The 72,089-nt window shown below is 36.0% G+C and overlaps 1 protein-coding gene, 1 long non-coding RNA gene and 1 pseudogene across 4 annotated transcripts; all 3 read right to left on the bottom strand.

Moving 5' to 3' along the window:
• Nucleotides 1-13,680: 13,680 nt before the first annotated feature.
• Nucleotides 13,681-13,799, bottom strand: LOC129875306 (5S ribosomal RNA; annotated as a pseudogene).
• Nucleotides 13,800-23,690: 9,891 nt separating this feature from the next.
• LOC129873312 (high mobility group B protein 14) lies at nucleotides 23,691-41,467 on the bottom strand. Of its 3 annotated transcripts, XM_055948383.1 has the most exons (6): nucleotides 41,295-41,465; nucleotides 41,024-41,188; nucleotides 32,530-32,587; nucleotides 32,326-32,370; nucleotides 27,383-27,463; nucleotides 26,974-27,287 (listed from the first exon to the last, which is right to left on the bottom strand). In XM_055948383.1, the coding sequence occupies exons 1-6, from the start codon at nucleotides 41,387-41,389 to the stop codon at nucleotides 27,237-27,239; spliced, it is 495 nt and encodes a 164-aa protein (XP_055804358.1). In that variant the 5' UTR covers nucleotides 41,390-41,465; the 3' UTR covers nucleotides 26,974-27,236. The 3 variants fall into 3 exon arrangements, with proteins under 3 accessions (XP_055804359.1, XP_055804358.1, XP_055804360.1); XM_055948384.1 differs by lacking the exons at nucleotides 26,974-27,287; nucleotides 27,383-27,463 and adding an exon at nucleotides 23,691-23,978 and having other exon boundaries at nucleotides 41,295-41,467; XM_055948385.1 differs by lacking the exons at nucleotides 26,974-27,287; nucleotides 27,383-27,463 and adding an exon at nucleotides 27,471-27,886 and having other exon boundaries at nucleotides 41,295-41,466.
• Nucleotides 30,570-32,322, bottom strand: LOC129873313 (uncharacterized). The gene is made up of 2 exons (XR_008762705.1): nucleotides 32,247-32,322; nucleotides 30,570-32,124 (listed from the first exon to the last, which is right to left on the bottom strand). It is a non-coding gene; the product is annotated as an uncharacterized LOC129873313 (long non-coding RNA).
• Nucleotides 41,468-72,089: the final 30,622 nt, after the last annotated feature.

Below are 72,089 nucleotides of genomic sequence, written 5' to 3'. Positions count from 1 at the left end.
TTCTCAAGAAAATTATTCAAGGTATGTGGGTGTTCATCCATGGGAACCTTTCACCCATAGAGTTCAAAGAATTCCTCAAATCTTTAATGAATTTGAAATAAATATTTTGTGGGTTTTCTCAATTTCTAATTAATTGCATGAACTAAGATTTATTTTGTGATTTCAAATTTATTTTTAACATAAATTGATAATGATTGGATGGAATTGATAGATTTTCATATGAAATTTCTATATTGCTATTTAGGGAATATGATTTTCATTATGGATTGATGAATACTCTTGGAAACTATTGAAAATCTAGAAAATTCGTTGGGGAAATGCTAGGGCGGCGTGCCACCATCACGCCAAGACAAAATCCCCAGTAGTTTTGGGTCTGACGCGGTGCGCCAGCAGCACGCCATAGCCGATGTTCTTCCCTTCAGTATTCCTTCTGCGTATTTGATCTATGCCTCTCTCCAACTACTCTTTCAAGTGCATGAATTGTGTTTTATTTATGATTTTTTCTCTCAACTAACCATGAGTTACTACTTAATGGCATGATTTTAACTTGATTTACAAAGACTCTTGCATGATGTTACTTTCAAGTACGATTATTCAATTATGATTTCAAGTATGTTTCAACACATGATTTACATGAAATTTTATGATAAAAGGTGACTTAGGATCCTTAAATGGTGACCTAGGAACCTAATGCTATTTCTCATGAAAGTACGATGGTGATGGTAGAAGTCTTATACCCACATTACAAGTATGTTATGAATTGAGCTATTCTATGAACTATGAACTATATGAACAAGATTACGATTATATGTTATATGTTAAGTATGATTTATGATATGTATTTCATGGGATTTGACTGAGCATCGAGTAGACTTTTAGGTAGGGTTCGGTCTGGTGGCCAAAAGTTGTTACCCAAGGGAATCCTGGTAGCCCAATATAGTCCCTAACTATGTTGCCCGTGTAGGTTTATGATATCGATATGGCCTAGCTAGTGGATCCACATATAGGTTATGATGCTATGATGTTCTCACGGAGTCTACCTCGGCAAGTAGCCTCTCTCTTCTAGATGTGGGATTTACATCGAATTCCATGTTATAGCTCATATGGTCTTATTGTCGGTTATGATTCTATCCCATATATGTATACTCTTTTTATGTACTCTTTATGATCTCACTTATGTCTTTCAAATGCTTTCATCAATTATGGTTTTCTCATGACTTTCCTTATTATTTTATAGTATGTAAATTAATATATCATTGCATCTCATGTTTTATATTGCGTACCATTCCCGCATATTTAGTACATTCAAACATATTAACGCATACCTTTTCCTACATTGTATCAAAATGTAGGGTTGGAAAACCATTCCACTTCTCATCTTCGTGGCTAGAGTTGATCCTATTCCTAGTTATTGGTGATTCCTCATTTGTCGAGGGCAAGACTCTATGACTTTATTCCCCTTTGAGTTTTTTTCTTTCCATTGAAGGTGACCTAGGTACATGTCTTAACCCCCGCTCATATTGAGGACATGTCTTAAACCCTGCCCATATTGACTATGTAAAGGCTTGTTGGACGTCTTGTATATTGGCTTATGTTGTCATATTGAATTGACTATTGTACTTCCGCATTTTTCTAGTCTATTTGATATGATGCTTATTATTCCTTGTATGTGTTCATGTATGATACGTAAGATGGATTTATTGGAGTCCTTCGAGTTTCCAATCGCCGTGTCACACCTAGGGCCTAGCTTGGTCGTGACATGGATGGACAACCACTAACTTAGGTGATAGCTCTAAGTAATAAGATACATTACCAATCCTTTTTAAAATCTAGTAGGGACTACTATAACAAGGGTTGAGCTTCCCTTTCTTCGTAAATCTCATGACATCCTTCATGGGTGAAACCTTCAAGTAAACTCAATTATTTACTTCAAACTCAAAATCTCTCCGCCTAACATCAATGTAGGACTTTCGACAACTCTTCATGATTTCATACTCTCTTGGATAAGTTTAACCTTCTCCATAGCCTGGTAAACCATGTCTGTCCTTATCAACTCTTCTTCACCAATTTCAAACCAACCAATCGGAGATCTACACTTTCTCCTAGCCTTATGAGGGGCCATTAATTTCAATCCAATTTTCTAGGGTTTTGATGATCTTGCATTGGGTTCAATTGATTATTCTCTCACTCAATCTCAATGATCTTATTATCCATAAATTGACTGTAATTATATGTTTTTGATGAATTTCACATGAACTCATGCACTATGCCTATTTTATGATTATGATCCATGTTTTGAAGTCATTCATGCACTATCATTTTTATGAACTATGATCTAAAGATGCCTCTCGATAAAGTATCGATATGAATTTTATGAAAAAGCGTATCATGATTATGATGCTTTAGATAAGTATATTCTATGAATATATTATGAGATTATGATATATTAAAAGATCTATTCTTATGAATAAAGTATGTAATGATTAATTTGGTATTACTAGATTCTTATCATTTTCTAAGACAAAGATATGTTCATGTTTATTTATGATATTTAGTTGAGATAATCACCTAGCAACGAGTGGATTTTGGGATGGAGGCTCTCTAGTTATTACAGGATGGGTCTGTAGAAGCAATCCCCTAGTACCACTATGTGCCACTATAGGAGAAAAGGATCACCCGTTAGTTGAGTCTTGATTCCTTAAGTAGCTTAGTGGATCCACTTACACAATGTTCATGGTCCTTACCTTGGCAAGTAGGACAACTTATTTTCAGTGTAGGGAAGACACTTAACTCCATATTATAGTCTCATGGTTTATGTCGGTTAATGGTATCTCTCCCTATGACTTATGACTATCACTATGTTATGTTCTCATTATGACTCTCTTATGATTTTCATATGAATATTGTATTAACCATGTTTTAGGCTCCTAATGATGATTTTAAAAGAATTTCATTATGTTTCAGCTTAGTCGTTGTATTATCACATTTTATGTCATGCATTGCACATTCTACATTCTCAGTACATTCTATAGTACTAACGTATAATATTTTTTCTATATTGTTTCATAATATATGTCACGACCCAACCCCATAGGCCGTGAATGGGTCCGACCTGAACCCCGTATACATACCTAAGAACCCTCAATGGGTCATGACATTTCTATATACATATAACCCCTTCTTTTTCTCTTTTTATCTCCGGAGGAGTTACCACTAATCGTATCATGAAAGGGAACGCAAGCCGACAAGGTTGCCATTTCATATTAAGATGCATCATATATCGCATAGACGCCATTGAAAAAAACATACAAACAACCCACACACATATGTCTACAGACCTCTAAGAGTATTAACTATATTAAAAGGCGGGATAGTTCCCCCGCCGTTTCCCTGAATAAACAGTTATATACATTTGAAGACAAGTACCAAAAGCCAAGCTCTGACACAATGGAGCTCTTCCCAAAATTGCTGACTGGAAATCCTAAGTTGACGAATCCCCAAAATGCGTACTTGTACCTCTTATGGGTTACTCGTAACCATATTTGCGTCGTCGTCCTCTCAAATTTGCCAAAACTCAACTTTGGAAGCTCATTAACATGCTAAAAATTAGTGGGCCATTTGTTGCGCTATCCTTGCCTAGGCCAAATCCGTAGCTTCCTTTCTTTACTCTCTTACATTTTCTCTCAATTTTCCAAGTGAAAGATGGCTGAATTATGATGAATTAGTCATCACTTTATATATACCCTTTTTGGAGAGTAACATGTGTCAGCCCCTATGGGTGACACATGTCAAGCCCTTAGGTAGCCACATCATCTCATACAATCAATCCAAAGCTGTCACATGGTAGTGTGGGGTCCACCCCAAGTAGGTGTGTCACCTACTTGGAAACAAGTAGGTGCATCACCTACTTGGTACAAGTAGGTGCATCACCTACTTGGTACAAGTAGGTGCATCACCTACTTGTTTCCAAGTAGGTGCCTTACCTACTTGTTTCCAAGTAGGTGCTACACCTCCGCCTACCTCTTTCATGAGTTTGTAATCTCATCTTACTTTAATAACCTATGTACTCTTTGCTACATGAGTTCGACATGCACTCCAGTAGCTTAAGTTTGTAAGACACCCAAATTGGTAGCTTAAGCAAGTAAGTCGAGTTCCACGACTTGTTACTTGGCCTCCAACTCCTTTCAAATCCTTATAACTTTATTTTCAACCTTCACTATTATGGGGCATCACATCCTCTCTTCCTTAGAGTTATTTGATAATGTTGTAGATAATATGGATCGCATGGTAGCTCTAGAAAAGCTAGATAGATGCTCCCATGTACCAAAAATGAGGGGCATAACATCATTCCCCCCTTTAGAACATTTGTCCTCGAATGTTAACTAAGCTCATAAGGTCTTGCGAGGGTTTCAGGAATTCTCTATAACAATTTTCATAAATAGTTCTCGTAGTAACCCATACCACCAATTTAGGAGTTTTGATTGCCTGTGGGCATAGGGAATAAGCATAGTCATTCATTTTTTATCTCTTCTTCTCCTTCCCAGGTCATCCCTTTTCTATTCTTATTTCACCATAATACTTCCACAGAAGCCACGTCCTTAGTTCACAACCTTCTAATCTGTCGATCCATGATGGTGATAGGTTGCTTCTCGTAGGATAACTCCTTGTTACATGGATCTCATCCACAGAAAATATTCTGGAAGGGTCACTTATACCCTTGCAAAACCTTGACACATAAGGGACTGGGTGTATCGCTCCCAAATCCGATGGTAGGTCCAACTAATAGGAAACCTTGCTTATTCCACAAATGATCTGATAAGGGCCAACATATCTCGGGCCAAGGTTCACTTTCTTATCAAGTTTTATTACTCTCTTTCTTGGGTGACGCTTTCAAAAACACCCAATCCTCCACCTCAAACTTTATGTGTCGACATCAGTTATCTATGTATGACTTCTGTCAACTCCAAAGTCTACTGAGGCGTGTCTGGACCTGTCAATCGTATTTCACTAAGAAATTCGCTAGGTGGCAAATAGTCATCCCAGCTACCCTTATAGTCAGTAATGCAGGCCCGCAATATACCTTCTAGCATCGGGATAGTACGTTTAGCCTATCTATTAGTCTAGGGGTGAAATGATGTACCAAGATTCACCTATGTTCCCAATCCCATCTAGAATGATCTCCAGAAGTTAACTGTAATTTGAACTTCCCTGTCCTAGATAATAAATGTGGGGACTTCGTGAAATCCTACTACTTCTCTGATATACAGTCTCGTATAGTCCCCAGTTGAATATATAGTCTTAACTGGAAGGAAATGGGTTGATTTCTTTCAGCCTATCCACCATAACCCCTATAACTCATACTTCCGTAGAATGCGAGGTAAGCTTGTACTATAATCCACATTAATTGTTTTCCATATACAAGTCGGGATTTTCATCTCTTGTAATAGGCTATCAGGCTTCTGATGCTTAATTTTGTTGAAGCTATCATACAATTTCTCTCACCCCAACTTGTAATACTCTAGGCATATTCTACTGTGCCTTTACTCAAATTTTCTTTCTAATTCTCTTACCCCACATCATATTGCAATTACTGACTTTTAATTATTTTATCAAGTAGTCACTTTATCTCATCCTTAGCATACTAATATTCGTAGATTGCATAACTTTTCTTGTACACTTTTGTACAAAGTGCATTTAATTCTATTCATAGCCTTTTCTTCTCTTGACTTATTCCGCTCCACATATTTCATTGTACTGACACACAATTTCAGTCCATTTTGTCATATTTGTTTCACTTCCTTTACTTACTCTTAAGTTCTTTTATATTTTATCTTAGGAGAGACTTTTTATCCTTCCTCTTGTGCTACTTGTATGTCGCAATATCAGAAGCCAATAACTCTGTTTCCAACATTTTGACCTTTAGTCAGGTATAGCCTTGCTATCCCTTAAAATACCCTTAAGTTAATTAGTGTTATTCTCTTGTCGTATTCATCTCTTTTGTATGCACCCATTCTATGATGTCATACCATTTGAGGTATTTACCAATAATTTTGCAGCACGGTCTCAGATATCATCTTGGCTTCTATTCGTTTATTGGTGGCTTTTATATCTCATTAGCTCGTGCCAGTATGGGGTCTCACTTAAAGTTTAAGTATTCACATTAACATGTTGTAATGTCAGTTGATTTTATCTCACGCTTGTATTTCTCATATCCACTTCCCCCCTTTAGGATGTATCCATGACATTGTCTATTTATTTTCAACTTTTCAGATGCATATGAGTCTTTTCCCACATATTTGGTATACTACACCATATTCATATCTTTCTCTATACCACCTATACTTTAGGTTACCCATGTACGAAACCTTAACACAATTGGGAGGTACTTAAAAATTCTCAATATGCAGTACCGAATCTAGTCTAAACACTGTTACTTGAGTAGTATCCTTAAGGTAGCAATGCATTCAAGCCACATTCCATTTATCCCAATCAGTAATTAGCTAGTGTTTATAATCGTCTCAAATTCTCCATTTAGGAAAATTTACACTCTGATGACCCGTGCTTCGAGCTTCATCATAACACTAGCCTTATCTCATCGGTATCAACTTCCAAAGCATACTATCAACTTATAGCTCATTCTCTCTTCTCTTTTTTTCTATTTCTGGGAAAATTTGAGTAGAGTTTCCTCTACATTTCTTACTATCTCAATACATGCACGCAAAAAATACCAACAGTGCCTCACAGGGCCAATATATATATTCAGGTCATATCACATCGTAGCCATGCAGGGCGTCCAATATCAATAACAGTATAAAATGATGGACTTACCTCGTATGTCCTCCACTGAACTGCACCTGTTACACTGCCCTGTCTACTTTTCCTTTCCATTTTTAACTTTACATGTCAATCGTACTTCAATACCTCACCTGACATATATCTTTTATTCCTTTGCTTACTTGCGTGCTTTGTAACTTCCAATATCGTCAGTCACCTTCTTCTATCGATGTTGTCCTGCTGCTAAAATCATAGGTTAGTATGAGGAATTTCATTCCTTATGACTCATCTCTATCTCATGATCTTAGATATGAAAGAAAAGTAACATCCTACATGCCCTGTAGCCTTCTATTTATAGATGTGGTGCACAATACACCGATAAACAAGACTCTACTAGACACGGTCTATAGACACTCCAAGGACGAACTGCTCTGATACCACTTCTATAAAGACCCAACCCCGTAGGCCATGACTGGGGTCCAACCTGGACCCCGTATATATACCTAAGAACCCCTAATGGGTCATGACGTTTCTTTATACATATAGCACCTTCTTTTTTTTTATCTTCGGAGGAGTTACCACTAATCATATCATGAAAGGACACATAAGCCGACAAGGTTTCCATTATATATTAAGATGCATCATACATCGCATAGATGCCATTGAACAAAACATATACACAACCCACATACATATGTCTACAGACCTCTAAGAGTATTAACTATATCATATGGTGGGATAGGTCCCCCGCCGTACCCCTGAATAAATAGTTATATACATTTGAAGACAAGTACCAAAAGCCAGGCTCCGACATAATGGAGCTCTTCCCAAAATTGCTGACTGGAAATCCTTAACTGATGGATCCCCAAAATGCGTACCGGTACCTCTTATGGGTTACTCGTAACCACATTCGCGTCGTCGTCCTTTGAACCTTGCCGAAACTCAACTTTGGAAGCTACTTAACATGCTGAAAATTAGCGGGCTGTTTGTTGCGCTATCCTTTCCTAGGCCAAACTCGTAGCTTCCTTTCTTTACTCTCTCATGTTTTCTCTCAATTTTCCAAGTGAAAGATGGCTGAATTATGATGAATTAGTCATCACTTTATATATACCTTTTTAGAGAGTGACACGTGTCAGCCCCTAAGGGTGACGTATGTCAAGCCCTTAGGTATCCACTCCATCTCATACAACCAATCCAAAGATACCACATGGTAGCGTGGGGTCCACCCTAAGTAGGTGCATCACCTACTTGGTCCAAGTAGGTGCTACGCCTCCGTCTGCCTCTTTTGTGGGTTTGTAATCTCATCTTACTTTAAGAACCTATGTAATTCTTACTACGTGACTCGACATGCACTCCAATAGCTTAAGTATGTAAGACACCTAAATTGGTAGCTTACGCAAGTAAGTCGTGTTCCACGACTTGTTACTTGGCCTCCAACTCCTTTCAAATTCTTATAACTCTATTTCCAACCTTCTCTATTATGGGGCATCACATCCTCTCTTCCTTAGAGTTATTTGATAACATTGTAGATAATATGGATTGCACGGTAGCTCTAGAGAATCTAGATAGATCTTCCCATATACCAAAAATAAGGGGCATAACAATATGGGTAACAGTGCTCCCACCCATCCCCATGGCTAGTACAAGTTTCTAGTGGCTTTCCTTGATTGGTGAATCCTTATGATTCGAGGGCGCAACCATTATGAGTTCTTTATGTTTTTTAGTTTAGACTTATTTCTATTTTGGTCTATTTTGGTGAGCTAGGGATTGTCCTATGCCCTATCTATGATAGTATAGGCTACATCAGACTTAGCTTGTCTTTCCTCTATTTACAGATGTTATGCTTAGATTCTTGTTTTAATGAGATTTCTATTTTAAGACTTATCTTCTATATTTATCTTATGTTGAATTTATATTATCACAAGTCATGCTATGTTATTCCAAGAGCTTGTTTATGGTCTCTCGGTATCCTATTCACTGTGTCACACCTTGGGTCTAGCGTGGGTCGTCACACTCGTGGACACTAGCTTGAGCTAGTGGAATCACTGGAATTTTAAGGGTTTGGTTCATGGGACCTCCTACAGTTTGTAGATCCTTCTACGGGGTTGTAGGCTTTGGTTATAGGAAGGGGGTCTGAGCTGTACGGAACCTTCTACGAATTGTAGAAGCCCTTCGCCCTGCACATTTGAAGATTTTAAGTATCCGAACTTCTCCTACAGTCACAACCTATGGTCCATAGGAACTCCTACAGACCTTAGAAACAATTCATAGGAAGTTGAAGAATGACTTAAATTATTCTAAGTCTGGGAGTGAACTACGTGCCCCTACCTATGATCCGTAGGTACTGCACCTGGTTCACGCATTTGAGGGACTTTTCTCACATTCCCTAGGACTCTTTTAAAGCTATTCTATATGGAGGAATAGAAATTGGTTGAGTATCGAGAAGAACATCTATTCTGTATATCTCTCTATCAAGAGGGACTCTAGGTAAATCCTCAGAAAAGACTTCTAGAAACTTAATCACAATTGGAACTGACTGAAGGGATGGTGTCTCCACACTTTATCTCTAACTCGAACAATGTGGTAGATACACCCCTTAGAGAGTAACTATCTGAACTTAAGGTAGTAAATGAATCAACTTTTGGGCAAAGTTGGACTACCCTTCAACTCAATAACCAGCTCATTAGGAAACTGAAACTTAATGACTCGAGTCTTATAATCAACTGAAGAATAACAATAATAAAGCCCATGCATGCCAAGAATGACATCAAAGTCATCCATGTCTTACTCAACTAAGTCTGAAGAAGTATATTTATGATAGATAGAGACAATACAATCTTGATAGACTCTTATAGCTAGAATGGACTCACCAACCGGAGTAGAAACACTTAATAGTTCTAAGAGTCATTCGGCGAGGATCCCAAACTTAACAGCTATGTAAGGAATCATAGAAGACAAGGTATCACCTGGATCAAGTACTACATAAACATCAATAGAAAATGGAAAAAAAGTGAACAAAAATTATATCACCAAAGAATTCATGGGCTAACACACAGGAAAAATTGAGACTATCAATTAAATCCTATTGAAGGGACCTTAAAGCTAAATAGATGGCATGGATCATGCTGAGCCTATATGTACTATTCCCTAGGGTCATTACAAAGGGTCCTTCAATATTATTGGAAAAGAAAATTAGCAAAAATCATATCACCAAAAAATTCATGGGCTTACACTCGAAGCATACTAAGGACTACATCTGGTGAGTTCTCTTTGTCATGGTGTAGCCATATCATACAAATGGTTTGGACCTCTACCTGGTCCTGAATTAGAAACTCTCTGATTACCTCTATTTAGCGGTGTTGTAGAAGAAGATTGGGCTCTATTTCCCCCATTACCCTATCTATCTGACAGGCAGTCTCTTGTTTCTCATAAAGTGATCCATCTGGCCATACTTGTAACAACCATTAATGTCATCTCAACACTATCCCAAATGTAGTCTACCAAACTTACCATAAGGCAGCCTACGTAATGAACTCTAGACCATACTACCTTGAGACTGTGATCCTTGAGCTCTGATATACTAGTTGCCTAGAGAACTCTGGTTATTCCTTTTATTAGGTGTAGGTGCACTCGCAAAAGATGGTTCATAACTACAAGACCTCTTCTCAAAAAAAAAATGGTTTCCATTACCACATTTATGATGGTTGCACTCATTGCATGTGGATTTGGCCTTCTTGTGTTCCTCTCTATCCCTCTTCTTATTCTCCTAAACATTTTGAGCCTATACCATGAGTCTGGAGGTGCCCATATCTGAAATTAGCAAGGTTTCCTAACACTCTTTCACATGTTTGCTCATACCAGACGCAAACTTCCTCATCTTTGCCCTCATATCTGGAACCATTTCAGGAGCATACCTGGATAGTTAGATAAATTTGAGGTTGTACTCCTTCACGCTCATCCCCTCATGCTTCAAATTAACAAACTCTTCAACTTTTTCTCCTCTCATCTCTCACGAAAATAAATGGTCTAGGAAAATATTTTCAAACTCATCCCAAACTGTAGGCTCAGTATTCTCACCTCAACATTCCTCCCATTAGTGTTACCAGACATTAGAAACACCCTTCAGTTGATAGGAGACAAGTTCACCTCCCTCTATTTCAGTAACATGCATTGCCTTCAAGATATTTCATATATCATATATAAAGCTCTAAGGATCCTCCTCAACTCTGGATCAAGTGAAGATTGGTGGGTTCATCCTCATAAAGTCTCAAATTCTATTAGCAGCAGATGGCTCTTGAGAACTGAATCTCGGGGCTGGGGTACTCTAACGACCAGACTATGCAGCCATCAATTGGGTGAGCATAGAGAAAGCTCCCCTAAATTCTACCTTTGAAGTCATAGCAGGATGGGCAGTCTGTGCAACTTCTTGAGTCCTATTCTTATTCTTATTCTCATATGCTCAGTCTCAGTTCCAAGTTTGCATTTTGGACTGTGGTGGAATCATGATCTAAAATCGTGAAACACACGAATTAGAAGGGGATTTCATAGAGTTAAACTCTATAGCCTCCCTATTATATATGTGGTGCCTCACACCTAGAAAAAGAACTCTACTAGACTCGACTTCATAGATATCTAGGACTCTTGAACTTTGTGCTCTAATACCAAGTTTGTCTTGCGCTGAGTCTATACCCTAGGAGTGGCCAGCACTCAAAAACCATTATTGGTTCCCAGGCAAAACCCTTGGCCTGTCTAACTCACTAAGTGGAAGACTTAACTCATAAAATAGAACTCATAATGGGCATGCAAATTTTAAAATGCACTTTTCATAGTAAAGTCTCAATATACTCTAATTATAATAAATGTAAATGTTTTCAAAACATGAACTCAGAAGAATAAACTGAATAAACTCAAACACTGTCTGACTAGTCTATGAAACATCTAAATACTGACTCAGAATGGGTACTGGGACAAGCCCACGGAAACCTCAAGATACTAATAATAAATGACTGAAAAGTAAAGACTCAAGAGTTCCTTTGAATGCAAAGAGGTCTCAGCAAAAGCTGGATGAAAATCTGATCTTAAAAATACGCATATTGAGGATCTCTATCACCTGTGTCTGCATCATAAAATGATGCAGCACCAAATGGTGTCAGTACATGGAATGTACGGTATGTAAAATAGCTTAAAAGAAACTTACTCAAAGATACTCAAATCAACTCAATAACTCAACTCTAAAAATAGCTCAACTCATTAAAACATGCAATATATGTAAAACAATGCTTTTAAAGATATGAATAAGTAGATGCAACTCATTATATAAAAATATAATATTTTACTCTTGGGGAGTTTATCTAACCAACAACCATCACTTATGAGCTATGTGATGATACAATGAACTGCCATCATTACCACAACCTTCCAATACCTTGCCAGGGTAAGGGACGCAAACTCTTCTCTGGATCTAATATAAGTCCTCTTTTGGGACTATGAGGAGTTGCCTAAATGAACGGTACAATCCTATCCAATGCTAGCTATATAGTTTATGGGGTTTGAGTTGTTTTGTACTCTTACACAAATTGGTGATCAATACTACTCCCAAAAATATATTTACTTTGCTTATATCTAAAATGAGTGTATTTACTCAATTAACTCTTTTAGTCTATTTTGGACTTAGCTCAAAACTCAACTCTTCTCAACTCATCTCATATCTTTAAAAGTAGATATAATCTCAACTCAAAGAATGCATTAAAAAGCATAAATTAACTTCTCAACTCAATCTCAAAAATAGGTGTTCAAAAATATATATACTCTTGCTAAAAATAATAATTAAGAGACTTCTCAAACTCAACTCATGCTCAAATTGATAATTAAGAGACTTCTCAAACTCAATCCATGCTCAAACTCTTTCTTAATTAAATAAAGAAAATAATAATTCTTTACCTTAAAACAGTACATAAAATATTTCATGCAAAATTCATTTAGGGTTCATGTGAATGCCAACATGAACAGACATCTCAAGAACTCAATAAATAAATCATCAAAGTATACTTAAATATACACTAGAACTCAATAGAATTTATATAGATAACTCAAGAATTCACTTTATCAGTATTAAAACTCAAACTCAAAACTCAACTTGATTGTATGAAGATGTAGGGCATGTGGAAAAACATAGTCCAACGTTATGATAGTCTTACATACCTGGAACAAAGATTATCTCAGTGAAATTCGATGATCGTGCTTGAAACTCTTGAACTCTAACTCTTCTCCTTCTTTCCATTTCTTGGTCTCAAAAGATTCTAAGTGTTAATGAAAGAAAAGACATGTTGGGTACTGATAAGGGACTAATTTTAGTCCCGTAATGTCTTGGGTTTTGTTTGGGAAAGGTGGGGAAAAGACTAAAATACCCTCAATTAAAACTGACTAAGTCTTTATGGATCGTTCCTACGGATCGTAGGGTTCCTCTTGTAGGACATGGGGTTTAATTTTGGAAAATATTGGTCCAAGGCTTGGTGAGTCTATGACCAAGCTTCTAAGGGTCATAGACCAGTTGACGGATCATAGGGTCCATCCATAGAACATGATTGGGATTTGGGCTTGGGGTCTACAAACCCCTTTCTATGGGTCGTAAAACCCATTCGTAGGAACTTTGTGCACATTCCAGCAGCTACTAGAATGTGACACTAAAATCTATGATCGATTCTTATGGGTCGTAGAAAGGATGAGGGATCATAGAACTGGTCTTGGACTTTGAACTTTGGCTAAGTGTTGGAGGTTCCAACAAGCCCCTTCCTACGGCTTGTAGAATACTCTACGGGCAGTAGAGATGGGTAGTAGAACCCTGGCAGTTCAGTTTGCTTGGGATTTTCTCTAGGTTTTCAAAATTTATATAAGTTAAAATATCATGAGGTGTTACAATATCTCCCCCTTGGGGGTCACCCATCCTAGTACTACTCTCGCCCAAGCACGCTTAACTTCGGAGTTCTGATGGGATCCGGTGCGTTAGTGCTGGTATGATTGCATCCCTACATTCTATAGTACTAACCGCATATTTCTTTGCCTATATATTTTTATAATATCGGTTACGACGCTCCCACTCACGCCTGTGGTTAGTACTTGGATCCTATCAGCGTAGTATTTCTTGGTGAGCCCTCATTCTTCGAGGTCACAACCATGTCATGAGTTCTTTAGTTTTTTTTATTTTATGACTTATATATGTTTCAGATTATTTTGGCGAGCTAGGACTTGTCCTATGCCCCATCTATTTTTGTAGAGACTATGTCTGACTTAGTATGTTTTCCACATTTCAAGTGTTATTCTTAGATTCTTCTTATGTTGAGTTGCTATAACAAGATTTTTTTAAGACTTATCTTCCGTACTTCATTCTTATGCTAATTATTATGTTATCTTAACTCATTCTTATGCTAAGAGGCTTGTCTAGGGTTTTTCAGGATCCCATTTATCGTATCACATCTAGGGTGTAGCTTGGATCGTGACGTATATATATATATATATATATATATATATATATATATATAAGTCTATTATTTTAAAAAAAATAAAGTTTCAATGACATGTTATGCTGACTAGGAAAGAAGAAGGGCTGTGAGGTGTTTAATATATTTGAGAAAAATAGTGACAGTTGAGTGATATTATTATCCTAAATGACACAAAAGTAATTTTTTCAGACAATTTTAAAATTTAAGTGACTATTTAGGGAATTAGCTCTCCTTAATTACTATTTTTTAGTGTCGTGAGTCACATCCCCACCAGTTTCTTAATATTTTTAAACCAATAAAAAAATTATACGTATTATCCTTTTATATATATGTATATATTCATTTTTGGACTTATGTCACAGCCCAAGCCTCGGGCCTAGACGTGACACGGTGAATGAGACGCTGGGAAGTACCTCACCCAAGCCTCTTAGCATTCATTTAGCTTGTCATAGGTAATGACATTAAAATCATAAGTGGAAATAAAGGGAAAATGGGACTAAGGGAATCAACAAACAATACGATTAATTAACAACATTTACATCGTCTATTTGTCCAACAATACCTCTACTACTATAGACTTGGTGGGGGCTAAGACATGTCACTAGCTCACCCTCATGATAAATGGAAATAAGAAGTGTGATAAGTATCCCAAAAGACTTTACATAACAAAGCTAGAAAGAGAAAGGATGTTGTTCCTGAAACATGGGAACTCACCAACAAAGTAGCCTTCAACGTAATCAACTAGCTACGTGGAGGTGAGTGTGGAGCAACATCGTTCCCTACATGGTAATAGCATGTAGTACTTTGAATGTACTAAGTATGTAGGCATGCATGAACATTTAAGAAACATTAGAACATTTATGTAATATGAAACATAGTGCAATGCATGCATAATCATTCATGTGAATAACCTTTAAACATTCATTTTGTGGAAAGATGACCGTAACCGATATTTAAGACCATGCGAGCTATTATATGGAATCCAACATAACCCCCTACGTAAGTACGGGGAGACTACTTGCTGGGTTGAACTCCATCAAATCCATTCATTTCTTTAACTTTAACTTTAAGGGTTATTTGTGGATCCACTAGCCTAAACCTACAAGGGCTCTTATGTTGGCACATAGTTAATGCAACATGAGACTTTACTTAAGGACCTCTTAGGTAGAGTCCCTATCTACATTCTACATTTGGTGCTAGGTCAAATCACACGAAATAGCATTTAAATATCATAATACATAGCATTCATATAACTTTAAACATCAACTCATCATTAGGTAGAATATCTCATTAAAACCTTTCATTTGATTGAAATATATGAGAATTGTCCTTATCACATAAAGAATCCATTCTTTGGCTAAGAAGCCCTTTCATCATCATTCAATCATTCTTTCATTTTATAAAATTCCTTTTAATCATAAACATTTGCTTTCATAAACTTTTATTTTGGAGTCAAAGCTTTCAATTCAACTTCATTTCACCATAATGAAACTAGGTGGGTTCATTTCATTCAACCTTCAAATACTCTACCGCTCATCGAATTCTCCTACAACAATAGCTACCACACAAGCATTGACATGGAACAGTTTGAGGCCTTGTATGGGAGACGATGTAGATCTTTATTTGGTTGGTTCGAAGTAGGTGAGTTGACCTTGTTGGGTCCCGATTTTGTTCTTGATGCTTTAGAGAAGGTGAGAGTCATTAGGGAAAGGTTGAAGATAGCTCAAAGCAATCAAAAGTCCTATTCCGATACTAGAAGAAGGGATCTTGAATTTAATGTAGATGATTGGGTATATTTGAAGGTTTCACCCATGAAGGGTGTAGTTCGGTTTGGTAAGAAAGGGAAATTGAGCCCTAGGTATGTAGGTCCTTACAAAATTTTGAGGTGTGTTAGCAAGGTTTCTTATGAGTTATAATTTCCTTTGGAAATAACTGTGGTTCATCCGGTATTTCATGTGTCTATGTTGAGGAAATGTGTGGGTGATCCTAGTTCCATTGTTCCTTTGAAAGTAGTGAACGTTGAAGAGAACTTGACCTATGAAGAGGTCCCTATTGAAATTTTGGACTGGCAAGTTAAGAGACTGAGGAACAAAGAAGTTGCATCCATTAAAGTCCTTTGGAGTAATCAACAAGTTGAAAGTGCTACATGGGAAGTGGAAGCGGATATGATGAAGAGTTACCCCCATCTTTTTCATTCTACTCAAGCCTAAGGTACTAAGTTATTCATGAAATGTTTAAGACTCCTATGTTTCAGTTTTCCTAAGTCTTCATATACATGCATGTTCGTGAAGTTGAATTTGAAAGTCATGTTTTATGCTAAGTTGAAAGATCTCATGTTTTTATTCATTTCGAGTGTCATTGTACTCGTGTTGGGCTGCTAGTCCTCGTGCCATATCCTTTTCTATGCTAATAATTCTCATTCGAGGACAAATGTTCCTAATAGGGAGATAATGTAAGACCCCAAAAATTTAGAAAGTCCTAAAACAAGGAACAAAGGATGAAGTCTCCGAAGATGTGCAAAAACTGGCACCAGTGATGACCAAGGAAGGCCATCACAGGTCGTAGTGAGCACTGTACCTCATGGTGAGCCACCGTAGTGGTGATTCATAGACTCAAACCTAAAGGGAAGGGACCACAAGGGGGACCATGGACCATGGTGAGAACCACGGGCGGTGAAGCCCTCCGTGGTGACCCCTCCCAAAAGACCCAAGAAACTTTCTAAGGCAAGGACCACAAGCGACAACCACAGGACGTGGAGCTCTTCACGGACCGTGGTGGTCACTTCTGTAGGCCCTCCTACAGGAACTGCACCAAGGTTGAGGTTCACGGACCGTGATGCCCTCAATTTCATGAAATAGATTATTTACCAAGGTCCTTATATGAAGGCATGAAAGTAGCTTTAAAGTGTATTGGTGGGTTGTTTTAATATATTTTTAATTGATGCATTTCCATTATCCTCAGGTGGGTTGTTTTAAGATGTTTTAATTGATGCATTTCTATTACCCTCATCCATGCTAGCATTGTTTTAAATGATCATCCCAACTTCCTTTGAATCCTAATACACAAGCCCGTAACATATCCTCTAGCATTTGAATTGTCTGTTTGGCTTGCCTGTCGGTTTGAGGATGAAATGTGGTGCTTAAATTCACCTTACAAAGAACCCTTCGAAATGATCTCTAAAAGTGGGACATGAATTGGGTACCATGATCTGAAATAATCGACAACGGCACACCATGCAACCTCACCAACTCTCGAATATACAATTAGCATAATCCTCGGCACTATATGATGTCTTGACTGGTAAAAAATGAGCTAACTTGGTCATCCTATCAACAATCATCCAAGTCGAATCATGATGCTTTCGAGTACGAGGAAAAATCACTATAAAATCCATATTCACGTCTTCCCACTTCCAAGTGGGAATCTCAATGTCTTGGGCTAGGCCGCTGGCTTTTGATGTTCAGCCTTAACTTGTTGGCAATTCAGACATTCAGCCATGAACCTTGCTATGTCCTTCTTCATTCCATTCCACCAATAAAGCTCTTTAAAGTCTCGATATATTTTCATCGAACCGGGATGAATAGATTATGAAGAATTATGAGCCTCCTTCAAAATCAAACTCCTTAGGCCATCTACATCCGTAACACATAACCGGCCTTGGTAATGTAGTACTCCATCTTCCTTTGTGGAAAGACCTCTACTTTCTTTTATTTCACCAACCTCTTTAACTCCACTAATGTCGGGTCAAGGTCTTTCTTTGACTTAACATCCACCACCAAAGATGGTTTGGACCTGTTATGAACAACCATACCACCATCACCGGAACCACTCAACTTCACCCTAATCTAGCCAACCAATGAACATCTTTCACCAACTCCCTCTTCCCTTCATCCACATGAGCCACACTTCCCATAGACACCCTACTAAGTGCATCGGCAACAACATTGGCCTTACCAGGATGATAATGCACACTCATGTCATAGTCCTTGAGGAGTTCAAGCCACCTCATTTGCCTTAGATTGAGGTGCTTTTAGGTGAAAACATATTGGAGACTTTTCTGATCGATGAACACATCCACATGCACCCCATAGAGGTAATGCCGCCAAATCCTTAGAGCAAATACAACAACCGCTAACTCAAGATCATGGTTAGGGTAGTTACACTCATGTACTTTCAATTATCTAGAATCATAGGCTATAACTTTGCCGTTTTGCATCAAGGCACAACTCGAAAAAATCTTTCAAGCATCACAATAAGCTACAAACCCTTCTAACCCTTTCGATGAAGTCAAGCTAGGAGCGGAGGTAAGTCGATCTTTCAAATTTTGGAAACTCTTTTCACACTCATCCATCCATATGAATTTTTCCTTCTTTTGAATCAACTTTTTCATAGGAGATGAAATAGTAGAGAACCCTTCAACGAACCTTCTATAATAATCGGCTAGACCCAAAAATCTCCTAATATCCAAAGGAGACAATGGTCTAGGCCAATTCTTGACCGCCTCTATTTTCTTAGGATCAACCTTGATCCCATCATCGAACACTATGTGACCAAGAAATGTCACCTCTTTCAACCAAAATTTGCACTTACTAAATTTGGCAAACAATTGCCTATCCCTCAAGGTTTGAAGCACAACCCTCAAATGATTTTTATGTTCCTCCTCACCCTGAGAGTAGATCAAGATGTCATCAATGAAAACCACCACAAATGTATCAAGGTAGGGTTTGAACACCCTACCCATTAGATCCATGAACACCGCCGGCGCATTTGTCAACTCGAAAGATATCACTACAAACTCAAAGTGACCATACCTTGTTAGAAATGCCGTCTTGGGAATGTCACACTCTCTTACCCTTAGTTGATGATAGTCGGACCAAAGATCAATCTTGGAGAAATGACTTTTCCTTTGCAATTGATCAAATAAATCATCTATCCTAGTGATTGGGTACTTGTTCTTAATATTCACCTTGTTCAATTGTCGGTTGTCTATGCCCATCTGAAGCGACCCATCCTTTTTCTCACAAACAACACGAGAGCACCCCATGGTGGAATACTTGGTCTTATGAACCCTTTCTCCAATAAGTCTTTCAATTATTCCTTCAACTTCTATAATTCCGTTGGGCCATCTGGTAGGTAGGAATAGAGATAGGTTGGGTATCGGAAAGAAGATCGATACCAAAATCAACTTTCCTTTTGGGAGGGATACCATACAGGTCATTAGAAAATACATCGGGAAACTCATTAACTACGGGAACCGACTCAATGGAAGGACTTTCAGAGTCAACATCCCTAACCCTTACAATATGGTAGATGCAATCCTTAGCAATCAACTTTTGGGCCTTCAGACAAGAAATGAACCTACCCTTCACTACCGAATCATGACCCTCCCGTTCAAGAATAGACTCATTTAGAAATTGAAACTTGACTCAATGAGTCCTACAATCTATGGAGGCATAAGAAGCATGCAACCAATCCATTCCAAGGATAACATCAAAGTCTACCATGTCAAGCTCTATGACATCACAAGGAATAATTTTATGCAAGATAGACATGGGACAACTCTTATAGACCTTTCTAGCAACAACCGACTCACCAACGAGGGTAGACACCAAATAAGGCTCTACTAATATTTCGGATAACACATCAAACCTATTAGCTATGAATGGAGTAACAAACGATAAATTTGCACCCGTATTTAATAATGCATAAACATCAAAAGGAAAGACCTTTAATATACCGGTAACAACATTGGGTGCTTCCTCAACCTTTTGTCTCTCATGCAAAGCATAAAAGCAGTTGGTGCATTGGCCACCTCCTTGAGCTTGTTGACCATGAGTAATTTGTCCTTGAGGCCTACCACTACCACCTCTACAATCTCTAGAATGGTGGCCCGGCTTACCACGCTTGAAGCATGCATTGGATCCAGCTAAGCACTCCCCTTTATGAGTCCTCCCAAACTTCTTGAAAGCGGGGAAAGCTTAAGCACCAACATTCTCTCTTGGAACCACCGGGTTAGTACTATTGTCCTTGTTGAACCTTGGAGGAGAAATATTGGTGGAACCTTGCCCCATGAATCATTTCCCACCTTGGTCCTTTCCCCTACCACTATAAACGGACCTTTGAGGATTAAAACCCTCCACCATCAACTCTAGCCTTTTTGAACCCTCTTGACCTCTCCCTCAACTTTTCATCCTCAATTTGTTCTACATATGTCATGCATCAGGAGATGTCCATTTCTTTGACCAATATGGTCGTCTTGCACTCTTTGGATACCAAGTTATAAATGCAGAAATTGAACTTACTCATCATTGCCCTTGGATCAGAGACCATGAAGGGAGCATACTTAGACAATTTGGTGCATTTGAGGGATAGTCCCTCACACTCATACTCCCTTGGAGAAGATTGATGAACTCTCTGATCATTGCCTCCCTTAGCTCCAAGGGAAAGAAACAGTCTAGGAAAGAACCTTTGAACTCTTTCTATTCGATAGGCTCCACATCTTCACCTCTCTTGACTACCCATTGCTCATACCAAACCCTTGTCACTCCTTTGAGTTGATAAGCTACTATCTCGGCCTTCTCATGTGGAGGCACACCCATGATAGCCATTATACAGTAAACCTCGTCAATGAACTCCATAGGGTCCTCGTCTACTTTAGAACCATCAAACTCGGGCGGATTCATTCTCTTGAAGTCCCTTTCCTACAAGTCTGAGTCTCTGAATCACCACGAGGTGTGGTGCTCACCACGGCCCGTGATGGCTTTCTGTGGTCGTCACTGGTGCCATTTTTTGCACTTCTTCTGAGACTTCATCCTTTGTTCCATGTTTTAGGACTTTCCAAATTTTCGAGGTCTTACAACTGAAAATTTTATGTCCCACCACAGGGAAACAAGACTTAAATTGACGCCATATGCAATTTTCCTAATTTTTCTTGTGTTCAAAATTTGGGCAAGTAATATTTTTTGTTTCAAATATGTTTAAAGCTTTTTATTTAACAAATAAGGTGTAAGGCATGTGGGCCCATGTTCTTTATCAGGCATTTGGGGTCATGCGTCTTTGCCCCTTTGATTTCTTTCAAAAATTGGTTGCCCTTTTGGCATTTTTGCAACACAATGTTGCCCTTTTGGCTCCAGACTCTATATAATCATATGTTAGAATCACTTAGAAATTAGGAGAGTATGATTACCTTGATGTGGAAGGAAGTATAATCTCTTTGCTTTTTCAAGTTCTTGATTTCACTAGAGATAGAAGGAGGATTTTATTTTAGAATCTTTTAAAATTCTTGAATTTATGTTGTCATATCATGGAGAATACTTACCTAGACTTGGTAAGGTAGATAGAGATTTTAGGGGCTGCTGGGATCGACCAAAGAGAGAAAAGTGAGAAAAGAAACCCCAAAATAATGTTTTAAGACATTAGCTACATCTACATGCTCACCTACGTGGCCTATGTATCCCTCTACATGACCTGCGTAGACATGGGAACTCTCTTAGCCATGTTCTCGTATGGGCCACGCAGGATAAGTGGTGGCTACATGATCCATGCAGGCCTGTTGGTTGCGTAGCTGCTCTGCTACCTTTTAAAAAATAATCATAACATTTTACTCAGAAGTTGATTGACGAAAGGTTGAATTCATTGGAAACTAGATACAAAGAATTTTAATTTGATAGGTTATGGGTCGCGTAACTCTTCTATTCTATGAGATATGCTTGGTCAAAGTTGACCCTTGTATGAACTTATACGATAACTTCATCAGTAGAGAAGCTTTCAACTTAACTTTATGATAGAGTTCCCTTATGACCTTAATTCACAAACAATACATTTTCACACCTAAAATTTGACCTTTACACCTAGACACAATCAAATTCACCAAGTTTGGTCTAATTCCATATATGGGATGATTCAAGACTATAATCAGAGTCTGAAAGTTTGAGGTGTTATAGGGATAAAGGGGTATCGTATAAGTGAGGTAACAAACACCTATATGGGTAACATGTGGCATGTGCGGAATGGATCTCCAATTGATTTATGTGATTATTTGGCATTGTCTAAGGAGTTCTATGAGATTGAGCATATGATTTGATTGTGTCTAGTTGAACCTGAATAGATTGGTCGATAAATGATACAAAACTCTGAATATCTCACACATTAAGGAATATTGAGGTTGTTTAATTGTAAATCAATGTGCATGCTTTCATGCATATTCATACCACTCATACTGATGCATGATACTTATCGGCCAAGTGAGCCATGCAACTTGATTTATTGAAATTCACAATTTATTTTGGAGTTTTCAAAATCATGAATGTTGAGGAGGTATGATTTCGGGGAAGTGGATGCCGAGGAAATATTTTTCCGACAAGCCGAATGAAAAAAGTTTTTGGGCAGGCATATGGACCTTGCAAGGCCTTATGGGTCACAACTCCCTGATAAAGTAGTGTGGGTATACTGATTGCATTACATAGAAATCGCATTGTATTAACTCTCTTCATATTCATTATTATTTGATGAATCATACTATTTTGCCTACTTTTGTGTCCATGATTCCTCATTCTTATTTCGTGCAACTAAGTTATTCGACTTTGTTTCTGGTAATGATTAATTTTATGTTTGCAAAGTGAATATCTAACGTTTTTATTTTCAACGACTAAAGCTCATCACTACTTCAAGGAGAGTTGGTCTATGACAATTATTGGATACACATGGTATACATATTCATACTATACTTGATGCTCCCTTTTTGGGTGCAGGTTCATATTCATGCACTAGTGGAGCTCGTAGTGTTGCTTGAGATTGTGCCTGTCTTTAAGAGATAATGTGGTTAGATGTCCTATATTTTATTTTGAATAGTGTATTAAGTATGTCAAACTTGTATAGTCTTAAAAACTCTTGCACTAGGACTTCCAGGTTTTGGGGTTGGTTTGTATTCCACATTTTTATGACTAATAAAAAATAATGGATTTCTTATGTCTTTCCTCTTAAATGATAAAATTGAAATAAAATTGGTTATGATCGCCTATCGAACTTAGGTGTAGATGCCTTCATGATTTGTAGTTTTTGGGTCGTGACACACAAGCTTAGGTTGTTGTCCTTATAGTTCCATTTTTGGTGAGCCTCACTAATATCAACATTGGAGCTATACATATTCCACTTTTGGTAAGCCTCACTAATATCATCATTGGAGCTATACATGTTCATTCTATTGCATATCCGGGTCGCATCCCAACCATTTAGTATTCTTTGGTACATTATAAAGGTCCAATGTCATATTATGGTTGGTATAGACATGTTGTCACAATTTAAGCTACACCCTAGACATAACACGGCGAATAGGATCCTAAAAGATCCTAAACAATCCTTTTAGCTTAAGCATGACTTAAGATAATGAGACAATCAAAATAAACTAAAAGCGGAAGATAAGTCTCAATAACAATCTCATCATAGAAATCTCAATAGGAGAGAAATATGAGTACACAGACTGATAAAACGAGAAAGCATACTAGTTTGACATAGCCTCTACTATTATATGTGTGGCATAGGAAAAGCCCTAGCTCACGAAATAAATTGAAACTAATGAAGTCTGAAAATGAAAAGAAATAAGAAACTCATAAAGTGGTTATGCCCTCGAGCCATAAGGACTCACCAAGCAATGCACGCCGATAAGAATCATGTACTAACCATGGGCATGAGTAGGATCACCTTGGCCTATATTATAAAATAATATAGGCAAAAGAAGTATGCGGTCAGTACAATGAAATGTACTAAGTATGGAGAAAGTGCAATGCATGACATAAAACATGATAATGCAATGACCAAGCTAAAACATGATATAATCCATTAAAACATCATTAGAAAGATAAAAGCATGGTCAATGTAATATTTGTAAAAAGATCATATGCTTAGCATAACATAAGTGAGAGATATTGTTAACCAACATAAACCATGTGAGTTGTAAAATGAAGTCTGATGTCATCCCTCCCACATCGAAAAGAGAGTCTCACTTGCCAAGGTAAGGACCATTAACATGAGTTATTTGTGAATCCACTAGATAGGACCAATTAAGGAAAATCCTATGAGGGCACGTAGTTCTGGGACCTGGGTAATCGTCACTAGCCCAACTCGATGCTAGGTAATACTCCCAACGAAAATAGTCATAATCATAGCGTAATTTTTGAAAATAGTAGTAATCTTGTAAGACCAAAATTCATCATAACATACTTAAAAATCTTATGAATAGCTCATTTAACAAATCATAATTTCATAACATATTCATAAAGACACTTATCTAAGCATCTAAATCATGATAAGCTTTTTCATAAAAAATCATGGAAATCCTTCATTAAAAGAATACTTCACCTTTTGAAGCAACCTTGTTATCATAAAATCATTGATATTTTATCTAAAAGCATCCTCAAAATCACAGTTCTTCAATTCATGATGCATGCATAATTCTTAAACATAGTTTATAATCATGAAATAGGCAAATGCATGGGTTCATAAGAAATTCATCAAACACATGTAATTAAGACTAAATTATGCATAATAAGATCATTGAGAATGAATAAAAGCATAATTGATTGAACTCAATGCAAAATTATCAAAAACCTAGAGTTCAGGAAGAAGTCATAAAGAGGAATTGAAAATACTTTGAGACTTCATAGATGAAAAGGAATCTATGGATGAAATTCTCACATACCTCAATGGAATCCTAGCTTGAAATTGAAAGAGGAGACTTGAATCCTTGAACCCTAGCTTGGTTGAAGAAGATGGCCTTGAGAGAGAATTTTCTTAAAAGCTTTTGGGGTTTTGAGTGAATGAAAGGGAGTGGGGGGATTTTGAAGGGTAGGGGTAGTTATACATCTTAGGAATAGGTTCAAAACAACATATCTTAGATATTAAAAAATGGAAAATGTCAGAAATAGCCCTGAAAAACTAACTGACGACTGGACTATGGGGGCTTCTACGGACCGTAGAAGCTTATACGGCCCGTAGAGGCCATCCGCAGAAAGCACCTCAGGTTTTCTGAGTTCTGAAACTAAGGTCTACGGGACCTTTCTACGGCCCATAGACATTGATATGACCCGTACCAAGCGTTTGTAGACCCAAGTACCTGAAAGTCCAATTTCTGAAGTCCCCTTTCTATGACCAACTTCTACGTACCGTAGAACACTCTACAGACCGTATGAGCCTCTCGTCCAGTACAACTCCAAAATCTAAGTCTCTGAATCTCCATCTACGGCATTTCTACGGACCATAGGATCTTATGCAGTTCGTAGATGGTCTCATATAAAGAATCAGTGACCAAAATTTTTCCAAGTCTCAAACCTTATATCAACGATTCCTATGGCCCGTACAACCTTCAACAGTTCGTGGGCTCGTGGAACCAGTGCACCAGAAATATTTCTGAATTGTTTCTTTCTATTTCAACTTTCCAATTTTCGAGGTGTTACACATGTACATGAGGCCATTATGATATTCATCATGACGTAATGATATTTATATTAACTATGAGGCATTAGTTGTCGATCACACGCTCATTCGAAATTGGGTCGTGATAAATCCAGATTGATCGATTTGGCTATCTACTTTGTTAGCATGAAGGTCTTTCCTAACATGGCAGCGAAACTTAATATGTGCAAGTTAAGACGACAATAAGGCCACAAATCAGAATTGCGGCACGTTCTTCCACTCGTCCTTTTAATATTTTTCAATTACAGGGTGTTCATACCCACAATCACTAGTATCTGAGATTGTCACGGGAAGTACATCCGGAACTTTCACAACATAGCAGCCATGGGGGCACTGCCCTCGCCCCCATCTCTTTCTTGCAATTCCAAACCAGCACCACTTCCAACCCTATTCCACCAAGCAACCGACTATATGAAGGCCAATTCAACCAGCATTGTCCTATGCCAAACTTTAAACACTTTCAGCGAGTATACAATACCTTAGTACTTTGATCGCAACACTTCGACTGAAAATATATTGAGGCAACACTTCAACATCAACATGAAGTCCATATATCAACTAGCATATACTTAGTCTTATCCATACTGGTCGATAGAATGCTCCCAATGGAATGGTGAACTTCAAACTTCCTTTATTTTCAGAAGTTGATGGTAACTAGAGCATTTTTGGTGATTCACTGCCCTATGTGGGGAGATGTCACGTAATTATTGACACGAACTGCAGATCTTCCTCTACCTTGCTGGGACAAGCTTTGAATGGTTTGCTTTGACAGCCTATTCAGTTCAAAACTGGACCGATAATGCATGCCTATGAGAAATCCCCAATGTCTCAATATTCTAGTATAATAGTTGACAAAATACATAACGCAAGAAGATACTAAATGCTTAGGATCTCCTGAGCCTAAAGCAACTGGCGACAAAAAAATTCATCTTACTAAGTTATATGAGGAGGAAGAGAGGGAAAGAACCCCTAATAAGAAATCAATTACATCAACTTATCTTAATAACCTATTGATTTCGAGGGAAATACCAACCACTATGAGGAAAGTTTAGTTGCTAAAAGTTGAACTCAAAAAGAATGTATTGATTACAAAGAAATATTCTGTTGCAAAAAATGCTTTCAGAATTGTGAATAATACGAATCACTCAAAACTTTTGTGAACAACGCAGTACAGCCATCAAAAAGTTAAATACACACTCAAAGAGAAGGATTGCTTCACTAGAATGAAAAGTGCAGCACTTATGCAGAAAACCTGCATGGAAGATCTATTTTCAAGTGTTGTCAAGGCTAATAATGTACATACAAAACCGATATTGGAGCACCAAGTGGATTCTGCTTTGGTTGGGGAAAGGAGGGCTTGTTCATTCATCAAAGGGGTTAAGACATGAAATCGAGAGACTATAGATCGATAAGTTCAATGTACAGAAATAATGCCAAAATACACACTATTCCTACCAAACATCTAAAACTGAAGATTATAAACAATGCCTGATACTATTCATCAAAATCGGAGTCTTCTTCATATTCTTGAAACTCTCCACCTTCCTGCACATAGTTTCCATCACACGGCAAGAAACATTGCTCAATTTCTGTGATAGCACCAATTGAGGAATTAATGAAGCTAGAAAGGGGAAGCTTACCTTTTTCTTGTTAAAGTCCGACATGGCTCTATCAAACTCTCTCCGCTTCTCTGTTGCTATATCATAGTAATGCACTTTTTCCTAACAACCAGTAAAGTCCAATATAAGTGGTTTCTTCTCAGATCTTCATAATTCTATTTCCAGAGGTAACAGGTGCTTTAACAGATACAGATGTTGAATGAGAATATATATAATATGGTCCAAAGATGCAAGTGTCCCCTCATCAGGCAAGAATTTGAAGACTTATTCAAGACCAGTTCTTCAGTACAGATATACTTGATCACCTGTTTTTTATCCTTTCTTCTTTTTTGTTTTTGTAATGAAACAACAAACAACAACATACCCAGTGAAATCCCACTAAGTGGGGTCTGGAAAAAAGAAAAAAGCCGAATCTCTAGGAAGGTGATCATCTGCTTAAGCCAAGAAGTAATACAGGGCCTCATCAATCCAGTCCTTGCTTAAAACAACAGCATTTCAATTCTTCAGCAGCTGATCCAAAATAAGCTGCCAATTATACTAAATTTACTTGCTTAATTCAGAAACTCAAAAACCTTGTCCAATAGATTTGGACCAGGCAGTGCTTAATGTGAATCTGAATGCTTAGAAGACCACTTCTGGCAAAAACAATAGGACTAGTCCCCACGATTTAGGGAAATAAAATGGTGGCAAGGATTACAATACATTCTCTTTGATAGTGCAAATCAACAAGCTAGAACTAGACGGGTACTTTCCCTACGGCATGAAACCTAAGTGAGCTTCTCCTTAGTAATTTTATGCCTTTCCAAACATACCACAAATGTAAATCAGGAGGACCTTTCTACTACTGATTAAACAATTTAAAGATTCTATGACTTGATAAAAGACAGAGATGAATGCAGAAAAGCTTGGAAGCTGGTAGTGGAGAGTCACTACACTTTCAGGCAAAAATAAATTCTTTTTGTTGAAAAGGATTTCGTCTGGAAGAGGTAAAAAAAAAAAAAATTAAAGGACCACATACGTAAAATGTCCTTCAATAATAAAAACAAACAAAAGTTGCTTCAAATATTGATTTCCCCCCTAAATTCTTTTAGATATTTAAGTCTAGAGATCCAAAATAAGAAAACATGTATTGGGAAAAATAATTGATGGTATGTCACCACAGCCTACTTCTGTTTCCTTTTCTCTTTTCCTAACAGATTAATAGCCTGTTTGGATGGACTTATTTTAAGTAACTTATAAGTTGAAAACTGCTTATAAGTTTTTTTTAAAAAAAATAGTTTTTTTTAAAAAAAAATAGATGCAGCCCAACTTATTTTTTTTGACTTATAAACTGTTTTCAGCTTATAAGCTGCTTAAAATAAGTCCATCCAAACAAACTTAATTATTTATTGGGGCTTATTTTAAGCACAAAATAACTTTAAGTTGGCCAGCTAAACACTCAAAAAAGTTAAAAACAGCTTATAAGTATCTTATAAGCCAATCCAAACAGGCTCTAAGAGTAGAACTGTGGTATTTTTCCAATGTAGTACACTCATAAATGAGGAAATAACTTCCATTTGAACAATTCATTGTAGGGTTACTAAGAACTTAAACTTCCTGTACTGCCACATGGCATCATGGACCCAGTGTTATCAAAAACTAAAAGCGCAAGGCTCTAAGGTCCATTGGGGTTTTAAGCACAAAGAACAAATAAAGCGTGAGCTTTAATTAAAAAGGCACCAATAGAGAATAAATATAAATATATATGTTTAGTCCAACAACAACATATCCAATGAAATCGCAAAAGTGGGGTCTAGAGAGGGTAGTGTGCGTGCAAACCATACCCCTACTTCGTGGAGGTAAGGAGACTGTTTCTGGAGGACCCTCAGCTGGAGTATAATATATCAAAATAATTATAAAAAAAAGGGGAAACGGCAGCGAAAAACAAACCAATAATAAGGATATATGTTTAGACCACGACTAATAATTATAAACATGAATAAAAAAAAATTAAAAATAACAATAAAGTGAAATATTAATTATGTAGTGTCGCATCTTCAGAAAAGGCTCATTGACAAGGAAAAGCATGAATTCGAGCCTTGATGACGACACTGAAATGCATATTAAGCGAGGCGAAGCGCTCAACATGCTTTGAGCCGAGCTACAGGGCTTAAGCGTGCCTTTGACAACACTTGGACCAACCACTGAAAAGCTACATTTATCCACCAGCTTATACATCGAGAAAAGGACCAGAATTGTCCCTCATCTTTGGCTCTAGGATCAAAAAAATCCTCATCCTTCTACATGGAGTATTAATCGTCCTCTTTCTTTGCCAAGTTCTTTAATGGAAACCTTCACGCGCTTGCCACACTGAATCTCTTTTTAGTACAAATGACTAGTAGCTTTGTCTATCTAATTGTTGATTATGAAGTAAGCCGCACAACTCCCTAATTGGAGCAGAAACTTTAAAAAAAAATATCAAATCATACGCAGTTGATTCCAAAAAATATCTTGATTACCTTCTTAGTGATTGTAGTATGTATTGTTTTGTATCTGTAAGGGACTTCATTGACAGAGTGGTGTCATTAAAGAAGAAGAGTAGAGAGGATAGATTGTTGGGAACAATACCTTAGGTGTTGCAAGGGCGATGACAAACCCGGAAGTTTGGGCTCGAGTTTAGTGGAAAAGTTTGGAATCCTGCAGAGGTGGGTCGTGGTTTTCGTCTCCCTTGAGCAAGTTTTCCACGCTAAATACTTTTGTTGATTATTATTATTCCATCATTTACATTCTTGCATAGTTGCTCAAAGAACTTGGTTCTTTGAATGCTTTGGTCATAGCCAAACTAACAACAGTGCTACTTAACTAAATATATCTCTTTTGATTGAGTGGTAACTTAGGCTGTTCGGTAGCTAAGTTATGTATTCGCTTTGGGATAGGATTTGGTTTATGTGAGATAAAATTGAATTTTCAAGGGGATAAAGAAAGGGCATTTAAGGATACTATTTGCTGTAATTACTAGAAGAATTCCATTAAAGCATTGTAGAAAGTTTCAGTAGCTTTATTCAAGAATTGCAAAAACTTGAAAATCCTATTTTACTGTAATTACTTTAAGGGCTCTATCAAAGAATTGCAGAACCTATTTAGTAGCTTTTTAGGGAAATTACAACATTAGAGAAACCTTTTACTAGCTCCATTATTCAACAACAATCTTGCAAAAACTTTTTAGCAGTTCCATTCAACTTCCATCTTATTGTTACAACAAAGCAAGCATGAACTTAGTAACCGAATGAACTCTGGCAAGACAATTTGATCCTCTTTTTACCCCTTTATGTTTCTCAGTCTGAACTTCCTCTTGTGCCATCATCTTTTCTTCTTTCTCTTTCAGCTTCTCAACGATCTCCATATGCTCTTTTCTCCTATGTTCTTAAAAATAAACACCTTTTGGTTTGGGGATTTTTCCAAAGTAGGCTTCAGATGGATTTGATGCGAAAACAGAGCAGCAAGACATTTTTTTTTCACTTTCACTGATAAAAAATGTTGCGCATTATCTGTACGAGTACAACCTTCAAGTTAAATCAGGAGACAGACGTTTGGGGTGGACTGGAAGTGCACCAATTTGGCAAAGGAGGACTATTAGTGTTCCACAGTAAATAAGAAGGATAATTTCGAGTCTAAAGCCAAATAAAAGGGACAATTTTGGTCCATTAATCTGAATGCATCCAACATAACTAATGGTCCCTCTTGCTTAACATAGATTGTCACTTGAAATCTCTGATCAGAAGAAAATTTCAGTTCCTATAGGTTAAGAACTTGAACAAATTGGAATCTCAAACTCTATCTGTGAGATGGCTTGGGTGTTACAAGAATGGTGAAGGAGACAATAACCAAATGGAGATGGCAGAGATTTAGCAAGGAGAACACAGAAATTTGGAAGACCATAACATTGTGTGCTTTTGACAATTTGTAATGAGAATAGTAGGAAATTATTCCAAATGTATTAAAATCCTTTTTATTCCCTTCTTATTTTAGGTAAAGAATGAGTACCTTCATCCCTAGATTGTAAACTTGATTGATAAATGTTATTTAGCCACTCACTCACTTCGTAAATCTTTGGACATCATCTTGAGGTGTTATTAGTGAAGTGAACTTGACTTATCATATAAAGAAGAAAACTTGACCTAATGGGATTTCTGGTCAGAAAAACATAATCTAAGGCTGCTTCGGACTTGATGCTGAAACAATTTAATTGCTCTGATCTTCTCCCATGCCAACATATTACTCACAAGATAAGAGCAACCCACAAAATGAGCAACTAATCTCCAAGTTCAGGTAAACAAAGAGATGCACTTTCTTCTATTAACACTAATAACTAGTCTAGACTTGGAACAAAGAACCTCAATTATATAAAAGTGAAGAGAAATTATTACCTCAATGCCAGGTCAAGTTCATGTTGGTGAAAACAAGTATACAACCAGCAAATGCTTTATTCATTTCTTATGTACAAAATTAAAATGACAAGTCAATTGTTTGGTCAGATAAGTTAAGAGACAAAGTTTGCATTAACTTCACCGCATGTACAGAATATTGGAAGACAAAACACCAAATAGAGGACAATTTTAATGAACGGGACTAAACTAGTATTGGCCTATGTTACATGGACTCATTTAAGGGTACCTTCCTGATATTAGTTGTGTCCAAGTATACAGTATGGTATGTGCTGTTTTTTACTAATATTTAGCTCATTTTGAAGAATTAGACGTAGTACCTGTACCGATATAACATCCCTTTGACATATGTGCGTCAACACAACACAAGACATAATCATGCAATTAATAAGAGATGGACAATAATTAATAGACTATCCTCAGAATGCTTGCTTAATGTAAATTTTATCAGGAAGATTCACCTTGAAATGAATGCACTGATAGAAAAATGAGAGCAAACTAGAGGAGCAAAGCATGAAAAAGCTAGCTCAGAAGCACAACCTCATATGTCATTGTTTTCCACTTCTCTCCACAAGCTTTCCCAATCTGCAGCATAATAGAATTGCAAAACATCACTGAAAAAATACGAGAAAAATGCGATAAATAATCCAAACTAGTTAAAACCAAGGAAATATACTAGACTGAATCCTTGTTTTAAAAAAAAAAAATTATAGTAGACCAAATGTAGATTCAAGAGACACATACATCTCGCATTGACCTGACGTCTGGATTTTGCTCCTGGAATTCCTTACGGAAGTCCTCCCTGGAAATAGATGGAAATAGTTAGTTAGCAGAATACATCAAAGTGGGCCTTATTTTGAGCATCAACGAATCTATTTATATGCAACAAAAGTCTAGTTGGGGACACTCACAAACACTAGATACGAAACAAAAGAATCTTGTTAATATCTCAATGAGGACACAATTTAGTAAATAAAAAGAGGCGCTCTCTCTATCAGCTTAAATTTTTAGATGAGATGATTACACACTTTAATATAGTATCAGAGCAGGCAAAGGTCCTGGGTTCGAGTCTCAACATCCCCAAATATCAAAAATAATCTCCACATGTCTGGACCATGAAAAAAAGGGAACCAGACCTGCACGTGAAGGGGCATGTTGAAGACATAATTAAGGAAATTAAAAGCATGCCCTTTCAGAGCTTAAACTTTTAGATGAGATGGTCACACATTTCAATAAATATTTTAGAAGGGTGCAGGGTCGTAGTAAAGGCATGAAATAACTTACATAGGAGCATGTTGGATAACACAATGATGGCTTAACACATGGCGACGCAAAAAAAAGAAGGGCATGTAGCATCATTAGAAGAGTTATAAAGCAAACGGTCAGGAAGACGTGCCTACTCCAAAGGCATGTGTGAAATCCATCCGGACACAAAGGTAATTTGAAACCAGGAGGTAAGAATATATGCTAGATAGAGGAAAAAGATCTTGAGCACGGAGAAGGGATCACCCGAAAACATGGGTCCGGGGTAGAGCAAAAGGACTCATTCCCAGTGATGTGGCCAAGAAGGACAAAACGGACAGATGCACAAATAATATCGTACAAACAGTCTGAGCGCGATAGGGGAATATTAGTTGGCACCACTAACAGTCTTACCACGTGTTTGGCTCCTATTAGAAGTACTTTAGGGCTCGAGTGGGGCTTTTATATTGGTGGATGTTTCGTTCTTTTAACCTATAAATAGTTAATTACCTATGTTTGTAAGGACATTCTGATTTTGAAGCGATACAAGAGCAATATTTTTTTTTGAGAATGGTAAACAGTTAATCTATAAATCCACAGGTATACTACAAGTTTCTCTGCTTATATTCAAAACATCTCCTAACATTTCCTATTACTTTCTTTCCACACTGTGCACGAAATGCATACAAGTACAATCTTCCATCTTCCTTCCTTTTTGGCTGCATTGTCATCTTTGTTCCAAAACAGTCCTTTCATGTTCCCTGACCTCACCCATTTGATCCTCCTCAAATAGATGAATATCTACCACAACTGCTGTGTCCACATACAATGTAAAAAAAGATGGTTGATCACTTGATTGTCTCAGCCTGTTCGCCGCATAAAAACCATTTAGAACATAGATGAACGCCTCTCTTATTCAAATTCTCATGTGTCAATATTCCTTCTTTAACTAGAAGTCAGGTAAAGCAATTCACTTTATAAGAAATCTCCCCATTCCCTTTTGTTCCACATTATAAAATGTCACCTCTAGTCCCCTAGCTTCCAATTGGACATGGTTAACCCAATTGTTCCCCAGAGTTCCTTTAGTATCTCTGTAATAACCCCTGTTAGTTTTGGTTCCTGGAAACACACTACATCAGCTTTATATAGAATGTTTCTGCTTAGCCTCCTCTTTCTGCCACAATTCAGCCCCCCCTAACATTCCAAGGCACTATTTTCAATTTCATTGATCTTGTATTGCCAGGTATTCCCCCTACTTCTTGAGCCGTAACTCCAGAAACTGGCATCAAGCTCTAACCCTTTCAATTCATTCACCCCTTTCTTTTTTGCAATGGCTTGCCTCCCCTTGTTCATCTGATTGTTGCTATCTATCTTCATAAATAATTCTTTGGCCTACTCATCACACCCTTTAAAATCTACACCCACTTGTGTGCTTAGTTTGATGATGTGTTGTTGAATCCACTCTGAAGTGTTTGTGTCTTGTATGGCCTCCTCAACTGGTAATTGAATTTTCAAAGGAATTACATCTTCAATGCTATTTGCTGCTTCATCTTATTCCTTCAGTTGCAAGGCCTCAGATTCCTCTTTGTCCACTTGCCCAGCTTCTTCCATAGGTAAATTTTCCTTTAATTGTACGTTTTCAGTAGATTTATTCCCTTGCACCGTTGTATCAGTCACGCAAATGTTGAACTAGTCTTCACGTGTCTCTGCATGTCTTTCCTCACCCTCGTACATCACTGTGTTCTTCGCGACTTGAGTTATCGCGGATGACTGAATGTGCGATGTTCTCCTTTCTCTAATAGTGTTTGCTTGGATTTCAACAGACGAGGATGACTCTTCTAATGGTTCGGCATTACATCTGTTACATTCAGTATTAGACGCACCTGAGTGTGGAGAGGTGAACTCAACCAATTTGGTATGGGACTAGCGCAGTGATTTTATTAAGTATCCGAAGGATGGAGAGCTACCAAGGGATTTGAAAGCCTCTAGAACGCTCAAAACCAAGGTGGCCAAATATTACCCGGGGGATAAGAATTGTACAGAAGGACGTACTTGGAGCCATTGGCAAGGTGTCTATGACCAGGGGAAACCAATTGTGTAATGAAGGAAGTACACGAAGGGGTATGTGGCAATCACTCAGGGGCAGATTCTTTAATCCTCAAGATAATAAGGGTAGGGTACTATTGGATCAGATGGAACAGAATTCGAAGGCGTTCGTCAAACAATGCGACAAGTGTCAACACTTCACTCAAGTAGTTCACCAACCAGGAGAACCCTTACAGCCAGTGGCAGCCCCATGGCCTTTCATGAAATGGAGGATGGACATTATTGAACTGCTACTACCAGTTCCCGAAAAGGTAATTCTTGCTTATCATGACTGACTACTTCTCTAAATGGATAGAAGCAGGCGCCTTCAGACAGATTCGAGAGCGTGAAGTAATTGATTGCATCTGGGATAACATAATATGTCACTTCAATACCAAGGAAATCACCTGTGACAACGAACCACTGTTCATTAGGGCAAAGGTGACTAACATCCTACACAAGTTGCAAATTAAGAGGATCATGTCGTCGCTCTATCACCCTAATGCGAATGGACAAGCCAAGTCTACCAACAAGATAGTGATGGCAAGCCTCAAAACGAGATTGAAGGATGCAAAAGGAAACTGGACCGAAGAACTGTCTGGTGTTCTGTGGGCATATCAAACGACCGTAAAGACTAGCACCAGCGAGACCCCTTTCTCGCTAGTTTACGGTGCTAAAGCGTTGATACTTATGGAAGTCAGTGAACCGAGTCTCTAATTTGAATGGTCTAATGAAGCGGATAACAATGAAGCTATGTTGGGTTGTCTAAATTTGTTAGATCAGCATCGAGAGGTCGCTTAGTACGAATGGTGGCTCAAAAGAAAAGGATCGAAAGGTATTACAACAAGCAAACGAAACTCCGTCATTTCAAAATTGGAGATCTAGACCTCTGAAGAGTAACTCTCAACACAAGATCCAGGTGCAAGGACGATGAATCCAAACTGTGAAGGTTTGTATAAGGTGGTTGCCATAGTCGAAAAGGGGGCTTACCAACTGACTGACATGGATGGCAAACGTTCACAAAGCAGCTGGAACATCAGTCACCTAAGCAGGTACTATTGTTGAACACGATTCAGAAAAGACAAGGATCCTAAAAATGATACACGCTACACTCTTTTTCCCTTCATCCAGTTTGTCTCGATCATTTTTTCTAGCAAGATTTTTAATGTGGTAAGCAACAAGTGTATTAAGGATTCGACAAAATCTTCGAAGGTAACACCTCAAACACCATATGTACCAGCAGCACATGTCGAGGAGTGATGGAAGCACCAAGGATGGTCGAGAGATAAAAGGGCCACTTTGGCCAAAGGACTAGGAGTACGTAACAAGTCCCAAAGAATTTAGATGTAACTTGCAATATTTAAATGTTTTGCATATCTACAATGTAAAGGCCCTAGGTTGACCTCTTAGAATGGCAACACAGGCACAAGTTGTAAGCAATATAAAGGAAAGAAGAGTTATAAAACGTTGTCAAAAGTGAGTTTGGAGATGTCCTGACTTATAAGCACCAATTCCATGAAAATTGCCCTAACTTGAATAGACGCATTAGGGAAAAGAAAAACTCCTCAAAATCGGAGAAAAGTACGAATGTCCCAAAAATATAGGGACGAATAGCTATTAAAGGAGTATCACAATAAAAGAAAATCAGTTGATAGCTAACCTTCGGCGATTACTAAAATCGGACGAATAAGACTCCGAACTTTAGATGATACTACTTCGACGCAGACTTCCAGCACCTAAGAATCAAAAGAGGATGAAAAGCCTACACAAAAGGGTCCCAGGTTTACTAAAGCAAACTAGACGAAATCCTGGAAGCGCTAGTAGATCAAAAAACACATGTCAACAAAAGGGAGTACATAAACAATGAAACAATAAAGAGTGCTATAGCCTCAAAAGTAAAATCTTCCATTCACAAAATAGGCAAAAATAAAACCCAAAAAACAAGTTACAGAAAGAAGCAAAAAATAGAGAAGAGTAGGCGTTAAGAAGCTCTGTACACCGAAGTCGTAGGGGAAGGTTGACCCTAGACGGGCCATTATCTTTGAAGTCTTTGTCACTCCCTCTATCACTTTCATCTAAGTATTCTTCCTCAGAATAAGAAGCAAGTTGCGACGGAGTTAATTCTGAGACCTTCCGCTCATCAACTACCAATCGAATCAGTTGCATTTCCCTCTCAATGATAGATGGATTGGCTCTAACTCTCTCCAGAAGTCGAAGCCAAGATCCCAAACCTCATAGGCTTTTTGATCCTAGAAACACTCTCACATGAGCACCCTTGGCCCTACTCTCTTTAAGAACCTTGATCAACTTTTCCTGACAAAGAACCCACTTTCGCCACGGCCAACCAAAGGGAGACCATCTTTGCCTTAAGGGTAGCTAGTTCAGTCTTTGCACACTTTGCCTTACCGATCTGTTCCTCCAAAATACCTTTCGGAGTAGAAATTTCCTTAGTGGCATCTTTCTCCTTCTAAACAAAGGCTTCAAGTTCCTCTGAGCATTTGTCTACTTTGGCCCGAAGCTCTACTAGCTTGGATGATGGTAGTTCATTGTTCTGAATCAAAATGCCTCATTCTTGGGAAAATTGAACCACTGTGTTCCAATGACCGTTCTCCAAAGAAACAACCCTCTTCTTCAGCTGGTCCAACTCATAAGCCATAGACCTTTGTCCAGCACAAGTCATGGGATGATCTCTAAGATGAAGATTTGAACCTAAGAGAACAAGAGTTTAAAAAACAAGGGGAGGGGGGAAGAGAGAACATATTCAAGCAAGAAGATAGTTGGCCTCGTCAAGGAGGTCTGGAGTAGAAGTTCCCCTCATCTCTTCCCTAACCTCTCTAGAGACAAGGGACTCGGGATGAGGGCATATCTCTTTCTACCCAGGGACAAATGGAGAACCTTAAATATGGGCATAATCAGAAAGGCTGTAGATAACACTTCTACTGAAGAAGGTACTAGGACAGCCTTTGGGATAGAAAGCTTGGACTTGTCTTAGCTTTTTTCTTCTCTTTCTTTTTCTCTTTTTTCTTTTCCTTCTTCTTTTCTTTTCCTTCATAAGAGCTCCTTTTTTGAAAAGAAAGCCTCCTATGGAGATCCTCGCGGTGTAATCCTGACCTAACCACCACTCGCTCTTAGTTTTGGGTACTCCCCTAAGGCTGCAACCAAATCGGGGTCAGTGGCAAGCTTTCTTGGCTTTGAGAAAGGAAGGGTCTATCCAAAGCCTTCTGATAAGGAGTGATCAATTTTCTTCTGCTTCTTGAGGGGCTTGTGGACGATTGTAGAACTTTTCCCTAGCAGCAGTGGTTGATGGTTTCAGCCTTTTTTTCCCACATACAAGTCATGCTGATAGAACACCGAGTGATCAATTTCACTACAAGTAATGCCAAACTCCAGAATCAGTGTGTTGAACTTCCCAAATAGGCTCAAGGAGATTGTTTCAGACCATAGAGTGATCGCCGCAATCAACATACAAGCTACTAGACTTTCCTTGAGCAACAAAACTAGGCAGTTTGCTCCATATAGACTTCTTCCTCAAGATTATCATGATAAAAGCATTCTTAATTCCAGCTGATAAAGAGGACAATGGCGAATAGCAGCAATGGATAGAAAAAGGTGAACAAATGCTTTATTAGTCACAAGAGAGAAAGTGTCACTTTAATCAAGACCAAATATCTTAATATACCCCCTGGCAACAAGACGGGCCATAAGCCGATCAACTTGTTGTCCGGAACAACTTTGACTACATAAACTAAATGACAACCAATAGTAGATTTACCTGAATGAAGAGGAACAAGTTCCCAAGGACCACTCACATGTAATAAAGACAACTGGTCAATCATAACTGTCGCATCTTGAATGAGAAATGCTTCACCTGCAGACTTACAAATGAAAACAGTGGGCGAAAATAATACAAAGGCATAACAGGGTGATGGTAAAAGATGATAACTTCAAAAGGTTTAGTGGGGATCAGTATTATGGATGGACCGTATACCTTATCGAAGTGCAGTCGGTTGACTCAGAGGAGACAAGTTCAAAGTAGGTGTAGGATCCAGCGCAAATGTGAATCATCTGGGCCTAATGTTGGATGTGAACGACAATGATAAGCCAGGAGTGGTGGCATTGTGGCCAGAGATGTAGAAGTAACCACAGATTCCTCAAAAGTTGGTATAGGTAAGACCTTAGAGATCTCAAGATGATCAAAAGATGTAAAGTAAGGTCTAGACTCCAAAAATGTGGCATCAACTAACATAAGGTAACCGTCGAAGATCAAGTGAATAGTAATGATACCTCTTTTGAACTTGAGAATAACCAAGAAAGACACATTGAGAGTAGAAGGAGCTAATTTATCTTTCCCGAGGAATAAGTTAGGAACAAAGCATGTGCTCCCAAAGAATCGAGGGGGAAAGAGTACATAGGTGGTTGAGGAAATAATACTGAATAAGGAATTTGGTTTTGAATAGAAGATGAGGTTATCCGATTATTTAAATAACAAGACATGAGAACTGGATCGCCCCAAAAATGCAAGGGAACATTGGATTGAATGGGAAGAGTGTGAGCATGTAACACCTCAAAAGTGCCTAACTCAGATAAAGTTGGAAAGTGCAGAAAGTTGCTTAAGTCTACAATTTTGGGTTTTTACAGACCATAAAAGGAACCACAGCCCATGGTGGGAACCGTAGACCAGAGTTCAGAATTGGAACATTTTGACCAAGAGTTCACGAACCCTTCTACGGACCGTGGAAGCTTTCACGGACCGTACATCAATCCGTAGAACAACACCTCAGTAGCCCAGAAATTCTTGCCTTTAACGGGCACTTGTACCACCCGTATAGGCTCCAGTAAAAGTCAACCTTTAGAACTCAAGCAATTCAGTCTTTACAGATAAGCGTACGAGTCGTATGGTCAGTAAAGTTGAACTTCAGAAATCCAGAAATTTCACTTTGACTGCTACGGACCCTTTCATGGTCCCTATACCTTTGTACGGTCCGTATAAGTCGTTCGTAAATGCCATCCAGCAGTTTTTACTCAAGAGGCTTTTAGTCTTTTCCCATTCTTTTTAACCCTTATACTATGTTTTTTTGAGTTATTTTAAGTGCGATTTAGGGGTTTCTATCAGCCTAACCTCTCAGTCTCTTAAATTCCACCCCAAAATAGATTTCTCCTCTCTCAAGTTTCCTCCCATGGCAAGAACTAGGGCTCAAGTCTTCAAGTTTCTATTGGAGGAATTGATCCAAGCTTTCTACTCAAGGTATGTGGGAACTTCATCAATGGGTCCCTCTTTACCCATTGAGTCCCAAAGAACCCCTAATTTCTTCAAGTTGATGGTGCATTTTCTTGTTCCTAAATGGTTTAATAATAATGGCAGGAAAAAACTCACTTTGTCAGGTTATGCAATCCATTCAAGTTAAGGGATCTTCATTCACGGCAAACCCTGACTCTTGGACATACAATTTGTATTTTCTCTGAAGTAGGCAGTGAAAATGTAACCTGCATTTTATTTCTAGCATGTGAAGTTTTTGGTGTCGTTTGTTGTAAAACTTTTTATTTTTCCCATTGTATCATTTATTCGTAGAAACTCCATATTATCAATAAAGAATATTATGTTTATCCAACTATGCTGGGAGATTTGCAGTTCATGGTTCCTGCATCTTTTCATTTATTTTAATTTTTATTTAGATTATCTTTAGAAAAAATTGAGGAGTGACCAATATTGAGAAAAGTGTCTATTTTCATTCTTTTATTTATATTTATATAAGGACTAATTTATATAAAATGATCACATAAACAAAGTTAATAATATCGTGGACTAGTATTAATATGATTTTATACATCAAAGAAAAGAAAGAACCCTAAATAGAAAAATAAAATATGATTGTAAGGAAAAAACAAAGATATCTCAGTAAAAGGTACATACAAGAAATAGAAGAAGGCAGTTGGGGGCTTCTTAGGCTTCTTTGCATCTGTTTTTGCAGTCTTCTTCTTGGAAGTGGCCCTGAGTTTCTTCCCTGATGTGGGTTTACTCTGCTTCACTCCAGCTGCCTTTACTTTCTCGGCTGATTTTACCCTCAGCACCATTTGACTGCAATTTGTCAAGAAAAGAAATGGGGAGTGAGAACGACAAAAGAAAGAGCAAAAATAACCTAAAATTCGTTATAAAGAACGTATTTTCTCCATTATTTTCTTACCTTTTGGTTGCTGTCATGGAGCTTTTGCTAGAGGGTGAAATTGAAGTTGAAGCAGAAGCAGAGTTTCGAGACTTTGATGAAGCTTTCTTTGCCATTTTCTTTTTTTACCCAGGGGCAAACCTCTCACTCTTCCCAGGAACTTGCAAAGCCTTTTTGTATTACTAGCTTCTCAATAGGTACATTCTACGTTTATATCAAAAAAAAAAGTTAATATATATATATATATATATATAAAAGGGCCGTAGCTCCCGCTATGCACAGCATTCAAAGAAGGGCCCGACCACAAGGATCTATTGTACGCAGTTTATCTTGTATTTCTGTCAAAGGTTATTTTCAAGACTTTAACTGTTAAAATGTTGATACAAAGAATATTTGAAAAATAATTTGTGAAAGTTCCTCACAAAGGTTCCTTACAGAAAAATTTGATGCACAATCAAATTTAATCATAAAGAAATATAAGCTTTCAAAATCATGTATTATTCTAAAAAGAATTGGGGCGAGAGCATAGCAATGTATATCCATATCAATTTACAACTACAAAATATATCATTACTGTAACAAACAACGCAAAATGGTCAAAATGCCTTTAAATTATGTGAAATAAATAAAAATGTCTTACGTTTCTAATTTAGTCCAAAAATGTTCTTGTCTTCAATAATTTGATGCAAAAAAATCTTTATTGTTATTTAATGGGTCCAAAATGTCATATTTCAAATAAATAATTTTTTTATTTTATTTTTAAACACATTCTTTTTCTAATTATATTTTTTTACTATCAAATGTTTATCCTACTTCAATTCAATTTTTTATTTTACTACAATTATTTTTTTATCGTTATCTACATAAAAATGGATTTGCTATAATCTTATATAAGACATATATTATCTGTTAAAATGGTACATGAAATAATTCTATTTTGATTGATAAAATGAGATTAAGAAGTAAAAAATTATTTTTTGCATTTTTATTAGGTAAAGTGATTTTAAAAGAAAGAAAATAAGAATAGAATTCTTTAAAAGTAATATTTTTATTCATAATAAAATGTGTTTAAAAAGAAAAGAAATAATATATTTATTCAAAAAAATGACATTTTTGACCCATTTAGTATCAATAGGGGCATTTTTAGACCAAACTATAAATGAAGAGCATTTTTGTTCATTTCACATAGTTTAAGGGCATTTTGACCCTTTTATGAACAAACAATAAGATATTTTCTATGAAATAATTAAACTATAAATGAACCATAATAAAATATGCACTAATTTTGACTTTGAAAAAAAATAATTTTTAAAGTCTTATAAATTTCGTAGATGTAATACCCCGGGCATTTGAAGGTTGGAATATGATATAATAAGATTAAGCATTGCAAAAATGACATCGGTGGATTTTTAGGACCCGTATTTCAGAAGATAATTTTTTTCAAGAAATAGCACAAACAGTAGGGTACACGACAGGTCCGCTCCCCCATGGTGTAAATTTTCCTCAAGTTAAAATCTCATTCGCTCAAAATTGGCCTATCGAGGAATAAGTCTGCGTCGCGGACTTGGTTTAGGTTTTCCGCCTGAATTCAGTTTTTAAGTGGGGACACTTTGGACATTTTCCTAACTATTAGTTAATGAACCTATTCGTTTTTAGTACCTAATTCAGCTTTATAAACTAACCTAAACTTATAATTTCCTTTATTCTTCTACAATTCACATATTCAAATAATTCTTTCTCTACAAAAGTTCTCAAAGACTCCATTCAAGATCCTCAAAGAATTCTCTTAAGCTCTCCATTGAACGTCCAAGTTTTCTCAAACTTTTTTGGTTTTCTCACTCAAGGTATGTGGGTATTTCATCCTAGGTACTTTCACCCATGGAGTCCAACCAATTTCTCATCTTTTTATCCAAATTCAAGTATGTATTTTTATGAGTTTATGATCCCTATTCCAATAGCATGAATTATGATTTTCAATTATGATTATGATCCTATTTCAATACAAATTAATGATTATTGCATGAAATTGAAGAGTTTTTCTATGAATTTTATTACATTGATCTTTAGAGTTCATGATATGGATTATGGGTACTATAATGAGGGAGACTTAAGACCCTAATGATGTTTTTATGAAAAAGGATTCGTAATGATGGAAGGCCTACACCCACATTACATGAATCACATGATAATGAGTTATTCCTATGAACGATTTTATGAAATATGATTATGAAAAGCTTATGATTTATGATATGATATGTATTGTATGATTTATGATATGATATGTATTCCGTGGAATGTTGACTTAGAACCGAGAGAACTTTGAGGTGGAGGCTCGACCTAAGCCATAGTAGCAACCTCTAAGTCCCTTAAACTGCATTGCCACCGTAGGTTTGCCAATATGAACTAGCTAGTGGATTCACATATAGCACCTAATGGTGATAATGATATGAAGTCTACCTTGAAAAGTAGTCTCTATCTTCCTCGACGTGGGAGTTACATCGGGATTTCATGTAATAGCTCGCATGGTCTTATTGTCAGTTATGATTATCTCCCACATATGTATGGTCCTTATGATGTTATGATGTTTTACAAGATAACTCATATCCTTTATTTTGATATGACACTCTTATGATTTAAAGTCCTTTGACTTTGCTATGCCTAGTTATGATTTCACTACTTCTCTTATCATGTTATTTGAAATGATCATTTGCACAACATGGTTTTAATTATGCATTGCATTGCCTACGTACTTAGTATATTCAAACGTACTAATGCATACTTTATTGCCTATATTATATCACAATGTAAGGACGGACGCTCCATCTTATTCTTGTGGTTAGTTGGTGATCCATTTAAAGAGTTTGTGGTGAGTCCTCATGCTTCGAGTGCAAACTGAGTCATTCTTCCTTTTTATTGTCATTTCTAGACTATGTTGATGTTTTGTGACTAACCTATGTCATGTTATTACTTTCTTGAGGATGAGCAAGGAACATGTCCTAGTCCTTGCCTATGTAGTCATGTAGAGGCATGTTGGGCATATGTGTAAGAAGTTTATGTTGTCTTGATTCTATCTAGATATGCTATGTCTATTTGAACTTTTATGAGTTTTCATTAATTGTTTACCTGATGTATGCTTATGATATGCTAAGAGGCGCGTTTGGGGCTTCTTCGAGAATCCTAATTGTCGTGTCACATCTAGGCCCTAGTTTGGGTCGTGACAAACTTGGTATTAGAGCACAAGATTTTAAAGTGTCCTAAGAAGTCCAACATGCCGCGTCAAGTAGATTCTTATTCATGGGTGTGAAGCGCGCCACATTTATGAGTAGGGGGCTATGAGACGTCTTAGGAAATCTTCACTTCTTTCATGATCTATGTCATGCGATAGAGTATACTTTAAGTCTTTTCCATCTAATAATTGTTCTTTGCGATTTTTCAAAAAATGCCTCAAAGAGGAACTCCACGTCAAAGACGGGTTAATTCTAATGAGGGACAAGCTCCTAATGATCCTCTAGCTAAACAAGTTACCCATGTCGATTTTCGGACATCTTTCTCTATGCCAGCCTAAGCCATGACTACTCAAGTGAACCAAGGAGTAGTGGCTTCTCCAAATGTGTCTACACCGACTTCAAGGGTTGAAGACTTTATAAGGATGAATCCTCCCGAGTTTCATAGGTCCAAGGTAGATGAGGATCCCCAAGACTTTGTTGATGAAGTGTATAAGATTATTTCTATTATGGGGGTTTCTTTGGAGGAGAAGGCGGAGTTGGCGGCCTACCAACACAAAGGTATTGCCAAGTGTGGTACAATCAATGAAAGGCCGAAAGGGTTGAAAAAGGTCTCATAGGTTGGGAGAATTTCAAAGTTGCATTTTTTGACCGTTCTTCCCACTTGAATTAAGGGATACAAAAGTGTTGGAGTTTATCAATCTCAAGTAAGGTAACATGAGTGTGAGAGAATATTCTCTCAAGTTCATAAAGTTGTCCAAGTATGCTCCTTCTTTGGTAGTCGATTTTCATGCCTAAATGAGTAAGTTTATTTTAGGCATGTCGAACTTGATGATGAAAGAGTGTGGAACCGCTATGCTCATCAAGGAGATGGTATAAGTGCTTGTTTTGAATGTGGTAAAATGGGAAACAAGGTATCTAAATGACCTAACTTTGCAAACAAGGGGAGAGAAGGATGTCCTCAAGGAAAATTAACAAGGTGGTGACCCATGCCAAAATAGGTTCTATGCACTCCAAACTAGGCAAGATGTTGAGAAGTCTCCGGATGTGGTCACTGTATGTTATGGGTCTTCGACTTTGATGTTTATACTTTACTTGATTCGGGTGCCACATTGTCTTTTGCTACTCCTTACCTTGCTATAAAATTTGATGTGTGTCTCAAAATCTTGCTAGAACCTTTTTTGGTTATACTTCCGTTGGTGATTCGGTTCTAGCCAAGAAAGTCTATAGAAATTATCCTATGTCAATCTTGCATAAAATAATTCCTTGTGATCTTGTTGAACTTGATATGACCGATTTTGATGTTATTCTTGGTATGGATTGTCTACATGTTTTCTATGCATTTATTGATTGTAGAATCCATATGATCAAATTCAAATTTCCTAATGAGCCGATCCTTGAGTGGAAGGGTAATGGTTCGATATTTAGGGGTTCGATTCATATTGCGCCTAAAATACCGAAAAATGATTTCTAAGGGTATCTATCATCTAGTGCGAGTTAGGAATATAAATTCTGAATCTCCTACTATTGAGTCATTTCCCATTATAAATAAATTTCCCTATGTGATTTTGATGATTTGCTCGATATTCCTCCTGAAAGGAAAATTGATTTCCGTATAGATCTTCTTTTCGACACTCAACCCATTTCTATTTTACTGTATGGCCCCGACGGAACTCAATGAGTTGAAGGAATAATTGAAAGATTTGTTAGATAAGGGTTTCATAAGGCCAAGTATTTCACCATGGGGTGCTCCCGTGTTGTTTGTTAGAAAGAAGGATGGGTCACTTCGCATGTGTATAGATTACCAGCAAATGAATAATGTCACCATAAAAAAAATCTCTCATTCCAAGAATAGATGATTTGTTTGATCAATTCCAAGGTGCAAGTCACTTCTTTAAAATTGATCTCCGATCCGGTTATTACCAACTGAGAGTATGGGAGTGTGACATTCCTAAGATGATATTTCGAACAAGGTATGGTCATTTTGAATTTTTGGTTATGTCATTTGGGTTGACTAACGCTCCCTCTATTTTCATAGACTTGATGAATTGAATTTTCAGACCGTACTTAGATATGTTTATGGTGGTTTTTATTAATGATATATTGATTTATTCCTGAAATGAAAAAGAGCATATGAGTCACTTGAGAATTTTGTTGCAAACTTTGAGGGATAAGCAATATTTGTCAAGTTTAGTAAATGTGAATTTTGGTTGAAGTCCATGGCATTTCATGGTCACTTTATTTCCGGTGATGGTATCATGGATGACCCAAAGAAAATGGAGGCAGTAAAGAATTGGCCTAGACCATTGTCTCCTTCAGATATTCGTAGTTTCTTGGCTTTGGCTAGATATTATAGAAGATTTGTAGAGTGATTTTCATCTATTGCATCGCCTTTGACTATGTTGACCCAAAAGAAGATGAAGTTCCAATAGTCGGATGAGTGTGAAAGAAGTTTTCAAATATTGAAGGATCGACTTACGTCATCTCCTATTTTGATATTACTGGAAAGTCTGAATGGGTTTGTTGTATATTGTGATGCCTCAGGAGTTGGATTGGGTTGTGTTTTGGTGAGACATGGAAAGTTTATAGCATATGCCTCTAGACAACTAAAAGTGCATGAACGAAACTACCCAACTTATGATCTTGAATTGGCGGCAGTTGTTTTTTCATTGAAAATTTGGCGTCACTATCTTTATGGGTTGCATGTTGAAATATTTATCAACCACAAAAGCTTGCAATATGTGTTAATCCAAGAGGACTTGAACCTTAGGCAAAGAATGTGGCTTGAACTATTAAATGATTATGATATAAGTGTGTTGTACCATTAGGGTAAAGCAAATATTGTTGCTGATGCTCTTAATTGTGTTGCTCATGTTGAAGATGGTAAGAAGGAGTTGGTTAAAGATGTGCACCGATTAACCCATTTGGGGGTAAGGTTGAGTGGCTCTAATGAGGGTTGTATTCTTATTCAAAATAGTTCAAAATCATCATTGATAGTGGATGTAAAGGCAAAACAAGATATGGATCCAACTTTAGTTGAGTTGAAGAAGTTGGTGGTTGATAAGAAGATTTAGGTTTTATCACAAAGGGGAGATGGAGTATTTTTTTACCAAGGTCGGTTATGTGTTCCTAATGTTGAGTGTCTAAAAGAAATGATATTGAGTGAAACCCATAGCTCTAAATATTCTATACATCTAGTATCCACTAAAATGTATAGAGATTTGAGGGAAGTGTATTGGTGGGATGATTGAAAAGGGACATAGCAAAGCTTGTGGCGGAATGTCCAAATTGCCAACAAGTGAAAGTTTAACATCAAAGATCGGGAAGTCTAGCCCAAGATATTGAAATTCCTACTTGGAAGTAGGAAGATGTGAACATAGACTTCATAACGGGTCTGGCTCATATCTGAAAAAAACATGATTTAATTTGGGTGGTAGTGGATAGAATGATCAAGTCAACCTATTTTCTATCGGTTAAGACTTTTTATAATACCGAAGATTATGCTAAGATGTATATTCGAGAATTGGTAAAGTTACATGGTGTTCCTTTATCCATCATTTCGGATCGTGGTACTTAATTCACTTCTCACTTTTGAAAGTCCTTTCAAAGGGGTTTTGGCACAAAAGTTAAGCTAAGCACCGCATTTCACCCTCAAACCAATAGACAAGCCGAAAGAACAATCCAAACTCTAGAAGATATGTTGAGGGCGTGTGTGCTTAATTTCAAATGAAGTTGAGATGATCACCTATTGTTAGTTGAATTCGCTTATAATAATATTACCGTTCAAGTATTGGAATGGCACCATTCGAAGCCTTGTATGGAAGAAGATGCCAATTATCTATTGGATGGTTCAAAGTAGGAGAGCGTGCCTTGTTAAGGCCTGAATTAGTGTTTGAGGCCTTGGAAAAGGTCAAGCTTATTCGAGAAAGGTTAAAGGCTACCCAAAGTAGTCAAAAGTCTTATCTGGATGTTAGAAGGAGAGAACTTGAGTTCGATGTGGAAGATTGGGTTTATTTGAAGATTTCGCGCATGAAAGGATTAATGCATTTTGGAAAGAAGAGGAAGCTTAGTCCCCGATATGTTGGCCTATATAGAATCCTAAAGCGTATTGGTAAGGTGGTCTATGAGCTTGATTTGCCATTGGAATTAGCTTTGGTTCACCCGGTATTTCATGTATCAATGTTGAGAAAACGTGTTGGTGATCCCAATGCCATTGTACCTTTGGGTAATGTGAGTGTTGAAGAAAACTTGACTTATGAGGAGGTTTCGATTGAAATTTTGGGCTGGTAAGTTAAAAAGTTGAGTAAAAAGAAGTTGCATCCATTAAAGTATTGTGGAGAAACCAAGAAGTTGAAAGTGCTACATGGAAATTAGAAGCGGACATGATAAAACAATATTTTTAGCTTTTTCCTTCCATTCCGGCATAAGGTATTTAACTATCTAGCTCAAATCCTCCAAACTCTCACGTTCCAACCTCTCTATGTCTCATCGCATGCATGCATACTCATGAACCTGATTTTAAATAATATTTAAATTGCATTATTGCATTCATGCTGGGTTGTTAGGCTATACACTCGACTCTACTTAAGCTAGTTCTACCTCCTTCGAGGATGAATATTCTCAAGGGGGAGATATTATAATTATCCCGAGCGTTTAAAGGTTGGAATATGATATAATAAGGTTAAGCATTGCAAAAATGGCCTCGGTGGATCTTTAGGACCTGTATTTCGGAAGATAAATTTTTCCAAGAAATAGCACAAACAGTAGGGTGCGCGATAGGACCACATCGCGGATCTGCTCCCCCATAGTATAATATTTTTCCAAGTTAAAATCTGGCCAAAATCTCATTCGCTCAAAATTGGTCTATCAGGGAATAAGTCCGCGTCGCGAACTTGGCTTAGATTTTTTGTCCGAATTCAGTTTTTAAGTGGGGACACTTTGGACATTTTCCTAACTATTAGTTAATTAATCTGAACACTTTTAGGACCTAATTTGGCTCTATAAAGTAACCTAAACTTCTAATTTCCTTCATTTTTCTACAATTCACATATTCAAATAATTCTCTCTCTACAAAAACTCTCAAAGACTCCATTGAAGATCCTCAAAGAATTCTCTCAAACTCTCCATTAAAAGTCCAAGTTTTCTCAAATTTCTTTAGTCTTCTCACTCAAGGTATGTGAGTATTTCATCCTAAGGTACTTTCACCCATGGAGCCTAACCAATTTCTCATCTTTTTTATCAAAATTCAAGTATGTAATTTTATGAGTTTATGATCCATATTCCAATTGCATGAATTATGATTTTCAATTGTGATTATGATCCTATTTCAATATAAATTAACGATTATTGTACGAAATTGATGAGGTTTTCTTTGAATTTTACTACACTGATCTTTAGTGTTCATGTAGGGGATTATGAGTATTTTTAGTTATGCTTCCAATTGATATTATTTTTATGAATTATGAATGGGTTGATATAAAGTATATGATCATTAGGGCTGCTTATCGGACGGATTATTATATTTAACGGTTTGACTTAACGGTTATCGGTTTTTAAAAGTACTAATCCGCTAGCCAACCTATAAGATATCGGTTGGTTCGATATCGGATTAATAATTATCGGACGGTTATCGAACGGTCTATCGGTTAAGTATAGGTATTTTGTTGACTCAGCATGCCACTGGACAGACATCTATGTTTCAAAAGGTAGTAGGATGTGAAACAGTAACTTGGGTATTCATGGATGCTGGCACTCATAGTGGGAAAGCAGTACACAGGTGTAAAAACTAAAAAGAATAAATCATTTAGGTACCTTGTAATAAATATATTTAGACCCACACCATTCTGACAATAAAATAGTTTAAGATAAACTATTTAAAGGTATTAACAAAATAAAAGAAATATCACCCTTACCAATTCTTGAGCTGCGACTTTGTAACCTCAGATCCCTGGAAATAAAGCAGGTACATTTTAGGGAGGAAAGACTAATTAATTGACAGAAATGAGCAGAAAATAAAATAAAAATGCATGGGGCTTGTGACATACATGAGCACTTAATTCTAAATCCCAGTATTCTAATGAGGCTTTATTTCTCTGCATATCAGGCTCATTTGTAAGGGCCTTCTCGACAGTCTTATACTCTAAATGGGCTTGACCTATTTAATTAAATGAGCTTGGCCTATTTAACTAAATGGACTTGTCCTATTGAAACTTATTTTTAGGTTTACAAATTATAATTACCAGACATATTTTATATGTTTAGGGATAAAAATATAATAAAATATAATAAATTCTTAGCGGGTTAATGGTTTACCCAATAATAAAATTGAGTAATCCGTCCCCCACACCGATAAGCCATTAATTATAAAATTTAAATCCATTCCCCACCCGCTAATCCGATAACCCAATACCAATAAGCCAATAAGCCAATTTTGCGGTTGGATTATTGGTAGCGGTCGATTTTGAACAACCCTAATGATCATGCATGTTTTCAAGCCAATTTTATGATTTTCAAGTCAATTGATCATGTATTCATGTTTCTACCCTAATATCACGTATAAGCTATGATCATATATTTCAAGTGTACAATCAAGTTATATGAATGAGGGTGACTTAAGACCCTAATGATGTTTCTATAAAAAAGATTCGTAATGATGGAAGGCCCCACATTACATGAATCACATGATAATGAGCAATTCCTATGAACGATTTTATGAAATATGATTATGAAAAGCTTATGATTTATGATATGATATGTATTGTATGATTTATGATATGATATGTATTCCGTGGAATGTTGACTTAGAACCGAGAGAACTTTGAGGTGGAGGCTCGACCTAAGCCATAGTAGCAACCTCTAAGTCCCTTAAACTGCATTGCCACCGTAGGTTTGCCAATATGAACTAGCTAGTGGATTCACATATAGCACCTAATGGTGATAATGATATGAAGTCTACCTTGAAAAGTAGTCTCTATCTTCCTCGACGTGGGAGTTACATCGGGATTTCATGTAATAGCTCGCATGATCTTATTATCGGTTACAATTATCTCCCACATATGTATGGTCCTTATGATGCTTTACAAGACTACTCCTATCCTTTATTTTGATATGACACTCTTATGATTTAAAGTTCTTTGACTTTGCTTATGCCTACTAATAATTTCACTACTTCTCTTATCATGTTATTTGAAATGGTCATTTGCACAACATGGTTTACACTATGCATTGTATTGCCTACATACTTGTACATTCAAACGTACTCAAACGTACTAACACATACTTTATTGCTTACATTATATCACAATGTAGGGACGAATGCTCCATCTTATTCTTGTGGCTTGAATAGTTTGTGGTGAGTCATCATGCTTCGAGGCAAATCGAGTCATTCTTCCTTTTATTATCAATTTTAGACTATGTTGATGTTTTGAGATTATCATATGTCATGTTATTACTTTCTTGAGGTTGATCTAGGAATATGTCCTAGTCCCCTTCCTATATAGTCATGTAGAGGCATGTTGAGCATATGTGTAAGAAGTTTATGTTGTCTTGATTCTCTCTAGATATGTTATGTCTCTTTGGAATTTTATGAGTTTCCGCTTATTGTTTGCCTTATGTATGCTTATGATATGCTAAGAAGCTTGGTTGGTATTTCTTCCGCAATCCTAATCGTTGTGTCACATCTAGGTCCTAGTTTGGATCGTGACAGTAGATCATGACTTCTGATGAAATAATATTATCCATAAGTAAAATTTAACTATATATATTATTTTGGTATTTCACTTTGGTCCCGTTATTCCGATTAAACTTGAGATAATTAAATAGAAAAATAAAAAATATTGGAGGCTAGTCTACGTTAAACCTTTCTCAAGCCTATAGAAAGGGACACCTATTCCCTTGAAAAGGGCATCTCAAATATCTCATAATCTAATCTTGGTATATTCATAAAAAAATCAAGACATCAAATATAGTCTTTCTCAAAATTTGCCCCGTGATTAAATATATCTAAAGGAGGAACAAATCAACCTACGTTTGAAAATATGCTATTAGTAGTCCTCAAATAACGGAGAATTTTTTTAAAAAAATAATTAAGAAATAAATAGAGTTATCCTCACAATTTTAATAAATAAAATCAATTTTTATTTATTTTGTGATTACAATTTATTTTTCCCACTTGAAAAAAATTATTGTAGACAGTGTGATATATCTAACAACTCATATATCATAAACAGTGTATTCAAATAAATAATATACAAATCAAATATAGTCTAATATACTAAAGTTGTTTTTTGGGAAATCAAGTCATTTGAAATTATTAACACTTAAATATTTTTGACATCATTCCTCATAAAAGTGTGTATATATTGTCTCAGAGTGAACCTATACCTTCAGTTAGTAAAAAAAATTATTAAGTTGAAGATGACATTTTTTTTGTGCATGCCTTAGCAATAAAATACTCTAATTATACTTCCAATAAGTTCAACCACCCTAAGTGATTTTTAATTTTTTAACTCAATATATGAGATTGCTAATAACAACGTTTAATTCAATACAAATGGAGCAAGAGGCTTAAAACACCAAAAGAAAGTTCAAAATTTTACTTAACTTTGTATGCAACCCATTTAGAATTGAAAAAAAAGATTTAACCATAATTCTTTACTATATAACTAATTATAAGTTTTTCATCTACACAAATTTCGGTTCCCACACACTATATACCATATTTGTTTCATCTATAAGGAAAGAAGTAAGATATTAGACATGTGAGAAATAGTGCAACAACGAAAGTTTGTGTGAAAAAATATTTTTTTAATCAAAAGTTTCACCTTATCACATAAGAGATCTCCCCTAGCAGGTTATACTAAAGGGTATAGGTAATTTTATTTTTATATTTTGGAATTTCTGCTTTTAATATAACTAGGGGGTTATATACGTGTCAGCACGGACCCAATATTATAAAAATTGCTCTGATATGAGATATGTTGGTACCCTCTTTCTGTCACGATCCAAGACTATCCCTAGTCGTAACACGGTGCTTAAAGTCATAAGTGACCCCAAGCTAACTCTTGATACTGGCATAAGTCATGAGCCACTAAATATAAACATGTATAAGAATCAAAATGAATGGGCGGAAACATAATTATAAAATAGTTGGTTCAATATATTACTGAACAAAGTTTTTGTTTTCAACAACTGTAATTTGAAAAGAAATTTGAATTAAGTAAACTGAATACAACAACTCTAATTGACTGTCTATAAATCCTCTACTAACACTAACGGTAGGTAGCCGGGGCATGACCACATGTTTCCCTTAATCAATACATCAAAACATAAATAAAATATAAAAAATATAGACTGACTAGAGTTCTCGAAATAAGAGAACTCATCACTTGTAGCCTGAAAGCTGTGATCCGACTGACTGAGATTCTGATAGTAAGCACCTAAATCTACATCACATAAAAAATGTAGACAAAAGAGGTATGTGATCAGTACTTTTAATGTACTAAATATGTGAGATATGCACAATAATATATAAAACTGAACATAACGAATCTGAAATGCTAAACTGAATATGAAAATGAAATACATGAACTCATGCAATGACCAAGTAGTAAAACATGCAATTGATAAATACTAAAACTGAAATAACTGAATGCAAGGTTAATGCAATAATCTGAAACTAAATTATAGGAGATACTATCAACTGACATATAACCATGTCAGCTAAACATAGAGTTCGATGTATAATTCCTATCAAATAGGGTACGATGTACATTGTCAGGGTATAAATACAGACCTGATTTGATGTGGTACCACTAAACGATGTTCAAAAAGAACTAAGGTGTCAGTCCTGGTGTTATGGGTGAGCTTTAAAAACCTACGGTGCAGTAGTTCTACGACTTAAGAATTGTTACTACAGGTCTCAGTCCTAACTAACAGGTGAACTTTCATCCATACGTTTGCTCGGTGCTAAGTAATACTCCCAATTGAATTTATATTGTTAAACTGAATAATACTGATAATTTGAATAGCTCAAGAATACTGAAAAATTGATATTAAAATAATAGACACTTTATCTGAAAGTATCTTATGCATAAAAGGGAGATTGAATGTTGATAACAGAAAATGGCAATCTGTTGATTAAATACACCGCAGTAGTGAATGATTCAACCCATAGATGCTTACATATGGACTGAAAAACTAAGCATAAAGTAAATCATGAAAACTTTTGTATTCTGACTAAAATATGCAATTTAAAAGACGCAACATGTTATTAGGATTCATGAAAATACAATTAAGTACATGTATTTATAGACCGATAATGAAGATAAACTAAAATAAATTGAAAACCATGTTGATCATGAAAATGCTAGATTCTATACAATTCAAATATTGAAGAACTGAGGTTTCTTTGGGATAAAAGGATTGCTATTGATGAAATCCCACATACTTGAAATGAAAAGCCTTGATAGAATCGTTGAACTTGAAGCTTCAAGATGAAGAACCCAACTTTGATCTTACTAACTAAAACTGTTGATGTAGAGTGTGAGGAAGAACTAAGTTCCTCACTATGGTAGCCTTAAATACTTTAAAATCGCCAAAAATATTGAAGAATAACCCTAATTTGATGAAGAACAATCAAGAAATCCTTTCTTGAAATTTTTGTATTCGTTTCTTGAAAACCCTATGTTTTGATGGTAGATTCTGGCTTAGGATACATAATTACATGTTAAAATCACTTGAAAATTATGAGAGTATGCTTACCTTGATTTGGAAGGAAGAAATCTTGATGGACTTGCTCAAAAATCAAGTTTTGAACCCTTGAATTGAGTTTTTGATTTCACTAGAGATAGGAAAAGGATTTGTTGTTAAAATCTTGTAGAAATTCTAGAATTTATGTTGTAAAATCATGAAAAATACTTACCAAGACTTAGTAGAAATAAAGAGAGCTTTTGGGGGTTACTTGGGTCGACCAAAGGGTGGGAAGTGAGAAAAAACTCAAAATATCGTTTTTATAAAATCTGAAAAATTTGATATACGTCTGATATACTTGATATACGAATGATATACATTGTCTACACCCTTTTACGGCTTGTAAAATTATCAACGGCTCATGGATTAATTTCATGGAATTCAGGCAAGAATTTCTAGCCTCTAATCCAATTCCCTGAGCAGGAATGACGGCCCATAACTGGTTTTACAGTCATTAATTGTCTGTTCATGGAACCTGGACAGAATTCTCAAACTGGAGTGTCTATAATAAAACGATCATAACTTTTTACTCCAAATTTGAATTAATGCAAACTTGGTGGATTTGGAAAGAATACTAATAGACCTTTAATTTGGTTGGTTATGGGCCACCTAACCTTTCAAATTTAAAGAGATATGATAGTTTGAAATTGACCCTTACATTATTTCATGGAAAAACTTAGCAGGTAGGAAAGACTTTAAACTCGACTTAGTACTAGAGGTCCTTAATGACCCTAAATCACTTCCGGTACACTTCCTACACTTAAGAATGAATCTTAACACACATGAATAATCCAGTATAATCCTATACACATATGAAGTATGGTTCGAATTTTGTCTTAGAATTATTTTTTGGTGTTATACTTTTGCTATGATATGATAGTTAGATACATCACTATAATAAGTAGAATATTTGTTTGCATGTGAAAATGTAGTTTTACGAATGTTAATGAACATGATTCACTATAATAGGATAAGTGAATAAATGATAAACAAAAATGAATAAATGATAACAACGATAACTCGATCACGAAGAAGAATATGAACAATAAATAATTAAAGCAAAAGTGAGAGACTTTAAAAATGTTCAATCCTACTTTGTTTTTACAAGCCAATCAGGGCACATTGTATTCACTATCCATTTCAACTTCTTCATTCATACTGAATCGATCATAAAAAATAACTCATATTGTGTATTAAGTTGAGTAACGCATGCCAAAGATTTACAATAAGATGGTATAATCTGCTCAAATGAACTCAATGATATGCAACACTTTTCCAAGTTCCCATGATTAGTTGATCTCTTCATATTGTTAGCTTCAATATCTTGAGACATCATCAACATTGTATAATAGACAATGTCTTCATCACAAGAATTACCTGCAATTATTGTTGACAAATGAGAGAGCAGTGGATAAACTTGTGAAAGATATTCATCTATTGATAGATGAAGCCAAATAATTTATTGGAATAGCAGCTTCTTAGGGATTGAACTTATTAGTTAGAATCTTCTCTTCTAGGTTATTAATTTTAATTTGAGAATGGAACTCTAGTGCCTTTCCAACATAATCGGCATTTTTAGTATGCTCTAAGAAACAAACATACGAAAAATTCAATTTCTTTCACCAAGCCAAATTAATCATAATAAATAGCTTTTTTCAAGAGATAAATTCTATTTTAAATATTCAAGATCATCATATTTGTCATAATATTCAAATTGTAAAATAAATAAGAAAATATGGTCAACTGAAGATATTACTAAAACTTATTATATCTAACATGACAAAGTCGACACTTGTAATTGTACAAGGATAAAAATGCATCAAGAATATTACCTCAAGGTTTCTCAATGAGTTTACATGAGGATAACACAGACTATTAAAGTGTCTTCTTCCTCGTGCATTAAACTTCGCATAATAGGAGAATTCAATCCTGAATATAATGCATAAATTTAAGATATTAATATTTATATCGCATTGCAATAGAACGACTTTGTTCATGCTTGCAAATACAAACTGCTATCACTATTCATTCGTTTAACTTTAGTCAAAGAAACTATGTATTGGAAAGAACCACAACATGTCACGATCCGAACTTGGATCATGATAGCGCCTAAACTATAAGAGTAGGACTATATACAACTAGTCTGTCTAAACAAAATACATATAAACAGTACAAAAGAGAGAAAGCAACAAGTCCCTGAATGCCAAGAGCTCACCAAGATCCAAACAGTGATGGCCTTGGGAGATCAGGAATCAATGAGGGTGGCTCGTACTAGGTGTTGCATCAAAAAAAGATGTAAAAGTATAGTATGAGCACCAAAACATGAGGTACACAATAGGCATCATATGCCAAATGAGCTCAGATTGAAACTATATAAATATAAGAGGCACGATAGTGCTAACGCTATGGATCAACAACTAACTAAAATCATACTCATAAGCACTGAAAGTAAAGATAAAAGCAATAAGGAATCAATCACACTCAATACAAGTCTATTGAAGACAAAATACAATGTGAGATGATGCAATGCATATGTGACCAATGCATAAAAGTAAAAAGTTCTGAAATCGCCTTGTCGGCCACCTTGTAGGCTCCTCGAGACATTTTGCAGACCCGTAAGAGCTCAACTACATATGCAATAAACGTAAAATTCAAAATTCATTCTGTGGGCGTTGGAGCTCATCAACATTTGCAAAAATGCAAAAAAAAAGTGCAACTTGGAATCATTCCTCGTGTTCACTATAGAGAGTAAAATCATCCATCTTTCAACAAAAACTTTAGAAATGAGTTAATGTAGTACAAATCTTTTTCACAAGTCTAAAATCTTGTAAAAATAGTACAATCTTCCATAAGACTCATGTTTCAATAGTAAAAATAAAAAATTTAAAGTAAACCTCTTTTAAAAGTTGAAATCCCTAGAAAGTGATAATATTTCTTATAAAAACCCAAACTTCCCCAATAAACCAACAACATGCTCCCTTGGAGCCTAAATCAAGTAAAATCTGAGGTAAATCAGTTTTAAACTGAAAATCCACATTTCCTCATTTCTATCTCGAAACATGGTCAAATGCAAATTCCACGTGCATGAATGCGTGGCAATCACAATCAAACCATTCACAATATATTCATTGAACGCAAACCATTAGGGTAAACACCCTCCACAATACAAGCGTACTAACCTAGAACTCCTGCCAATCCAAGTCTAATGCCTCAGACCCAGAATCACAATAATATATAACCTCAAAATATCATAATAAACAAGAAATCATACTAAAAAACACCCAAAACATCTAAACTAAATTAAAGACACCTAAAAGCATTCTAAGGATTCTACACTGATCAATCCAAGGCTAAAACAAACCTTAACTAAGGCTTAAGGATAATTACTAGTCTAAAGTTCCAAAATGGCCAAAATATAAGTAAGGATCATACAAACGTAAAGGTTTACCCTACAACCTTCCTAATAATCATGCAACCTAAATTATATAGAAAATAACTAAGCTAAGTCAAAGAAGGAAGTTGTAACCTACCTCGAAGCTAAAATCGCATTCGAATCGTTACCCGGAAGCTTTTTTTCGAAGGTCCTCAAATCGTTGCCACACTATTAAAAACATAAACTGTATATCAATATGAGACCAACGATCCCCATATCAATGTTGTGAAATTCAGACCGAAATATTATGACTCAACAACGAAACAAAAAACTAACTCCATCATTATATTCCCTCGAGGTGAGGATCACATGCCCCAAAGTTGGACAAATACGGGGAGCGTATTCAGACCTCAAATGGTCTGAAAAGCTCAATTTGAAAATCAAAGAATTGATGTCCAAATCGAGAATTAATTACGGAAATGAAGCTAGAATACGGAATAAAAAGTAAAGGGGAGGAAAATTACCTTTGAATCAATAAAACTAGATAAGAAATGAGAAATTTCACCGTCAACTTAGCTCACTCAACAATGAATTCTTCAAGGAAATGAAGAAGATATATATATACACACACATACACACACTCAACGATCATCGCTCCAGCTGACCCACGGTCAGGGGAGTGACATTGCTGGTGCGGAAGAGAGCTCGTCCAAGTGGAGGTCAACAAAAACCTCCAGCTCTGTGGGAGCGTGCTAGGCTTGCTGGCGTGAGCCCGCCGGAGCGAACAAAACTCCGCAGGAGTGGCCACTAGCTGGGTCATCAGCCTTCCCTGGTGTGTCTACTTCTCCGTAGGAGCTGCTTCACTGAAGCAAGCTAAGCTCCACGAGAGTGGCCGCATCAACAGTTGTTTTTAATTTTTTAATTTTTTTTAGAGTAGCAACTTTATTTTAGAAAAATTAGAAAACATATTAATTAACAAAAAAAAGTCTACGAAAACCAATTATATTCTAAGGTTCAAGTTATCCTAAAGAGAGTATTATCACCCTTAGGAATCTACAACGGTGAGTCTCGACTAAACTCATTTTTTAAACTAATGCGAAGATAAAAAATATTGCACAAGTATAATAAATATGAAATATACACAAAGAATAAAGTGAAACATTAATATTATACAACGGCCTAATGTTTGCATATTGTCAATAATATACATAAACAATAATAATAAATTAAAATATTATTCGAATGTCTTTCAAATAGCTTCCTCGAAAAGCAACTCCGCGTACCTATAAACGCACTTAATAAAAGTATTAGTAATGAATTAATATGAATCAAAATATATGAAAGAAATAAGAACTCAACATTAAAATTCGTCTTATATACATGGGAGGCCTTGAAAATAGATGAAAAGGTATTCATCGATAAATTGTAATTTTAATTTATTCATTACCAATTTGATAAAATATAAAGGAAAGAATTGTCAAACAAATGATCTAACAATTATTGAATCGATAGAGATGACAATCAATAACAAATATGACCAAAAATAGAGCCAAAATTTCACCAGAGATAAGGAAACAGAACAGTTGTGTAACACCTCATACTATTCTAGCATAAAACAAGTTCGAGAACCCATAGAAAAACATGAGAAACTGGTGAAGTGACCACTGCCTAGTGGCCACGAGTGGTACCTATGATCCATAGGAGTACCTACCAGTCGTAGGTGCCATTCATAGGTCACCCCAAGACTTGGAATAGTTCTCTATTGTCAGACCCCTTCTACGAGTCAAAGCTACAAACTGTCAAAGGACTTACGACTCTTAGAGTGGATCATAAAGTGGAGTGACACATTCTAGTAGCTACTGGAATGTGCACAGGTCTATGCGAGAGGGTCCTACGACTCGCAAGAAGTTCTATGGATCGTAGGATTGTCCATAGTCCCGTAGTTTCAAGTCCTTCAGGGGAGTCTACAAGTAAACTTCTACGAGTCATCCTATGGTCTATGACCCATAGAATTTTGGTCGTAGAACCACCTAGTAAATTTCATAAAGTCTAATAAATAGACCCTAGTTTCCTACGAGGGGGACTTAAATTGATAAAAAAAAAGTTTAAAAGTAGTGAATATTTTAAATAGTTAAAGAAATCTCACAAAAAACTGTCTGAAATATTCTGAATATATGTAAAACAATGTTTAAAACATAATCTCTGAAATACTAAATAGCTCTCTACTCTGTCTATGAAGCCTCTAAGTACTAAAGATAAGTACGGGGATAGGTCCTCGGCTACCTCAAATGGGCTAATTAATAATGAATAAATGAACTAATTAGGATTTCCTTTGAAAACAAGGAGGTCTCACCAAAAGCTGGAGGAAATGTGATCTTCAACGATGCACCTGTTGAGGATTTCTAAAACCTTTATTTGCATCATAAACCATGCCGCATCAAAATACGTCAGTATATGAAATGTACGACATGTAAAAAGGCTGAAGGAACATACTCACTGAAATGAATGTTGAAATAACTGACTGAAAGTAAAACATGCAAGTATAATGAAAACTTTAAAACTTTACAATAGAATACAACAGTCAATGCAACTCAAAATAATATAATATTTTCTATTCTTGATGAGTTTCTCTAACCGACAACCATCACTATGAGCCTCATGATGATACAACGTACTACTCACAGTCTCAGAATCGTCGATTACCTTACTAGGAGGGATGCAAACTCAACTAATGAATCCATATAAAAGTCTGTATCAGGGACTAAAGTGGGGAGTCGCTAGAACCAATAATACAATCATATCCTGCGCTAGCTATATAGATTATAAGGTTTGATTTATTTAAACTCTTACCCAAATCGGTGCTCAATACTACTCTCAAAATCATGAAATAACGCTCATATAATATTGTGAGTAAAACACTCAAAATACATCTCATTAAGTCTCATTGAACTTAACTCAGTTTAACTCAACTCTTTCTCAAACTCTTTATGCTTTCTCTTTTAAAATCAACATGCATTTGGGACTACTCATGTTCCCTAAAACTAATTCTCAAAATATCGATTATACATAGTACTCTAACTCATTTATACTCTGAAAATTATGCATAAAATCAATAATGTAAAACTTTATAACCCGAGTAGTATAATGCACTTGGGACACTCATATTCCTTCAAAACTCATCTTTTCTCAAACATGAAAATAGCTCTCTTCATTCTAAAATAATTACAATAGTAGCAATGTAATAACTCAATTTTGGTTCATGTGAAACTAGGCATGAACAACGATTCGAGAATAAAACTTACATGAATAGACCCAAACTAATTAAATGAACATGGAACTCAATAAAAGATATTATAACTCATTCAGAAACTCAATATAATTAGGGATAGTAGTCAAGATTGAAGTCATACTAACTGAATTGAGATGCAGGTTGCAAGGACAAATTCATTCCAATGCTATGATTAGCCTTACATACATATAGGAATGAAGTTCTTGGCAAAACTCAAAGAATTCAATGGATATGCTTGAACTCTAGCTTTTTCTCCTCTCCAAACCTTGCTCTAAGTCTTTGAAGTGTTAATGAGAAAAAAGGGCACATAAGTTACTTATAAGGGACTTAAATTAGTCCAAAAATATTAAGGTTTCAACTGGGAATGAATGAAAAATGTCATAATTTCCCCTCATTAAAAAGTTGACTGGGCGTCTATGGCTAACTCCTACGGCCTGTAGGAGTTTCTACGAGCCGTAGGAGACCTCTCATAGAAATAATTGCACAAAATTGAGCTTACTAGAATGTGTAAGGGTTATGTCTACGGACCCCTTCTACAGGTCGTAGACCCTATTCGTGAAAGGTTGGTATACTTTATAGGAGATATTGGAATTGCCGGGTCGGGTCTACGAGTCTCTTCTATGGATCGTAGACACTTTTATGGGTCATAGGACCTTCTATGTGTCGTAGGATACGGTTCGTAGGATGGGTCTGAGACTGGGCTTTAGGGTCTCCCCTATGGTCCTTAGAAACCATACTTAGAAGAGTTATAATAACCTTTGAATTTCACTAAATATGGAAGTGGTCTATGAGTCCCACCTATGACCCCTATCTCCTTCTACGGTCCGTAGGTGCCACTCGTGGCTCACTGAGTAGTGGACTTTTCTCACTTTCTCTTGGGCTTTTCTACACTGATCTAAGTTAGAATATTTCGGGGTGTTACATAGTCAATCTTAATTGAGTAATTTGACTGTTAATTGATTATATAAATCATATTAAATATTAAATAAAGTTATTTTGATATATTATAATACTTAGACTTGATTTTAGTGGTGATCTTATACAAATACATAGTAGTTTATTCATAACGGATGATAAATCAAGTAATTGCACGCGTAGTTAATCTTAATTGAGTAGTTTGATTGTGAATTAATTATATTAATTATATTAAATAATAAATAAAGTGATTTTGAGATATTATAGTACTTATACTTGAATTTAGTAGTGATCTTATACAATTAAATAGTAATTTATTCATAACTGATAATAAATCGAGTAATTGTACGTGTATCTAACCTTAATTGAGTAATTTGATTGTTAATTGATTGTATCAATCCTATTAAATAATAAATAAAGTTAATTTTATATATTATAGTATTTAGACTTGATTTTAGTGGTGATATTATAAAATTACATAGTAATTTATTTATAACAGATGATAAATTGAGTAATTGCACGTGTAGTCAACTTTAATTGAGTAATTTAATTGTTAATTGATCATATCAAATCTTATTAAATAATAAAGAAAGTGATTTTGATATATTATAGTACTTAGGCTTGAATTTAGTGGTGATCTTACATAATTACATAGTAATTTATTTCATAACATATGATAAATTGAGTAATTACATTCGTAGTCAATTTTTAATTGAATAATTTGATTGTTAATTGATTATATCAATCATATTGAATAATAAATAAAGTGATTTTGATGTATTATAATACTTAGACTTGAATTTAATAGTGATATTATACAATTAAAAAGTAATTTATTTATAAAAATGACAATAAGGATCTTAGTTGTTGAAGTAAATTTAGTAACTTGCTAAAAAGTCTCTCAACAAGCACAATAGTTGTTGAATCATACTGCCTACTTTCTAAGAATTTGCTTAGCATGTACAACAATTCTTGAAGCATACTTCCTACTTGCTAAGGATTTTCTTAGCAAGTAAAGCAGTTACTTAAGTAGACTTCCTACTTGGTGAAATTTTCCTCAGCAAAAACAGCAGTTGTTGAATCAGTTTATCTTACTTGCTGAGATTTTACTCAGTAAGTTTAGTAGTTGGTGAAGCATACTTCCTACTTTATGAGATTTCATTCAGTAAGTGAACCAATTGCTGAAGCAAACAGGCTGCTTGGTGATATTTTTCTAATAAGTACAACAGTTGCTGAAAAAATTTGCAGCAAGTACAATAATTACTGAAGCATATTGCCTTACTTGCTGAGATTTATTTCAGCAAGTGCAGCGATTGCTGAATCATACTACCTGCTTGCTGAGAAAATTTGTAACAAGTATAATAGTTGCTCAAGCAGACAACCTACCTGCTAAAGATTCAACAAAGTGAAGCATTCAATAAGAAGATTGTTCAACACCAACATAGAAATTAGAAAAAAAAAATCACTAACAACATATAGTAGTTAAGATATGAAATATATTTTTATGGAGCATTTGACTCCGAGCATGTTTTTCTTTTATGCCCAACGCTTTTGCATATGGAACATTTATTTTTCTTTATTGTAAATGATTCTCCGATTCTTTTTCATCTGTTTTTGAACCTTCTTCTCACTCTGCCTGGCTCAACATGCGGAGGATGTATTTTCCTCTCTAAAAATTTCATAAGAATTTTCTAAGTATCTTCGGGTGGAACGAGTTTAATTTCTTCCAACTATGCAAAAGGATATGTCTTTACCTTGTAATATGGAGATGAGTACTCATAAATTTGTCTTTTATAACATCACCATATTTACATCGAAGCGCTGTCATAGCATATGGATAGTGTATTTTATCAAGGTCAAAGATTTTACAAGTATGAGATTTACATTGTAAATTGGCCATTGCAACTTCATTGTGACCGATGCTAATGTACTCATAGTTGACAATTTGATTGTCGCAGCCCGAAACTAGGCATGATGGCATTTATCATTTTTCACTAGACAAATCAGCCTAAACACACTAAATGAGGAAGAAACAGTTTAGATAGATAAATATAGATAAAACAGAAACTTAGTCAACAACAAAAATACCCCACGGACTGGTTGTCGCATGTACAAGCCTTCTAATTACAAGATACTAAGTAAATACAAGTCTCAATCTTTGTCTCTCGAATAGAACAAAGTAATAAGTAAAGAGGAATAGAAAAGATGGCCGGCTCGAATAGAATAATGTAATAAGTAAAAAGGAGTAGGAAAGATGACCGACATAAAAAACTACCTCTCGAATCGCCTCAAAAAGCCTCAGATGAAAATAAAAAAAGCTGGGTCACTATCCGAGCTCAGAACCTACACAAGTGTAGTTAGCAAGGAGTGAGTATCAATAACGCGGTAGCCAACAAGTAAACAACTAAGACTAAGCAAAGCTAGTAAAATACACATACTCCTGTCACACCATCCAACCCCCAGACTATAACCTGCATAGAAATTAGCCCAGTTTAACAATTCTAACAACACATTATTCATATACCTCAACAACAGTACAATTCAATTCGCAAGCGAATCAGCACAATCAGTAATATAGATCAGGAAAATATTAGGGGTAAAACAGTCCACAATGGCCAAAGATGTATGATGTAATAAAATGCAATACAATGTCACATATCGTGATGCATGTCTGCCTTAAATGATACACATCCACTGATCACCTCAGACCGGAATCCATCGGCCTCACATTGACCATGTATCTGCCAAAATAGACCTTAGCCATAATATCCACCGAAAAAGACTTCGATCATAATATTTGCCGGAAAAGACCTTGGCCATAATATCCGTCGGAAGAGACCTCATCCATAATATCTGTCGGAAGAGACATGGATGTAATATTCGTCGAAAGAGACCTCAGCCATAATATCCAACGGAAGAGACCTCAATAAATCACCTCGATCGGTAGAAACCTCGGTCCTAATATCCAGTATCTCACTCATATCATTTATCAGCCATCACATATAAGTATATTCACAAGTAATGAGTGAAATAGGATGAATATACACATATGATGTCATATAATCCACAATCACACAATAAATCAATATCTCTCAATTCACAACATTTAGACAATTACTCATATCCGAATTCCACAATCATATTTTATATCATAACAACAACATATAAATATATCCAAATATCCAGAACAAGCCCAAGGTTCTATCATATCAAACACAACATACTATCCCATCTCAACTTTTCCTTTATTACCCCACTCTTTATCATCAAGTTCAATTGAATATCAATAGTTCTTAAAACAACCTTCTATCAATCCTCAATACATAAGACACAAATACATGATCCTACAAGCTTAAGAATAGGTTTAGAAATTTACTTGCCTTAGTCAAGGTCACAGTCAACTCAAATCCAATGCTTTTCCTCTCCAACAATACTCCAAATCATCATAATATAATCGAATATAGACTCACAATCACATTTCAAAGTCAATGATAGTAAAATTAATTAATTCGGGGGAAAAGGGTAAAATGGTCAAAAATTCCATATAAAAAAATGAACTCGGAATCTAAATTTTTTTAAGATGAAAATACTCTTTAAGTAATCAAGAATCTAATGGTGAAAATTATTTCGAAAATGGGGTTAAAATGAATCCACAATCCCAATTTTTCCTTCAAAGGTTCATGTTCAAGAAAACTCAAAATCTCCAATTTGAAATCCAAATTTTGAAGTTAACATCCGAAAATATTCAATGGGAATTGAAGGAAATTGTTAGAAATACATTATCCATAGTTTTTTCACAAGATACCTTCAAGAAATCGCCTAAACCAAGCTTGAAAATGTCAAAAATGGTAAAAATAACATAAACCTCGGCCAAAACCCTCTCAGATGACGCTTAAGCGACATTGGGTTCGCTTAAGTGATACCTCAATTTTGCAACAACTTAGTCACTTAAGCGACCTCCGCCACTTCTCTCTTGCAGGCACCAGTCTCTTTTGCAACTCCCTTACCCCTCACTGACCTTTGCTTTTGCGAAGAGGTCCTCGCTAAAGTGAGTGTTGCGATCTCGACCACCCCCTCGCGATCGCGAGGTTTGCAGGTGGGGAAGAAAGTTCAGCAAAAACTCTAAGTCTCAAACAATTCTCCGGAAGGCCGTCGGGATTCGATCGGAACCCCGTATATACAAACCATATATGCAACCCTATTAAATTCGATGTTCCTAATTCAATAGAATCATCGGAGAGGCTTCTTTGATCCGAAATCCAATAAGTTGCAACTAAATTAGTTTCGGCACTTGAAATACCCAAAATACCCTCGGGCCCTCTAAAAATCACAACGAAGCCATTTCTAGCATTAGAATCACCTCCCGAAACCATTGGAACCATTAGAAATCCAATTGGAGTATCCGAACCCCAAATGTTGACCAAAGTCAAACTTAAATAAAACTTTAACTCAATTTTCAACTTCGGACCTAAAGTCCACGTTTCAACTCCAAATCCAATTCTGACAATTCTCCTAGACCAATTTCCATATTTCAAAACTGATGTAATCGATGAAATTCTATTTTGAGACTCAAAACTCTAAATACTCCAAAACTCAAAATTTGACAACGTAAGTCTTTAAAACTCATTTCTTTAGCAAAACCTCAACTTTTTCACAAGATTTCCAAAAATCAACTTTTAGATCCAACCAAAAGTGACTCGGAGAAACTAACAGGAGGGATAAAATGAGAATTTTTTTATTAAATATCAAAAATGACCATTAGGGTCATTACATTGATGTACCAATAGCTTGTTCCCCAAGTTAAAACTTTTTTGCAATTTTTCTTTCTATCTTAGGAAAAAAGATCTTCATGCATTGATGAACATATTGTACATCGTATAAAAAGTTTTTCCATATCTTCGATTTATTTCATCAAAAAGAGCAGTAATAAAATATTCTTTTTCATCAAAAAATATTGAATTAATCGACTCAGTAATGTTTGACGTTATAATTTTGTACCTATAAAAATCAACAATCAAAACTATTAATGACATTAAAATTATTGAAAAATATTATACAAAACAACAGTTTCAGTAGATGTTGTATTTATTTCATCAATTGTTGCACTTGTTTCATGCATCTAATTTAGCAGTTGCTGAAACATATGCATCATTGTTACAATTACTGCAATTTCAATACACAACTATTAGATACACAACAAATTCAACACATGCATATTTACCGATTTCCCAAAAAGAATGCCTTATTTCATCTGTGAAATCCAACACATTTCAAATATGTGGCGGCCATTGAAACCATATCTCTTATTTGATTGAAGTGATCATTAAACTCATTACGCTATACACTTTTTCTACTTTATAAAGATGGTAGACAACTTTTTCATTGTGAAAGTTATTTTAGATATTTTCTCCGAGGTACCTCATGCAACAACCATAATGAGCCAAAGGAAACACAATTTCAATCATCTTTTTAATACTTGGATGTCTGTCAAAAATTATGCACAATTCAGGGATATCATCCACAAAGCTGCTCATTTGCTCAAAAAAATATTGGTATGAGGCATCAAACTCAGTGTCTACTATACAAAATATCATAGAAAAAATATGATCATTTGCATATTATGCTACGGCAGACAATAACACTTCTCCGTATTTACTATTCAAGAATGTCTCATTCATATCTATATTTTTCGTATTTGTTGAAAATCATGAATGGAAGCTCCATAGGCAATAAAAAATACTTGAACCTTCTATTTTCATCAAGCTTCAATTTCATGTAATTTTCTGGATTTACCATTGCAAGAATATAAGGGTAAGCATCAAGCACTGCATAACCATGCTCATGTGTCTCTCTTACCAATATCTTTGCAATTTCACTTTTCCTCCAATTTTTTCAATAACTAACCTTGCATCCCAATTCAATACGGATTGAATTATCAATATCTTTTGTAGAGATGCCTTTACCTTTGAGAAACCTATCCTTGAAGTATGCACCAACGACTTTTGATGTGACATGTGGAGTATGGATTGTAAGATATTATGAATCATATATATGCATTTTTCATAATATCTGATGTATAATCTATTAGAACTTTCGTGCTTTACAACTCTTAGCAGCCACTTACATTCAAGATGTACACATTTAATACAATACACAATACACAAATTAATAACCTTCTTCGTTCTAAAATTTTTCTTCACACAAATAATTTTCAACAAAATACCTAGCTCTTGCTTATTATTGAATTACATACCAACATACAAACCTATTTGGTCATCTTGAGCATGACAAGGCTATGATGATTTTGCAGTTTCCGATGTATTGCTAGCAACTTCCGGAGTATAAGTATGAAGAGTATTATGTTCAACAATTTTTTCTTTGTCTGGAATATCCATGTTTACCCAATCACATCCATCATTTAATATTTATTGGTCTTGATAGTTCTCGACCAATCTTTCAATCATGTATACCCTTAAAATGAATTTACCTTCATCTTTCAAATAAGTGTTCAAAGTTATTTAATTTTTTATCCTAAAATGAGTCGTCCTTTGTTTTTCACTATTATTATGCATGTAGGTGATGACAAGACCTTTCAAATCACAATTTAGTTCACAATAGAAAATGATTTTTCTTGCAAAATCCTCATATGTAGCATCTCGATCCATGATCATCGTTATCATCTCTATCATTTCTTTATTTTTTCAACGCCAAATGTAACGATTGTTAGACTCAACCCATTCATTATAGCAATCAACTCCTATTATTATTTTGTTCTCCATTGATGGTATTGAATATAGGTACCTATATTATGATTTTTTAAAAAGCTGGTCATAATTTGTTTCTGATTTTGTGTACAGTTGAAGCAACAATTGCTGAAAAATATTCAACAATTGCTATATCAATTAATGCAGCAGCTTGAGCACCTACAACAAGTGCTAAATATATTTCAGTAATTGCTTAAATATATTTAGTAATTGATGCAATAATTGCTGAAAAATATTCAACAACTGCTGTAACAATTGTTGCACAAGCTAGAGAACCTACAACAATTGTTGAATATATTTCAGTAAATGTTTAAATATATTTAGTAATTGATGCAATATTTGATGAAATATATTCAGCAATTGTTACATTAATTACTGAAACATATTCAACAATTGTTGCATCAATTGCTGGAGCACCTACAATAATTATTGAAATATATTCAGCAATTGTTGAAACATATTTAGCAATTGCAGCATGAATTATTGCAGCAGCTGGAGCACTGTCACGATCCGACCTAGAGCCTAGCCATAACACAATGATTAGAATTTCAAAGAACCCCAACCAAGCCTCTTAGCATAACATTCTAGAGCATACATAAGAAAATTAAGCAATATAGCTAAATCAAGATTCGGAAGCAAAATCTCAAAATGAGAAAACGTTAACATAGACTCTTTCAAACATCTAACATGCCTGTACTAGTATAGATGGGGGTGTAAGACAATCTCCTAGCATCCAATATAAAAGATCAAGAAGTCATAAACTCATAAGAACAAAATGTCTCGTCCTCAAAATGTGAGGACTCACCAACAATATGAAAGTGCTAACTCTAGCCACGAGCAAGAGGAGGACATTACGGTCCATTAACCCAGGTCATGAATATGATCCTGATAGGAGGCCTGCAGAGGGGCTCACCACAGAGGCCATTATGGTCCGTGGACCACACCATGGGTCGTGGTGGCCTGTCGCGCTCCTCACCTCAGGAACCCACTTGGTTGTGAAGGGACCATGGTAGCCTTTCATGACTTGTGGTCTTCTTTACGATCTGTATTGGGTCTCGTGAAGACCACCTGGTACCCAAAAGCTGAGTTTTCTGGAATTTTATTTTTTGTTCATCATTTTTTGACTTTCCAACTTTTAGAGTCTTACAATCTCCCCCTTGGGAACATTTGTCCTCGAATGGGACTCAAACTAGCATGAATGGAATAGAAAAAGAACATAACACCCAACATGAATGCAGAAACATCTCGATAATGCATAAAATATAAAATATTTAATCTCAAGCTTAAACATGACTTTAGAACTTATTTCATGAACATGAATGCATATGAAACCATGAGAACAACTTAAACACATAATTTGGGCTGGTTGGATCATGAAGGAACTAAATACCTCAACTAGGCATGAAAAAAAAGAGATGAGGATATCGGGACATCATATCGGCTTTGGCCTCCCATGTAGCATCCACAACCTTTTGGTTCCTCCATAACACTTTAACTGAAGCTATTTTTTTGTTTCTCAACTTTCTAACTTGCCGATCTAAGATCTCAACTGAAAATTCTTCATATGAAAGACTTTTTTTAACTTCATTGCTGTCCAATGGCACAATGAAGCTAGGATCACCAACAAACTTCCTCAACAAAGACACATGGAACACCGGATGCACCAATGCCAAATTAGAAGGCAAATCCAACTAATAAGCCACCTTACCAATTCTTCTCAAAATTTGATATGGGCAAGCATAGTGGGGACTTAGCTTCCCTTTCTTATCGAAACACATCACACCCTTTATGGGTAAAATTTTTAAGTAAACCCAATCATTAACCAAATTCAATTTTCCTTCTTCTCATATTTGAATAAGACTTTTGTCGACTTTGGGCTATCTTCAATCTTTCTATAATGAGTCTAACCTTCTCCAAAGCCTCAAATACTAACTTGGTTCCTATCATAAAAAAACCTTCACCTACCTCGAACCAACCGATTGGGGCTCTATACCGCCTACCATACAAAGCATCAAAGGGATCCATCTCAATGCTAGAGTGATAACAATTATTATAAGAAAACTCTATCAATAGCAAATGATCATCTCAATTTACTTTAAAATCAATCACGCATACTCTCAATATATCATCTAATATTTGAATGGTACACAGCCTGACCATCCATTTATGGGTGAAAAATTGTATTAAGCTTCACTTGGGTGCCAAGACCCTTTTGGATGGATCTCCAAAAATGGATGTAAATAGAGTACCTCGATCTGAAATGATAGATAATGGAACACCATGAAGCTTAACCAACTCTCATATGTACAATATAACATAATCCTCGGCTGAATATGAATTCTTAACAGGAAGAAAGTAAGCCGATTTAGTCGTTTGGTTAACAATTACCCAAATAGAGTCATGTTGTCTATGAGTACGAGGCAAACTAGTAACAAAGTCCATATTCAAGGCTTCTGTAATACCCCCTAAAAATATTGTATATGGTGTTCAAATTCTTGATGA

This window comes from Solanum dulcamara, chromosome 11, assembly GCF_947179165.1.
Source record: "Solanum dulcamara chromosome 11, daSolDulc1.2, whole genome shotgun sequence".
Taxonomy (NCBI): Eukaryota; Viridiplantae; Streptophyta; class Magnoliopsida; order Solanales; family Solanaceae; genus Solanum; species Solanum dulcamara.
Note: the sequence above shows the minus strand (reverse complement) of the source record. Positions and strands in the feature narration are given on the sequence as shown.

Coding starts and splice junctions, on each gene's coding strand:
- LOC129873312 (XM_055948383.1), bottom strand. CDS start 41,389: ATGGCAAAGAAAGCTTCATCAAAGTCTCGAAACTCTGCTTCTGCTTCA. Junction 32,371..32,529: donor ACGTCAGGTCAATGCGAGAT/GTATGTGTCTCT, acceptor ATTATGCTGCAG/ATTGGGAAAGCTTGTGGAGA. Junction 27,464..32,325: donor GGAAAACAATGACATATGAG/GTTGTGCTTCTG, acceptor ACTGGTTGTTAG/GAAAAAGTGCATTACTATGA.